Here is a 72,089-nt window from a genome sequence, read left to right on the forward strand (position 1 = left end):
GATTGTTTCCCTGCCCAGCGTTAGGGGCCGTTTGACAATTCCTATCCACAGCAGTAAATTTTTTTGCCTTTACATGCCCTTTAATCAAGTTTCTAGAGATGGGCTCTGCAAAAAAAAAAAAAAAAATGTCTAATATAGTTAGTGGACTTCTAATAGAACAGGACCCTACTTCCTCCTTTGTAGCTCAGCAACTAGAAGAGGGGCACATGGGACATAACTGTTCAGTGAGTTTGTGCATACAGGTGAGGATCACAGCTTAGTTTTATTTTTAGTAGTGGAAGTAGAATGCTAGGAGCTGCTACATCCAACAGTGGACAGAGAGCAAAAAAATGAATTTGTAGTACAGCTATAGGATTAGTTATCCAGAAGCCAGTTATCCAGAAAGCTCAGAATTACGGAAAGGCCTTCTCCCATGGACTACTTTTTATCCAAATAATCCAAATTTATACAAATGATTTCCTTTTGCTCTGTTATAATAAAACAGTAAATTGTACTTGATCCCAACTAAGATATAATTAATCCTTATTGGAAGCAAAACCAGCCTATTGGGTTTATTTAATGACTCTCTTGTACACTTAAGGGTAGGACTAAACGGACATTTTCGGCACGATCCGAGGCGCTGCGAAAAAACGCTGGCGTCAATCGCATGCGAGGGAAATAAGGTAAGAGATAGAGATGAGGCAACACGACTGTCGGATGCAGATGCTGCGTTTTGCCGCAGCGCGTCGGATTGCACCGAAAACGTCTGTGTATGAGGATTCAAATTATGGAAAGATCCGCTCTCCAATGCTCCACCCAGGTCCAGAGCATTCTGGATAACTGGTCCCATACCTGTACATCAATAATCAAAAACTGGCTTAGAATAAAACACTCTTCTTGTCTTATGGAAGATTGGGAGCTTTTAAAGGGATACCGACGCAACACTGGTTAGTCTTCCCCAGACGTTGTCTTCCCCTAATCAAGAGCCAATCAATCCGACAACCACTGTAACCTGCATTTAATATAATTCTATGTGTGTATGAAAGTTACCCACCCTATTAAATTGTAAGCTTTATGGAGCAGGAACCTCCTTCTGCTGTCTTTTTTTAACACAGCACTTAATCTTTAGCTAAAACAGATGTATTTAAATGTATTACTGTACTGACCCCAGTATGTTCTGTTTATGAATGATTCTGCTGTATACACATGTAGCCCTATGCAGTGTAAACATTTTACCCACATGTGTGACTGTTGGCATTATAAACGACACTCATTTCTGCCACATCTGCACTGCTTTGTACTGGGGTTTTTTTTATATCTGTAAAGACAAAACTTCAGTCACAATATATCCCATAAGCAATAGTCATTTTGATGTCTGTTTATAATTACACTTTCTAAATTAACAAGTGTTATTTGAATTTTTAGTTTAATATGGTGGTGTTAGGAAGTAGAAAACCAAAGCAAATAATGTACTGTCCATAATGGGTCCTGGGACCATAAATATCTATAACACGGGGAAACTGTAAACTAAATAATGGTGGATCCTGGGAAAAGATCTTTTGGTTGGTGAGTCCCAACAGTCCTCCACCCCCAGCACATTTGTGGCACTACTGCTTTCCCGACTGTGTAGAGAAGAAGCACAACAAACTTTCTGGCAAAGCCTTTATCTTATTTTATTTGCAGAAATTTGAAGCACAAGCTTTCGGGACCACCCCCTTCCTCAGGTGAAACACACATTAGAGAACAAAAACCATTTAAATACCATACAAATCATTTTTTTCTTTAACCCTTTCCCAACTGCTTAGTCAATATAAAGTCCCATGCGGTTAATAGAATTCAAACAATCCAAATTAATAGCAGTCCATGTTTCCTTATCTGTAAAATTGCAACAATAAATATAAAGTATCACTATTAAAATCACCAGTACAAATGTAAAAACCAATAAAAAAAAAAAATGTATATTACTTATAAAACACATCTTAAACCAAAGCTTTCATTTAATCCTTGAGGGGAAAGGGAATCCAATTTTTAATCCATACTGCCTCTCTCCTCATTAGCTGGTGGATAAGGTTACTACCCCTGGATAAATTAACTTGTTCTAATATTGCCCATCTCACTTGAGCTGCTTGAGCTGCTGTATGTTTTGTATAATAAAAATGTTTAACTACGGCCAGCTCAGTTATATATTTCTTTGTGTCCTCATGTTTCAGCTTTTCGTTTTCTGGATTGTCATTACATATATTGCTCTTATATTGATTTAACCGAGTCTTAATACTGGTTTCGCTGTGAAAATGACACCCATAGACTTGTATGGCGTTGCACGTCAAAAAAAAAAAAGACGCGTCAAAAAAATTTTGACGCACGTCAAAAAATAAATTGATGCCCATAGACTTTAAATGTGTTTCAGCGACATTTCGCTGGCGTCAAATTTTTGGCAAAACTGGTCAAATTCGCCCCAAGCCTAATCTAGAGCTTTCTGGATAATAAATCTCATACCTGGATGGTCTTGGTAAAATATTATTACTTGCTTATAGGGCTCATTTACCATTTACAGCCATTAGGCAGGGGGCGGTTAGAATGTGAATGCTGGAGCTGCCTGTACTGATCCCATTAAGCGCTCACCTACCTATATATTCTTCTTATCAGTAGAAATAATTCATAGGTTTATTATTTCCATGCAAAACCCAAATGAAACATAATTAAAAAAATAAAAGCATTGTTAAAGTGTCCCCAGTTGTGCTTTTGAATGCAAAAATCAATAAAACCTGCAAAAATGACCAGTCAAATGAAAACAGTTATTTTAATTGAGGTATCTGTGATGATGGTAGAAGGAAGATGATTGATATATTGTACCAGAATGATGAATGAGTGAAGTTACAGTATGCTTTTTATTGACAATTTTAGGAGCCTTAACTGCAGAACACAGGTTATTTACATTTTATTTTTGCGGCAGTGCTGCAGAGCATCACGCAGAGCTTCTAGAACACGATCTACATTCACCTGTGTTGAGTTATAGCCCATGAGGCCAATACGCAGAACCTGACAAAGAGAAAACATAAAATTATGAGTAATACAAGTTTATGCTATAAGGCACCAAAGATATCTTGTTTACTGATAATCTTCCTTTCATGAAAATCATGAGGATTTGTATTTTTTGTTAAACTGCTTTTAGAGCCAAATCTAAATTCCCACCCACCTATTTTTTCAACTATTCTTTTCTAGTATAGGTATAGGAAATATAATCTGCGATGCTTATCACCTGGAGAGTCTGTAATTATTAAACCTTAAATCTATTAATAAACATTAAAACATAATAGGATTGTTTTGCCACCAATATGGATGCATGCAGTGTAGTTATCATCAAGTACAAGTACAAATTACTTTTTTTCTTTACGTCCTACAGGCAGCACATCACAATTGGGTAATAGATTCCATTTCCCCTGATAGGACAGAATAATAAACAAGCTTAATTAACCCCTATAAGAGTCACCTCCTCCCCCCAGGCATCAGTGGTTTTTCTTTTCTGTCCTTCCAGGATAGGACGTAGAAGATGGCAAGAAGGCTGAAGATCGAGGCTTGAGAGCTTGAAGGCCGTAGAAGTGACCACGCCAGCGTGGGTCACTTCGGGGAGGCAGGAAAAACTCCCTTAGGCAATGCAGAGTCCTCACTAGGAACCTGAGTGCTGGGAGAGAGGGTGAGGACCTGCAGAGAGAAGAATGTGTCTGGATGTGGTTCACCGCTACACGCCGGTATTACCGGGCGTATGCTGATGACGTTGCACTACCGTTCTGTGTAGGTGGCTTTTTCCGTGTTTCTATCCTACGGTGTACTCTGTAGGTAATCTTGACTATGCTCAATAGCTAAGTATATCAACACTAGCTTTACTACATTTATGGATGCGGGTTTTGGCAGGTTATCTGTTAATTCCAAAATATATGGATACTAGATAGATAATGCTGTGTCTTATTCTAATGATACAACTACCCAGTTGTAAGTGACTAGCTTTAAGTGACATATAGATCCAAACATACAGAATACAGAACTGTACTTTAACTAATGTTCTAGTTAAGGGGTTATTAATATAATGTAGTTAAAGTCCCTATAATCCCTCAGCATGCGAGGTATGTGGGTGTAGATTGTAGCTAGTGGTACCTTGTCCATTATGCTGCATTAGTTTTTATACGGCACTGCAGTTTACCACCATTAAATCATGACCTTGTAGAGTACAAGGGCAATGCATTCAGGAAACTTTGAATTTTATTGTCTATATTACAAAGATATAGGGGTTGCAAATATCCTATTACTCCTTTACAGTTATATTTTATGGTATTGCATCTGCAGTTTACAATTTCAAATGAGTGTTTAGAAATCTGTTATAATGTGATATTCAAATGATTGCAAATTATCATTGCTGTTACCATTCCTAGGCTGTCCTGCATTCTATTATCTTTACCAGTATAAAACTGTTACTGGTTAGGGAGTATCATTCATACCACATGCATGCAAAATATGGTGAGTATGAGGAGTTTAAGATATTTCCAGGAAACTCACAGCTAAAAGGCAGCACAATAATCCCTCCTGATAAATTTAAAGTAGTGGTGTGTTTTTATATAAGAAGCTAGAAAATGAACACTGATGCCTGGGGGGAGGAGGTGACTCTTATAGGGGTTAATTAAGCTTGTTTATTATACTGTCCTATCAGGGGAAATGGAATCTATTACCCAATTGTGATGTGCTGCCTTTCGGACTAAAGAAAAGGAAAATTTCAGGTAAGACTAAATTTTTTATATTACAGGTATAGGATCTGTTATCTGGAATCTCGTTATTTAGAAAGCTCCATAGTATGGAAAGTCCATCTCTCATTGATTCCATTTTAATCAAATAATTCACGTGTTCCTTTTTGTTTGAAAGAATAAATCATTAGCTAGTACTTGATCCCAAATAAGAAATAAATAATTCTTATTGGAGGCAAAAAAATCCTAATGGGTTTAATTGGTGTTTAAATTATTTTGTGGTAATTTTTACTGGAAAATAAAAAACTCGAATATTTTGAGATTTATTATACCCCAGGGATGAAAAAAGTCAGAATTCGAAAATCCGGCATCTCAGACCTGCCGAGGTTGTATATATTATTCAATAGGAGAGGTCCCTCTTCTATTTGGAGGTTTTTGGGTGTTTCGGGGAAAAAGCCCCAAAAAACTGAGCGATTCGGGTAAAAAAATCTGAAAAAATTGCACTATTCCCTGATCCGATTAAATCATGCTTTTTCAATTATAAATAAGGTCCAATTGTGGATTCTAGTTTGTTCCTACTTTTTTAATTTAAAAAATCAGAAAAATTCGGATTTTGATAAATTAAGGCCCTCCAATTATGGAGATCCAAAATTACAGAACGACCCCTTATCTAGAAAACCCCAGGTTCCAAGTCTGGATACCAGGTCCTATACCTGTATAACAATTATTCACAAAAGTCACAGTCCTTAAAGTGTCCTTAAAGTGTCGGTCGGCAAATAGTAAAAATGACGTAAGGACTAAAAATTCTTAAAAGATATCTAAAGTTTTATGGATTTGTGGTAATGCCACCAAATTTTAAAAAGTGTCATATACACAGTAAACAACTGTTAATATGGTGCTATGAAAATATCTTTTGTCTGCCAAAAAAGTTTCTCTATACAAACTTAAGCCCTATCAATATTTTTGCTTTGGTGGAGACATTATAGCTTAGAAATTGTCTGTAAAAATTGCCTTTATAGCCCCATGCCAACCCGCCCCGACGATGACGTCCTAAAAGTGGCGGGGCGAGCAGGTGCGCGGCTATAAAGCCAGAAGCCGGCAGTTGAAGTTGGGGTGCGAGGTCGCCCCGAACCCGACTGACCCACGGGTCCCCCGGGTATCGGACCGGCCCACACATCACTACTGGTGACACTTAACACTTTCATTCCTATACAGTGAGCTGGCAGTTAGCAAGGAGGTGGAGCTGATGTAGAACTGCCTTATATATTTCCATTGTAAGGGTAGAGTTGGAATGCTCCCCACTCATTTATAACTGTAACAGAGACTAAAGATTATCTCTGGGGAGCTCTAATAAATGTATCATTTTCTTAAAGGTAATGAATCCAAATCAGGGACTATTTACACAGATTTAAGTGGGGTGGGATTTATTCGGCCAATTTCTATTCAATTTAGTAGGATTCAGCTATTAAGAATACCAGAGCTATGCATTTTGCCGGGGGCCGCAGGGTTTTCAAATGGTGGGATCACTATGTCATAAAATTCTGTGGTCACTTTGTAATAAACTATAGGGGACACTGTGTCATTTGATACTAGGTCCTCTCCATCATGACATATCATGGCCCCTGAAATGAAATTCTGACACTACTGGGTGATTGTGTATTATTTTTTGAGTATTATGAGTTATACTCTTTTCCTTTGCTTTTACCTTTCCAGCAGATGGTCCCAGGCCACCTGTGATTTCAATGGCGTGATTCTTCATGATAAATGTAGTTATGTCTTTCCATTCATACCCATTGGGAACACTAATTGTTGTGACCGTGGGGAGGCGCAGTGCCTGTGTGAAGTCAAACGGGATTATTATAACCAGCAACACATAAGAGAAATATTTGCATGAACGATCACTGTATAGAATATTTTTTTATTAGTACAGGTATGGGACCTGTTATCCAGAATGCTCGGGACCTGTGGTTTTCCAGATAAGGGATCTTTCTGTATTTTGGATCTTCATTCCTTAAATCTACTAGAAAATAATGTAAACATTAAATAAACCCAATAGGCTGGTTTTGCTTCCAACAAGGATTAATTATATCTTACTTTGAATCAAGTACAAGCTACTGTTTTATTATTTCAGAGAAAGAGGAACTTGTTTTTAAAGATTTTGATTATTTGGAAAAAATGGAGTCTGTGAGAAACGGCCTTTCTGTAATTCGGAGTTTCTGGATAACGGGTTAACAGATAACGGATTCTATACCTGTACTTTCAAAACAGATGGTACATAGGTTAATAATTTCTACACATTATGCATTATACAATGTTAGAATTTTCTTGGGCAAAAATTTTGGAATACTGTTAAAGGATTTAACGTCCTTAAAATGAGGAGCCAGTTATGTTATTTTATAAAATTCCCTTGACATGACAAAATGCCTGTTTCTGTCAGCACAACCTCATATTCACATGATTAGAAAGTGCATTTCCAATGAAAAACAAAAGTCCTGTCAGCCAGATACTTCTCAGAAGCAATAACTTCCATATTTCAAAGTGATACCTGCTTAATAGTACGTTTTCATATTAATTGCATTTCCCATTCCGTTGAAAGGGAGGCACTTATTGGCATAGTTGGGTGTTTTGGTCAATGTGCTTCTCGTTGATGGATCCATACAAAAAAGAAATGCTGCACTACAGTAGGTTCAAAAATGGTTGCAGAATTATCCACAATTAAACACAATATACAAATGGCTTGTGCCTGCTTGTCCTGCTTGTTTGAATCCTTAGGAGTGGCTTCTGGCAATTATCTAGTTGCACTTGTTAAGTGTGTAGCACACCCTTGAGTGTACTTTTGCTGTGGATTAGAGCTATGTGTGACCAGGCTAACACTGCTATTAATGTGCCCCCGACCCCCAGTGTACCCGTGCAACTCCCTGCAACTCCCGGTACCTGGTGTGGATAAATGCAGCAGTAGATTCAGCCAGACAAGTCCTTTGCAGTAAATTATAACTGGTTTATTAACAGAGCACCGGCAAGATCATAGGTTACAGTACTTTGATGTTCACTGGCAGTTATAGAGTAGCCTCCAACAACAATATTCCCTCCAGGGGGGTAGAAGATGCAACAGACGGAGTAGAAATCAATATAGATCAGTAACAATAGACTTGGGAAATAGTTACCACTCTCACTGGCACTATCCTTTATGGTTGAACACTAAGGCATGGGTTTCTCAGCCTGGGGTCTTGTATCTTGGCACCGGACTTGATCCTCACCTCACCCACTGTATTCAGCCTGGGATCTTGGGTCTTGGTATCCTATCTGGTCCTCAACTCACCCACTGTAGTCCCTGCACTAGTGGTTCAAATACCACGGGGTCCTAACCCCACTATTTCTCCTTGTTGGAGCCACATCTGCTCACTAGCTACCCTGTGCTGACTTTCACTCCTAGAGCAACTATTACTGTATTACTATCACTATCTTACACTTAACTAACTTTCCCGGCAGGCCTGGACCTGTAGTACCTCTCAGTGAGGCAAAGTCCCAGGACAGACCCAGACCTCATGGTGCTAAACCCTTTTATATTATCAAACAGTGCCATCTAGTGAACAATCCCCAGGTACTAGTGTGGACCCCACCAGGGACATAGCTGCCTAACTTAACTAAAGAACCCTTAGGTGTCCAAATACTAAAGAGGAATGCCTGAGATAAATACACCCAAATCTCAGGGTCTCTACATTCTCCCCCCACTTAGAAACGTCAACGTCCTCGTTGACAAACTAAACAGTTACTCTCAAGTGCACAATAAATCACATTGTAAATAACATTTACTATTTGTACATCACGCTTCAACAGCCTCTCCAGAGGACTGCCCATGGTACAATGGATCCTGTAAACAAAAATATTGCAAACATGCATTTTTCCTGAGCACTGTATCAATACTTTAATGCAACCTCATACTGGGTCCACGGCCGTGGCCCTAAATCCTATTACCTCGGGATTAACCCTACTATTACCAACACTGTACTTAAATCAGGTATTCACATTTCTTTTATTTATGCACTTAGGAGGGAAAAAGGGAATTGGGATTTTGGGACAAGCGTCCCTTAACTATTTACAGTCTCTGGGTTGTTTGCCAAAATCCTCCTTCCAGGTGGGTGCGATTCACCCCTAGAGTGGCTAAAATAAAGAACCCACTACAGAGTCCAACATGGTTTCAGTCATGCTGCAGGTCAAACCTGAGTCTCTGTTCTTTATGTGTCCTGACTCCAGGGGAAGCCTCCCCAACTTGAAGAGTCTCAAACCAGAGATGAATAACAAAAATAAAACTCCATTCCTTGAAGTCACTTGGGAAAAAAATAGAAATGCAACAAAAGACCTCCAGTGGTCAACTTTAACTTTTTTACTGTGGGTGGTTACTTCACCCTGCCCCCCACAACAGAAAACAGCACCCTCCTGGGTGTGACTCCTAGCACGCGGCTACAATGATAAGTCCCACAGATGCCGGTTTAGATCATGTAGGTGAACCGCATCTTAGTGTCCTCGTAGCTAATGTAGTATTTTGGGTGCGGCTTCTCCACAGTGCCCCCTTCTGGAAGTGGAACATCCACGCTGAAATAACGTGGCGCAGGGTTTTTCTTTCCAAAGCTGTGGACAGCATGGCGCAAAATGGTGTGTCCCCACCACCACTCATTCTCCAGGGACCGCACAAAGCTCCAGGCAGCTGCACGCCTGGCTTGATCAGGGTGGGAGAGAGTATTTCCAATTGTCTTTTCTTTCGCCACAATCTCCTCCACCACCCACTCATCCAGATTTTCCTCCACCTGCTCGTAAACCCACAGCGGTGCGTAGGGCATATAATACCCCCATTTCCTGTACACACGGAAGTTTATGACCCGCTGTACCCGGGAAACCCTGCAGAAGATCTCAGGATTGGCTCGGCCGGGTACTACCCAGAAGTGCTTCTCTTCAGCCCGGGTAATTTTCTTAGGGGCCCAGAAACTATGGGGCAATTTGAACAGAGGCCGGTCGGTGGCTCCATCATCTTCCGCCTCATCCACTGTTCCCTCCTTGCCGCTTGACGCACCCTGAGTGACCCCTCTGCTTGGCATATCTGCTCCCTTGCGGGCCCATCCCTCTTTGCTGCTAGCCTCGGGGTATGGGGGGGGTCCTTCCCTCACGGGTGGCTCTTGGGGACCCCGGCTGGGGATATTAACACTTACCCCCTCTGGGCGGTTGGAGCGGCGGGAAGGTGGGCGTCGTTCCTCGCGGGTGGCATCCTCCGCTTCCTGGGAACCTCTGGAATGGATCTCCTGCTTAGGCCCTTCCTCCGGTTTGCTTTTCAATGGCACCATGACGCTCTCCGCAGCCGCGGGCAGAACTGGTGCCGTTTCAGGTGGGACGGAGGCCTCCGTCACTGCACGAACATGCGGGGTGCTGCCCTCCAGGGGGGTCTCTTCCTCTGGACGGTCGGTAATCGTCAGGAGGGCGGTTCTCACTGCTAGCTCTCGGTGAGGGTTAGCCGCCTCTGGATCTGTCGATTCGGACTGACTGGCACCCTCCGTAAAGTAGCGCTCCTCATTGGCCATGAGGGCGATCAGTCCAAGAACAGCCTGGGGTGATCCTTGAACCTTGTCATCCACATAAGGTCCGATCCAGCAGTTTTGTTGGCAATGTGGACATCGACCCCTAACATCATGGAAGGCTGGGTAAGCTTCACGTCGACATCGGCCGCAGACGGGGACCATCACCGAATCACCCGAGTCGCTCACCTTTTGAGCAAACACTCCACCCCAGGTATAGCGGCGGCTCGTGTCTTTCAGCACGCCAATCGACAGCATTGCTGAGGTAGATCGGAAGCTACCCTGATCACTGTCAGACATACTGGACCCTTCTGACACTCGTTGAAGTTTCAACTGCAAGGCTCGCTGCACACGTCTTCTCCTCTGGCCAGCTACTCTCGCACTCATTCGCAAAATGGCCGCCATGACGTCAGTCTAACAGGGGCTCCTCCCTGCTCCCTTTTGGCGCCGAATTCTGCACGTCAGATTGGCTAATACCCCACCTCCTGGTGTCAGAGGAGGTTGGGCTAAACAGGGTGGTACTGCAGACAATTAGGGCCACGTCACTCACACTTGTTTCGCGCCTTTCTCTGGCGCCAATTTACACGATCCTGATTGGTTCTCCCCACCAATCTGGAAAGGTGGGCACACAACTTTCCAGTCAGCCCTCTCCTTAAGGCAACAGTAAATTTAGGGCGGTCGGAACTCAGGCTGCCAGCTGCGCTAGGCCAAGATGCCTTTTTCCTCTCTGGTCCGGCACTGCAGCGCCTGTCACACTTTTCTCTCACAGCAATGAGTTCAATAAAGATATCCCGGACGAGCCCCCAAATGTAGCACACCCTTGAGTGTACTTTTGCTGTGGATTAGAGCTATGTGTGACCAGGCTAACACTGCTATTAATGTGCCCCCGACCCCCAGTGTACCCGTGCAACTCCCTGCAACTCCCGGTACCTGGTGTGGATAAATGCAGCAGTAGATTCAGCCAGACAAGTCCTTTGCAGTAAATTATAACTGGTTTATTAACAGAGCACCGGCAAGATCATAGGTTACAGTACTTTGATGTTCACTGGCAGTTATAGAGTAGCCTCCAACAACAATATTCCCTCCAGGGGGGTAGAAGATGCAACAGACGGAGTAGAAATCAATATAGATCAGTAACAATAGACTTGGGAAATAGTTACCACTCTCACTGGCACTATCCTTTATGGTTGAACACTAAGGCATGGGTTTCTCAGCCTGGGGTCTTGTATCTTGGCACCGGACTTGATCCTCACCTCACCCACTGTATTCAGCCTGGGATCTTGGGTCTTGGTATCCTATCTGGTCCTCAACTCACCCACTGTAGTCCCTGCACTAGTGGTTCAAATACCACGGGGTCCTAACCCCACTATTTCTCCTTGTTGGAGCCACATCTGCTCACTAGCTACCCTGTGCTGACTTTCACTCCTAGAGCAACTATTACTGTATTACTATCACTATCTTACACTTAACTAACTTTCCCGGCAGGCCTGGACCTGTAGTACCTCTCAGTGAGGCAAAGTCCCAGGACAGACCCAGACCTCATGGTGCTAAACCCTTTTATATTATCAAACAGTGCCATCTAGTGAACAATCCCCAGGTACTAGTGTGGACCCCACCAGGGACATAGCTGCCTAACTTAACTAAAGAACCCTTAGGTGTCCAAATACTAAAGAGGAATGCCTGAGATAAATACACCCAAATCTCAGGGTCTCTACAAGTGCATGAAGCAATTTCCCATAAGGGAACCATATAGAGTAGAAATGCCCAACCATTGGCTCTTGAGCATCATGTTTCTCACCAACCCCTTGAATGTTGCTCTCAGTGGCCTCAGAGCAGGTGTTTCTTTTTGAATTCCTGGCTTGGAAGCAAGTTTTGGTTGCATAAAAACCTGATGTAATGCCTCGTGAAGGCTGCCAGCCCACAGAGGGGCTATCAAATAGCCAATCACAGCACTTATTTGGCATCCCTATTGACTTATTTTAATTCTTCTGTTGCCCCCCCAAACTCTTTTTACATTTAAATGTGGCTCATGGGTAAAAAAAGGTTGGGGACCCCTGCTTTATTTGCATGTTGCACATGCTTTTATTGTTGCAGCAGCTAATTTGCATGCGATTAAAGGACAAGTAATTTCACACCCATTTTCCAACCCTGAAAGTTCCTCTGCTGGCGGAGCCCCAATGTTCTAGTTATGGCACTGACTTGGCAACAACTGGCTCCAATTTGCAGAGCCCTGTCGGTTTGACCTTGCTATAATTATATTTCCACTTACTGGGTCCTTTACAAAGAGCTTTAGTCCTAGAGCTTCCACTCCTTTATGCAGCTTCAGAGCATTCTCTTGGTGCACAGCCCAGGAGCGTTCCAATCCCTAGAGATTGATAATAGACACAGTGTTAGAATGAATGTATATATGACTTTATTTATGTTAAAATGATAGGTTAAAATTATATAATAAAAGAAATAGCAGTTCAGCTTTTAGTATAGGACTGAACATATTTTAATTTTCTTGTGGTTTTGGAAACATTTTCATTCTATTCTGCCTTTGTACTTTTAAATTGTATCTGGTTGCTGGAGTCTGTCACAGAAAGCAGATTAATCCAAAGGCTAGATAGGTACTGTTGTTATATAATACAGGTAAAGGACCTGGTATCTAGAATGCTCAGGATCTCCATACCTTAAATCTACAAAAACATAATTTAAACATTAAATGAACCCAATTGGATTGTTTTGGCCCCAAAAAGGATTATTATATCTTAGTTTTGATCAAGTACAAGGAACTGTTTTGTTATTACAGAGAAAAAGGAAATAATTTTTAAAAATTAGAATTATTTGCTTATAATGGAGTCTATGGGAGATGACTTTTCCATAATTTGGAGCTTTTTGGATAACCGGCCCCATACCTGTACTGTTTTATTTTTCTATCTTTTCATTCTCATATTACAGTCTGTCATCCAAAACATTGTCTTGTTCCCTGTTTCTTAAACATGGTTCCCCAACTGTGGCTGCACTATACCTACTACTACATTTTTGTTGAAATTTAATTTAGGGTTTAGGGACAGTAGGAGCTGTAGTCCAACATCATCTGGGGACCCAAGGATAAGAAATAGGTGTCTAGTTGTTATGCAGAAATCAGACAGAAGTTAAAATTCTAAAAGGGGGAGATGGAGAACGAAAGGCAAAATAGTTCAAAATAAAAAGATCTGTTCACATTCGCTTAGAATGCTCCTGTATATATTATATCAAACAAAATCTCTCCACCTCAAATGTGTGACCTTATTGTAAATAATAGCAAGGACATGAAAACATTCTGCTTACCAGCTCAGCTAGAACTGCCAATCCTTCTCTCAATGTGAAGAAATTAGTGACTGGTCCGGTGTGGTGGTAGCTGAGGGGACAATTATGGAGCAACAGTTAACACTGAGGCATGTTACATACAGTATTAAATTGCAACATATATTATAGTACCTTTTACAATAAAAATACTGGTATTGTTAAATAGGTCACACAAGAATATCAACATTTCAGCACACTTTTGCTTTAGGTACTAGGCACTAGAATACAGTGCTGGCAAAGTTTGAGAGAAATTACATTATGGATTTGCTTCAGGCTGTGTGTATGTGAAATGGTTTAAAGGTTAGTCCACATAGGGTGAAGCCCTGGCCCATATGTAGTAGCATGACCAGCTTCTGTGTTAGGATAAAGAATATTAATAAAAAGCATTGGGAAAAAAGTATTTGTTTAGGCAAACATTTGCCAGAAATACAAAATAAAGAAATTACACAGGGCCATGGAAAACAAAACTAGGTGGAAGAATAGTATTGGGATGTCAGGCTCATTCCCATTGGCTGGGGCACACTTAGGTGTTCAAAACTGTACCTTAGGGCATACGGACCCTAGTAACATCAAAAAATTAAAGTGTTTGGGGGACCTGTCACCCTAATACTTCCAAATTCTTACAATCATGTTAGTTAAGCAAAATAAAGTTACTATATTTATTACTTCAATTTTGTTTCCTTCAGTCAGGCAGGTGCCATTTTGTGACAAGGCAAGTTGTTTATCGCCCCAAAATGTTGTGTATGTGTCAGAATTGGGGACCTAATGCACAAGCATGGTACCATACACAATTATAGAGTGTGAGGATGTTCTGATGGCATAGAGGAGGGGCAGGCAATATATGATTGACGGCTGATACTTTTAATATTTTTGTATAAAAGGTATGGATGCTTTAAAGAAAAAAAGAATTTAGGTTTCATGTTTCATTTTCAAAGGACTTTCATTATACAGATTTTTATGTGTGGGTGACAGGTCCAGTTTAAAGTAATAAAAATATAATATAACAAGTAAATTGTATGCGCAATTTACTTGTTATATTTCTTTTAGGTTTGGAAACCTTTGTATTTGGGCAGCCAATTAATTTGTGCAAGGTGTGTGCCTAATTAATAAAAATATAATGCAGTGTTGCCCTGCACTGGTAAAACTGATGTGTTTGCTTCAGAAACACTACTATTGTTTATATAAATAAGCTGCTGTGTAGCAATGGGGGCAGCCATTCAAAGCAGAAAAGGCTCAGATTACACAGCAGATAAGCTCTGTAGAACATTATGGTGTTATCTGTTATCCACTATTTAACCTGTGCCATAAAGCCTTTTTTCAATTTCTACGATTGCTACACAGCAGCTTGTTTATATAAACTATAGTAGTGTTTCTGAAGCAAACACATCAGTTTTACCAGTGCAGGGCAACAGTACATGATATTAATTTAAAACACTTTAATTTTTTGGTGTTACTGTTCCTTTAACGTCTTCAATAGGAGGCCACCGAGCACCACCAACCCGCTCTACATGTAATCCTGAACCCAGGGAGCACCACATTCAGAGCAAGATGCAGCTCTTTTTGCTCCATTCTAAGGGCACATCTAGCAATACATCAGATCAATCCCCCCACCCAGGTCCAAAGTCCCTTTAGGGGGAATGTAGTTAAAAATCCCAAGCAATGTTTAAAATTGAGTTTTTGCAAATGTTTAGCATTGCTTGCAATGTAAAGTAATTCGCTGGTGAATATTACATCGCTAAGCAAAGGTTAGCATTAACAACTACTCTGGAGTTTCGTTAAATATTCTGTTGCAAAATAGGCTTTGCGATTGCCAATTTTATCATATACACTGCGAATGGTCACAAAAGCCATTTGGTTGCAAACTTTTTGAGAAAGTCATCGAGGTCTGTAATCGGTCAAAAAGGACGTAAATATGGACGCTAACATTTGCAAACTTATTTTGCGCTAACAACATACTGTATTACATTCCCCCATTTGTGTCCGAGTTCTGAAAATGTGCACATTGTCACATAAGTGGAATATGAGCTTTTTGGTTTAAACCAACGCCACTAAAGCACTTCGTTCATCCAACACAGTTCTACTGATAAGCTGGAGCTGTTTTAATTAATATTAATACTTTTGTTGGGCAGCCAATTTTAGCGATGAACGAAAGACAAAACTGTCCCTTTCTCTTTGATTCAGGGCACTGGACATCCAAGAAGTGTGATGCCTGTACTGCTAGTACAACTGCAACTCAGAACATAATCTCTGTACCAGTTGATGCCTGCTTGTGAATTTACAACACGTGGCCTATGAATCTATGAAGATATCTTGTACATGTAGAAAGCAGTAGAGAAAATGCATAACAGTCAAGTATTGTACATATTATTACTCACATTCTTGGTTTGCCATCACATCCCCAATAGTTTGCAAGCCATTTTATATCCACATACAGAGATGGAGGTTTTGTTTTACGCCCGAACATCTTCTTACTAGGAAGAGAAATATGTCAGTATTTGCAGATACCCTTGTACCCCAGTTATTTTCACCAGTACAGCGACAAAAAAGAATCCCTGCCAAAAAGGGATGAAGAGTGAGAGTTTTTGTGTAGCTGAAGTGAGCAGCTACAGATGATTGTTAAAGGAAAACTATACCCCCCAAACAATGTAGGTCTCTATTAAAAGATACTGAGTAAAACAGCTCATGTGTAAAACCCTGCTTCATGTAAATGAACATTATCATAATAATATACTTTTTTAGTAGTATGTGCCATTGGGTAATCATAAATAGAAAATTGCCATTTTAAAAAATAAGGGCCGCCCCCTGAGATCGTAAGATTCACTGTGCACACATACAAACCACATGTAAGGTCACATGAGCCAATTAACAGACAGAGTTCTGCCTTTTGCTTCCTCACTTCCTGTTACAGTTAGTGTTGTAGTATTTCTGGTCAGGTGATCTCTGAGGCAGCACAGATAGAGTCACGAAATGGTGGTTCAAGGCAAGAGATGTAAAAGGGCAATATTTATGTAAATATATATTTCAGTTTGGTAAGATTCTTTAATATGTCATTCAATTTGATATAAACTATCTGTTGCTTAAGTATTCATTGTGGGGGTATAGTTTTCCTTTAATATTGATTGTGAAACTGATTATATATCACATTCTCATGTGGAGACTGTGTGGTGTTTATACAAATGGCCTGTAGATGTCATTGTGCTCAGACTTATACTGTGAATACTTCCTGTCAGCTTAAAAGTGAAAGTTACTGTTATGTAATGGCTGTCTGACTCTGCTAATAAAGCACTGTTATCAGGCACGTTTCAGGGGCTGCTGCCGCCTGAGGCAGCAGCCCCAATGCCGCCCTCCTCCTGCTCCGCTCTTCTAACTACCAGCGTCGGAGCGGGTGGAGGAGGGGCCGCATCGCTAGTGCAGTGAGCGCTATTGCGCTCGCTGCGCTAGAAGAGCCGAATTTCCGTTTTAAAAACGGAAATTCGGCTCTTAAAGTTACCAGAGGTGGCTTTTTGCCGCCCCTGGTAACTGGCCGCTCCGTGCCGCCTGAGGCAAGATTCTCACCTTGCCTCATGGCCGGAGCGGCCCTGACTGTTATACTCTACTCATCCTCTGCTACCCAAAACATAACAGACTGTTTTATACACCTTTACAATTTGTCATTTATAAAACACTGATCCACAACTCTGTAGAGAACCAGACACCAGTGTAAGTGGTTAGGGAAACAACCCATGCATACTGAACAGTCAGTCGGGTTTTGGCATAGCATTAGATTCCTCATTCTAACAGATAAACTCAAAGAAGTAAATTATTGGATCAGGTTATGACTGGATCTTAGATGCATATGTATTTATGAAAAAGTTACACAGAGTTTGCCACAGTTCACTAGAGGGACACTTCGATTGCTGTCTATTTTGTTTTTCAAGATTTTTAGGGGTATTTATCAGCTCTAAAAAAAAATCTCATACAAGTGAAAAGAGAGCAGTGAAGTTTCCCTCTGCTGAACTGCAGTGATTTCTTCTTTTTTGTTTAGATACATAGAAATGATTCTGTGTGAGAATTATTTGAGATTCAAGGATGGATGGACTGTCACCCTCCATTCACGCTCAGGCAGGAAGAAGAACACAAATTTTGTCGGGTATCATTCACCAAAAACTGCCTAGTGTGGTGCTGGTACATCGATGATGTGCTTGTGATATGGAGGAGGTGAAATTAATGAAGTGCATCTAAACATCTCATATACTTTACATATGGATACTGTGTCCATACAATTATTGGATGTGAAAGTGATTAGACAAAAGGGTAGTTTTGCTATAGATTTATACTCCAAACAACAGACCGTACACACTAAGGAATTTATCCCTATAAGCCAGTTTTCCCAGGTGGAGAGGTAGGTAAGTCAGCCAGAAAGACATGAACAGCAGTTGGAGGACATGTATAATAAGTTTTTGGCACGTGGGTATCCCAGACATGTTCTAAATAAAGCAAAGGCACGGGTGAAGAAAACTAAATCATAGGAATAGGGACTCACGTATACTATTTGTTACCCAGTACAGTGACAAGAGTGATATTGTGACCACAGTCCTCTGAAAGCATTGGAGTATTCTTACCCTGATATCCAAGAATTCAGTCTACCCACGTTTATATCAAATCGGAGGGGGAGGACCTTGTGTAGTCATTTGGTTCACTCTATTACCCCAAAATTGCAAATATACATTGGTACAAGATCGCAGGGTATGTTTCCTTGTTTGGGTTGTGCCCAGTGTTTCTGTGTATATAAAGGGGTGGCATTTGAATATCCCACTTCCGGGTGTAGAGATCCACTTAAGGGACTTTAAACCTGTCTATCGAAATTTGTTGTTTATGTTACTAATCTACCCTTGTGGCCTAATTTATGTTGGGGAGACCACGTTACAGATAAAGAACCGGATTTCCCGACACAGGTCCACAATTAGGAAAGGTAATGTAAAACTACCAGTCTCAAGACATTTTGTGGAAACAGGTCATTCTCACATGAGTTTGAAGTATACACGGTCTTATAATGTGTATCCACAACTAGGCAAGGAGGTGACAGGGAATTATTACTGAGAAAAAGAGAGGTGTGGTGGATACACAAATTGGTCCCTAATGTAACAGACACTATGAACTATATGTGTTTTTATGATAATGTATTTATATGATAAGGTATTTTTAGTTTCACTGTTTTCTATTTTTTTTGTTTTCTCTAGCTGTATTGGAGGCGGAGTGGATGAACCTGGAATGGTCATTAGAGACTCATATCTATGGACACTGTTTGTTTACTAAGGAGGTTAATTGGAGAGGATAACCATTGGCGATGATCTAATGTCCTTGATGCAATTTTTTGTTTTAGCATGTATAAGATCATGTGTGTTAATGTTTGTTATTGCTATATGTGTCCTTGGCTTGAGTAAGGGGTCTAGGTACCCTGAAACGTTGCTTTATGGGCTGTAATATGGATTTTTCTAATACACTAGAATTTTTGCTTTCATAATAACGGAGTGCTGTTCCAGTTTTTTATTTCTTTCTATAGATAGATATCTACATAGGTAAGTTACTGACTGATCTAAATAGATTTGTAAACTCTACCCACTGCACACTGTCCCTCAAACAATCATTTGAATGGAGTGAGAGTCTCTCTTGAGATTCTGAAGTGAATACTAAAACCTCTCTGTGTGGATTTACCTTGCAGCTTCACTGAAAGAAATGGGGGCAGTTCCTGGAGGTGCATTCAGAACCTTCTGAGATCCAGAATACAAAATGTCAATTCCTAGGAGGCAAATTCAAGAATAAAAGGAAATGAGTATGTATTGTTAAAATGCATTTACATTACAGGTACATGTCTAGGGTGCAGCGGTGGTACTGGGGACACTAAGCATGTGGCGGGGGTGCAGCGAGGCTGTGACCACAAAATACATATAGACAATTACAAGAGTCCTCAGCACTCAACCCATTATCAATATATTTAAGACAGAGACATTTTGTGCATACTGCTACTGAAAAATGCCTTACCCTTTAAACAACACAGGGATTGTTTGTCCATATATTGCAATATAATACACAAAAGCCATGAATATCCTGTAAATTATATCCTTATAAACGGTGAGTTCTGATGTCATCAGTTATAAACGGTGAGTTCTGATGTCATTTCTGTCACATGACTCATTGAAATTTGTGTATTATAATAAATAAAGTACCCCCTCTTGTAAAATATGAGGATATTAGAAGTTACCTCGGAGTTTCATGACCTGTATAAAAACACTCGGCCTTCGGCCTCGTGTTTTTATATGGTCATGAAACTCCTCGGTAACTTATAATATCCTTATATTTTACAAGAGGGGGTACTTTATTCACTATATATTTAAGCTGGCCAACTACGTCAAAGTCATCCCATATCTGGCCAGTCCTATGCTCAATTTTATCTGATTCATTAAGAATTCTATTGCTTCATTATAGCTCATAGTCTGCCCTTCGGTGGGCGCCCAGAATAATCACTCACCTTGTTTGTCCATGTAGATTGGAGCGCCACCTAGAGAGGCTACTGAGTCCACAAGCAGTAGACAGTTATACCTGTGAATATATAAAAAGCATTATACAATGACTGTTTATGAGACAGATATCAGATATCAGAGACTTTTAGCTATTGTGTCGCTACCTTTACTAGGTCATATATAGCCTTCTACTGTTAAAAAAAAAAGTAAACCTTTAAAATATGTGAATGTAAAATTCATTGTGGTAATGTACAGAACCAAAATTAGAAAAAAAAGTTGTCTCTGTCCAAATATTTATGGGCCTAACTGTAGATTATATATTTCAAGCTGTTGTGTAGACATAGCACAGGATACACAGTAGATAACAGATAAGCTCTGAAGAATTCCATACACAGCAGCTTGTTTACATGAACTATTGTAGCGTTTCTGAAACAAAAACACCTGTGCAGCTCAACAGTACATCATATTTACTTTAATTTAAAACACTTTTTTTTTTTGTTACAACATCGCCACCTGCTGGTCGGTTTCTAACCATTCTGACCATCAGTGGTTGTCAGGAGAAAGAAAGAGGGCTGATCTGAAGTTCTTCTGGTTAGGAAAGATATGAGAAAAGTTAACAGAGGTTTCTAATTTTTGTCTAAAATAACATCAGAGCAGCCCTCTTTCATTCTCTCGACAACACACTTGACTACTTGACGGTAGGGTTGCCACCGGGCAGCTAATTTACCATCCTGTCCGGTAAAAATGATGGCTGATTCCAATGTTATTAATAGGGAAAAAAGATAAATATATAGGAAGGCCGGTATTTTTTTGCAGAAAAGGTGGCAATCCTACTTGATGGTCACAATGGTCAGAAACTGACCGGCAGGTGGGGCTTTTGTAACAAAATTAATTTATATTAATATTACATGTTTCCCTTAATATCTTGGAATTAGTATCAATTTTACATTCACTTTAATTGAAAGTTTGCTTATCCTTTAATATCTGCGGTGATTTTACAGCTTCAGAGCAAAAGTTTAATTTTGTACAAAACAGTACAAAGACTGGGCACATAATGCCATGTTTTTTGCACCTTACACCATGTCCATTGGGTTTTGCCTATCGGCTAGTGATGGGCGAATTTATTCACCATGCACAAATTCGCGGCAAATTCCCATGATTTGCCGCCGGTGAATAAATTCGCAAAATTGCGTGAAAATTCATCAGCGAATTTGCGCTGGCATAAAAAATGAGACGCCGTTTCGCAAATTTTAACCCATTTCGTGAATTTTGCGGGAAATTTGAGAAATTTTCAGCGAATCAAAATGCCCCAAATTTGCCCATCAAGACTATCAGCGCTTCTCTTTTGCACCTTGAATGAAGCAGAAAGAGGCACTTTCCTATGAATACAAACCCTTGTATATTCAAAAGCATGGCATTCATTAGGAGGGGGTAGTAGGCAGGATGAAGTCATCCCCTAGGAAGCACCTAGCCTATAGCAGAGCGGGCACTGGTGTAAGGTGCAGGTTATGTGGCTTGCACCACAAATCCTGTGTGGGATAAGTAAATGAGCTCCATATGGTTTATAATTTATAAATAATGTATATATATATTGGTAGTTATGTTAAAAGAATATAGGTTAGCATTTATAACAGCATATCAGAAGTTGGCTTTCATACATCTGATTTGAGTAGTTAGTAGATATTAGATTGTGGAGCACTGACCGGTGACAGAGATCCCCCAGGCCATCTAAGGGCTGAACCACTCCACTGGACGACTCTCCATGGGTAATGAAGAAAAGGGATGGCTTGTGCTCAGCTAAAGCCTGAATCCAAAGAGGTGCATGAGAAGTTTGAAATTACACTTTGATCAAATTATATCCACTCTACGTAACTCATAAAGGATGTCACTAGTATTTCCAATTATTCATCACTACTGTATTAGCATTTTCAATTTCCTATACTCATATGAGTTGCCAACAGATGCTTCACTTAATAACGGATGAGTTTAAACAAAACATAAAAATGATGTGTTTGAATTGCAGTCTACTATGTAGAAAAACATTTTTTTAAGGAGTGCTAAAGGCAGACATATCATTCAGTGGCATAACTAAATGTTACTGGGCCTCACAGCAAATTAATTTTAGGCCCCCCAACATATCCAGAGATTGCCCTGTTTTACCTGTTCTCATTAATTAGGGACTAGTGGGTCCCCATATACCTCCTGGGTCTGCTTCCTCTGTAGTTACACCACTGATATCTTTATTAATTTGTTTTTGGGGGACAATGATTTAGGCTTTCATATATCCCTACCTTCTCGCAATAGTCACTGTCTATTCACAATTAAAGGAAATATAAACCCCCAGAACAAATATACAGTATGTCAAATTGCTCAGAGTGCACATCTAAGCTCTTTTGCAAATGACAATCATATTTTCTAATTATCAAGATATTAGCAATTTTTAAACTGCTAATATAATTTGATATAACATTGCCACCTGCTGTTATTTGAGTCGACTGTATACAGACAGCTATAAATTCATTTCCTGAGGGAAAAAAAAAAGGTCAACATTTTTTATCGCCCCTGGTAACTTGTGGGCGCTGCTGATATGGGAGTCCACAGAAAATTTTCCAGGGGGGGCAAGGAAGAAAACATAATACACAAATTACTTGTAGCCACATTTTGGTTTCCACACAAACCTAACAACAGGTTTTCTATAAATATATCGAGTAGTAACTGTTGCACATGTATAGCATTGCCATTCTATTAATGACACAAACTCCTTGTTTGCCAGGACAACATTTGGTATTTTCTACTTTCTTAACAAAATTACTAGCCAGAGGTTTCTACAATGTTATTCCCTCTAGAGTTCCATTTTACTTACCCTCACTTTAAGTATTTCCATATGTTATACAACTTTTTGTGGTCCCACCAATATTTAATGCATAATACATTTCACTGATTTTGCACCATTTTTCTGGTTAATTTTTTTACATATGGCAAGAGAATATCCTCTATTCTGAAGTGTGTGTGTGAGAGAGAGAGAGAGAGGGAGTGTGTGTGAGAGTTTGAGTGTGTGTGTGAGAGAGTTTGAGTGTGTGTGTGAGAGTTTGAGTGTGTGTGTGAGAGAGGGAGTGTGTGTGGGAGAGGGAGTGTGTGTGTGAGAGTGAGGGAGTGTGTGTGAGAGTGTGAGTGTGTGTGTGAGAGGGAGTGTGTGTGAGAGAGAGAGTGTGTGTGAGAGAGAGTGTGTGTGAGAGAGAGAGGGAGTGTGTGTGTGAGAGAGTGTGTGTGTGTGAGAGATTGAGGGAGTGTGTGAGAGAGAGGGGGAGTGTGTGAGAGAGAGTGTGTGTGAGACAGAGGGGGTGTGTGTGTGAGAGAGAGTGTGTGTGAGAGATTGAGGGAGTGTGTGTGAGAGTGTGTGTGTGTGAGAGAGTGTGTGAGTGAGTGAGGGAGTGTGTGTAAGAGAGGAAGTGTGTGTGTATAGGAGGGAGTGTGTGTGAGAGAGAGGGAGGGAGTGTGTGTGTGTGAGAGAGAGTGTGTGTGAGAGAGAGAGTGTGTGAGAGAGTGAGGGAGTGTGTGTGAGAGGAAGTGTGTTTGTGTAGGAGGGAGTGTGTGTGAGAGAGAGGGAGGGAGTGTGTGAGAGAGAGTGTGTGTGTGTGAGAGAGAGAGAGTGTGTGTGTGAGAGAGAGAGTGAGGGAGTGTGTGTGAGAGAGGAAGTGTGTGTGTGTAGGAGGGAGTGTGTGTGAGAGAGAGGGAGGGAGTGTGTGTGTGAGAGAGAGAGCGTGTGTGTGAGAGAGAGTGTGTGAGAGAGAAAGTGTGTGTGTGTAGGAAGGAGTGTGTGAGAGAGAGGGAGGGAGTGTGTGTGTGTGTGAGAGAGAGAGGGAGTGTGTGAGAGAGAGAGAGGAAGTGTGTGTGTGTAGGAAGGAGTGTGTGTGAGAGAGAGGGAGGGAGTGTGTGTGTGTGTGAGAGAGAGAGGGAGTGTGTGAGAGAGAGAGAGAGAGAGAGAGAGGGAGTGTGTGTGTGTGTGAGAGAGAGTGTGTGAGAGAGAGTGTGTGAGAGAGAGGGAGTGTGTGTGGGAGTGTGTGTGTGTGAGAGAGAGAGAGTGTGTGAGAGAGAGGGAGTGTGTGTCAGAGTGTGTGAGAGAGAGAGGGAGTGTGTGTGTGAGAGAGAGTGTGTGTGTTTGAGAGAGAGGGAGTGTGTGTGTGTATGTGTGTGTGTGTGTGTGAGAGAGAGGGAATATGTGTGAGAGAGAGTATGTGTGAGAGAGAGAGGGAGTGTGTGTGTGTGTGTGTGAGAGAGGGAGTGTGTGTGAGAGAGGGAGTGTGTGAGAGAGAGGGAATATGTGTGAGAGAGAGTGTGTGTGTTTGAGAGAGAGGGAGTGTGTGGAAATATCATGCAACAAACTGTGTTTTTCTCTCAGTCCTCATTAAAGGAAGCACTGCATGCAAACACTGTCCTTGTCAGATTTAATTAGAAGGTGGATGCCTTCCTCAGCACCTGCTACAGTATTGTACATACAAAATATGTGCGATTTCCAGAAACTGCTTCTGATGTAGGAGCCGTGTTATCTCTTGGAGAGGACAGGGTGTATTTATATTAAGGCACCCGAGGGCCTGTGCCTAAGGCGGCAGGTTTTGGGGACGGCCCTCGGGTGCCTATAAATGTTTTTTAAATTAAAAAAAAAAAAGATTCCCCAGTAAGTGGAGCAGACTTTATGGGAGGGGGGCATAACGTCAATGATACAAGGGGATAGTTTGGACAGTGTGGCTTCCATGATTTATAGTAGTTCAGGGACTAGAGCCAGGCCCGGACTGGCAATCTGTGGGTTCTGGCAAATGCCAAAGAGGGTGCTGTAATAGACAGATACTATTTATTGGGCTGCAGGGGGGGGGCTGTGAGGGCCTCTGTGTGTCTCAAATGCCAGGAAAGTAGATAGAACCCTTCCACGGATCAGCCTGGTGCACAATCCTAAAGGATCCGGCAGCCTCACGTATACTATAGAACAGAAGGTCGGCACACAGGCACACAAGTTGCAGGGTTACCTGCTGACAAAGGGGCGTGACCCTGCAACTTTAATGCTTGTGTGCCGACCTTCTTCTGTTCTCAAATGCCAGGGCCATTTTTAAATCCCAGTCCGGACTTTAGTCTAGAGCCAAAGCTCCCAAAATTGCCCCACCATTGCCTGCTATTGTAATTGTCTGGGAAGGTGCTTGTCATGAAATGGTCCATTGGAGATGTCAGTTTGTCTTTCCAGTTCCTTCTTTTGCAGTTTCATTGATAAAGGGGGGGGTGTCATTTTTGGGGATAACCCATCAGGGGTACAAAGGGGTACAACTACAAGGAAGGGGACAATCAATGATGGGGCCTTGAAAATGGAATCTGGTGGCAGCCCTGCCCCTTCACAAACTACTAAAACTTGTGGGTGCCAAAGTACCCACAATCTGCCTGTGTGCCATTGTTAAGGGGAGTGAGACAACATGAGAACTTGCTGTCCTACTGACTCTAAACCTGTGCTTATCTAGCTGTGCCTTAACTACCATTCCCAGCACCCCCTGTGGTTGACTTGTAGTTATAGAATATAGTGTGTTTGGTATTTCTTGTTTACTTGTTACAGCTTTTGAAGTGTTAGACATTTACTCTGCTGCTCTTTAGCTGTTAATGTCAACTGCCATCTTCCAACTCCCATTTGCCAACTGTCCCACTCATCACTCATCCTAGTGGCCTCAGCATTAGAGTAGATGATGGGTAAGGGAGGACCTGAGAAGAAAGACAAGTAGCACAAACCAGAACAATAGTTACATGCCTAGAATTAGGGTGCCTTGTGTTATGGGTGCAGGGGCACTGATCAGAGCTTGACCGGTTATGAAAACCCCCAATGGGCCCATTACTCACCTGGGCCTCTAATGGGAACCAGTGTCTTCTGCCCCTATAAGACCCTGCCGGGAACATACAGCTTTACAGTAATGGCACCGAGGGGGATTTGGGATGTTTTATCCCCATGTGATTTCCAGTTCAGTGTATGGCCAACCAAATGCTCACTCCCAAATTATCACTCCCGTTCATTTCTAAATCCGATTTAATTGAGCCCTGGTGAAAGCAATTGGCATAGAAATGAATGAGGGTGATTCCAAGTGTTCATTTAACTATTAGTTTGTGCATTGTGTCACCAGGACCCAACCTTGGTTAGCAGGGGTGTCTAGGGCCCTTGATTGCACCAATAAATTCTGTCTCTCCCAATCAGCTCCTTTATTCTATTAAAGTTGCTGCTGATTGGTGTTACTGGTTATTTATAAGGCACAACCATATTCAGTAGTGTAGTATTGAGCTATTACTACCAGTGGCGCTATGAAAAGGTAAAGGTGCTCACAGCTAATTTCCTCATTTTATTTTCTGACTGCTGAGAAAGGTATCCAAGGGTTAAAGGAGGGGCTAACCCAATGCTAAATATGGAATATCTTCGGTGTAAATACAATGAAACCGAAATTTGACAGGGTTTAGCATAGTGTGTGACCTGACCTCAATGTTTTCTAGCACTCACTGTGGATCTCGCCTGGACATCTCTGAGATCAGGGATTTTGAGGATCCACTCCCGGGCCCTTATCTCGAGTGCATCAGGGACAAGATAACCAATGACATCAGAACAATGAGAGATATTCAGGTGCAGTATATAATCCATCCTTTTCTTTACCACACTTGGTCAATCATTTCATGTTGCTTAATCACCTGATTTGTGCTTAATGTGCTCCTAAATATTACAGGTGTGGGATCCATTATTCAGAAACCCATTATCCAAGAAGCTCTGAATTACGGAAAGTCCATCTCCCATAGACTTTATTTTATTCAATTAACCCAATTTCCTTATAATAATATATAATAATAATATAATAATAATAAAACAGTTTCATGTACTTGATTCAAACTGTAAGAAACTTACCCTGGTGGTCTAGTGGGCAGCGGGGTCCACGCCACGTCCTTGGCGTGGACGCCCGCTGCGCCGATCCTATCCTGCCCTTGCCGGCAGCATCTTTGAGTACTAGGGCGCGCGCGGCGCGCCTGCAGGCCTCTTAAAGGCACAGGCGCGCCGGCGTGATTGCGCCAGCGCGCAACGGTGTGAAATTGCGCACGTTTTGGCGCCAATTGGATCCCTATTTAAGGCCCATTCAGACCTGTAGCCAGTGCCCGTTATAGGATCTTATCCTGTGGTTTCCTGTGCTTTTGCTACCTGTTTCTGAATTTGCTATCCTGACTGATTATCCGTGTTTGACCCAGCCTGTTCCTGACTACTCTGCATTCTGTATCCTGACCCTTGCCTGCCTACGACAACTCTTCCTGCTTAACCCCTTGCTTTATCACCCGGTTTGACCCCTTGCCTGTTTGACGATTCTGATATCCGCCTGCCTCGACCCAGCCTGTCTGACCATCCTTCTGCCTTATCCAGTCTGTCTGATTATCTGGTTTTGACCCCTTGCCTGCCTGACGATTCTGTTATCTGCCTGTCCTGATCCGGTCTGTTCCGTTTCCACCTGACGCCTTGTCCTTGACCTTCTGCCCAAAGACTCTTGCTATCCGGTCGTGCCCCTTTGCCAGCCAGAACTCCTCGCGTTGTACCCCTCGTTAAGTCCAGATGGCACCCAATTAAGCTGAGGGCTCCTCCCAAAGCCCAAAGGTGGACACACTACTGGTGAAGCCGAGCCAAGACCAGGGTCCTTGGCATTTGTTCTGGTATTGGGTGCCGGCCGTGACATTATAACGGGCCATGATGGATGAAGAAGGACAAGAACACCTGCTGCAAGGCTTCCGTGACCTGTCGAATAGAGTGGATGTCACTGAACAGTTGCTAGTGGGTCCTTCTGCAGTGTCGGGTAAAATCCATGAGCCTATGATCTCCTTCCCCAACAAATTCAGTGGGGATAGGACCAAATTTTATGTCTTTCAGGAGGCATGTAAATTGTATTTAAGTTTTTTCCCACACTCCTTTTCTTCTGGAGAGGATAAAGTGAGGTTTATTATGACCTTATTACAGGGCGACCCACAAATATGGGCGCTAAGGTTATCCCCCTCTGACCCTGCCCGCCTTTCCCTTGAAGCTTTCTTTAATTCTATGGCAATCCTTTACGATGACCCGGATCGTTGCCGATGCCGCAATTCGTAAACTTCGCCAGGGAAAGAGGGTTGTAGAAGAGTATTGTACAGAGTTTCGCCGGTGGTCAGTGGAGACCGGTTGGAACGATGCGGCTCTTCGCAGCCAATTCCGTTTAGGGCTTTCTGTGTCTGTAAGAGACAGCTTGGTAAATTACCCCCTATCAGCTAACTTGGATGATCTAATGACTTTAGCCATCCAAGTTGATAGAAGACAAAGGGAGAATAGGGGGGAAAAGGGCACTTATTCTCTTCCCGAGGATATTAGTGTAAAAACTCCTTACCCCTCTGTGTCTCTGCCTCAGGAGGAACCCATGCAATTGGGTACTATTCATTTAACTCCTGAGGAGAAAGGCTCGCAGACGGTCTCTGGGTCTGTGTATCTATTGTGGGGAGATGGGTCATTTCCTTAACCTGTGTCCTAAGAGGCCAGGAAGCTTCAAAAACCTAGATGAAGGTAGGGAGCTCCATTTGGGTCAAGAAGTTTCCTCTCCCCAAATTTCCTCCAGGATTGTGGTTCCTGTTAATTTAATTTGGCCTGCTGGTTCTGTAAGGGTTTCTGCTTTGGTAGATTCTGGGGCGGCGGGGAATTTCTTAAATGCTAACTTTGCAAAGAAGTTTAATATTCCCTTAACACCTCTCATTCCTCCTGTAAGGATTCTGGCCATTGATAAAAACCCTTTGAAGTCTGGGCTGGTAACCCGGAGATCTGTGGCTTTGACTATGTGCATTGACAACTTGCACTCAGAGGAGATATCCTTCCATGCTATCGAGGGTTCTCTATCTTCTCCTCTGATTTTAGGGTTACCATGGCTGCAGGCACACAACCCCCACATTGATTGGGTAACTGGGGAGGTTATTCAGTGGGGTTCTGGGTGTAAAGATTCCTGTTTATTTTCCACACTTGGGGTGGCAGCTGCTTCCCTCACAAAACTCCCTTCTGCTGAATTTTGCTCCAAGTCCTGTTCAGGGGTACATAGTTCCCTTTTGACTAACCCTGTCGCTCTGAAAAAGAAAGCTGTTAAGTCCCACGGGGAGGTACCTAAATATCGGGTTGGGGATTTGGTTTGGGTTTCCACGGGGAATATCAAGCTTAAAATACCATCTTTTAAGCGGGGGCCCAGGTTTATTGGTCCATACCCCATAGTGGAGATTGTAGACCCAACCTCTGTCCGTCTTGAATTGCCTGATTTATTTTTGTTATCTAATTTATTTCATATTTCTGTTTTGAAACCAGCCATACAGGTCCCTCAGCTATCCTGCCCTTCCCCAGTATTGGCTAAGACTCTGGCCAAATCAGATGTCAAGGGTAACCATCTTAAGAGCCAGTCCCATCCCTGGTCTCCTGGTAAGGTTGAGGGTCCAGTGGCCCCTCTTAGAGGGGGGGTAATGTAAGAAACCCTGGTGGTCTTGTACCCCTCGTTAAGTCCAGGTGGCACCCAATTAAGCTGAGGGCTCCTCCCGAAGCCCAAAGGTGGTCACACTACTGGTGAAGCCGAGCCGAAACCTTGGCATTTGTTCTGGTATTGGGTGCCGGCCGTGACACAAACTAAGATATAGTTATTGGAAGCAAAACCATCTTATTGGGTTTATATAATGTTTACATGATTTTCTAGTAGACTTGAGGTATGAAGATCCAAATTACAGAAAGATCCGTTATCCAGAAAACCCCAGGTCCCAAGCATTCTGGATAACAGATCCCATACCCATATAAGGATTTTACAGGGATATCACTTGTTAAGGTAAAAAAATACATAATCTGAGTTAACTTGTTTGGTTTTACAGATGGTCCTCAAAACAACTCACAAATCGCACATGATACCAGCACCACCAGCAGTTTCCTCGGTACCAAATACCGATGCACCTCAGTCTAGGCACCACATCCTCATGAAACAGCAGTAAGTATTGGGCATCTCAATTCCACCAATGACCCACCCCTTTCATCCACTGCACTTTCACCAGCGGTGCTTTCAGTCACCATAGTTCAACCAGTGGTTCCTCCCCTTTATCCAAAATATGGTGTTATACACAGGAACTCCTTTAAACCACTTGGTAGACCCTGCATTCCTTTTCATTCCATCCCTCAGACTGCAAATGCTGGGGTCTGCAGGCTGCCCAGGGTCCAATGGAATTGAAAGCAATGCAGCATTCATCGTGCGTCTTAAATGTGCCCATGTTTATGCTGCCATATTCCCTTCTCTTTCTCATCCTTTCACTGCAGTCCCTTACCTTTTCATATTCCCCCCCCCCTCCGCTTCCCTTGATTCAATGTGGCGCATTGATCGTGGGAGCAAATCCGATCGCCTTTAAGGGGTCAGGAAGGAATTTTTCCCTCTAGTGAAGGAAATTCGCTTTTCAGAGGTTTTTTGCCTTCCTTGTGATCAAAAAGCGCAGTTTATCAGATTATTAATAAAGCTGTGGATTACACAGATTAACCACAAAGTTATTGTATGTTTTAATCATTGAATCATCATCTCATGCTCTTTTACCTTAGTTGTCTAAAATTCCCAGGAATTAGGAAGGAATCTGCAGCTGGATTAGGTGGGATATTTATATAGACTTGACACTGCCCAGCCTTTATCACACCCATTTATTAGTGTAAGAAGGTATAATCTATAGAGGTTTTATGAAACAGATGTTGAGAATCAGACTCCTGGAATGAACACAGGGTTGAACATAGCTAGTTGTACTGTATGGAGGAATGTTATAAAAGCATTACACATTTCCCTCTGTAAAAAGCTGATAAAGCAACAGGGTAATACTGAGACTGTGGGTGGTTAAATGACAGCAAGACCAGCAGTTTAGACATACAGTATGAATGAGGGCATTACAGATAAAGGGATCATGCAGGCAATTGGTTGGTGGAAGTGATGTCATGCACACAGTGTAGGGGGCGTGTTTAGGTCAGGTGCCTAGGGTGGCATCAGACTTAAATACAGCCCTAGGAGAGAAACAAATCATCTGAAATTAAATGTTAGTATTCAATATCATGAAATCTTTATGAGTAGTAAAGGGAACCAACAGCAATGCTTGTGGCATTTATTTCAGAACATGGAATAGTTCATTAGCTCTGATCTCTGTTTGCAAGTGATATCTATTGTTAACGTAGCTACACTTTCGAACAAGTTAAGCCTATTGTGTGTATGTCAGAGCACTGGAATGAGATGCCTGTACTTGGATTCTTTCTGGCACATCTAGATAAGTACAACAAAAGGGATTCTATACACTTACATATTACAGCAGAGTTCTGGTAAGTCCAGAGGAATGCCCAAGATGACAGTTTTATGGTATTTCTCTTCACCAAAATGCACCATTTCAAGGGCCCATAACTACTCAAAAGTGCTTCATGTTTGTAACTCAACACAATACCTTTTAAAAAAAAAAAGAAATATACTAATTTTTGAGATACTATCTAGGTGGTTTTTATTGTGCAGCATAGTGGGAAGCAGTTACTGAATGAAGCAACATTGCAGTGAGTGGGGATAAAGTGTATGATTTACGTTATATAAATACTTGAAGTCATATGGTGTCTGAGCAGCACATAACATTTTCACAGACAACACAAAGACAAAGGAGGTATGATAAAAATGTTTTCACCAGGTGTAATTACCTAGAGTCAGTGTCGACTGGTCCACCGGGATACCAGGAGAATGCCCGGTGGGCCCAGGTGTCAGTGGACCCTCATGCTGCTAAAGATTTGGCATATTTCATGGTCATTCTTTATTTTTATGAGAACAAACAGATTAAAAAGATGAAATAATAGATGAAAGTATTATATTATGTAAAGAAAAGAGAATACGAGAATAGCGGTTGAGCGAGGAGAGGAAGAATAATAGTACTGAGAGTGGGCCCCTGGTCTAAGGTTTTTGGGTGGGCCCCTGGTGTCCCAGTCTGACACTGATGAACATGTGGCGGGGTAAGTGCCTTCTCCCTCAGGGTCCCGGGCTGTGCAATTACAGATGCACATGGGCAAGATAGGCATGAAGTACAAGTCCAGACGCCCATGCGCTGCTGCCTGAGGTGACTTTCTCAACTCGCCTCATTAGTGCAGCACCCCTGTTCCCTGATTTTATATTTTCCAGGATTTTATTGTCTCTGGTCCCCTGAAAAACATAAAATGGGGGTTCCACAGTATATAATTCAGCATTTATACCCATAATTGTTTGAAACAATTTTGTACAAACAAAATTACATTATCGGAGAGTAAGAGAAGTTTCTTATGTTATCTTTCATATACCTGCTAAGCTCATTTAAAAAATGCTACAAAGGGCCCCTATCCCATCTTTACCTTTTCTACATCTTTAAGTGTAAAGCCTTCTCCTACTGGTTTTGACACGTATCGCACATCAGCACCTGTGGGGGAAATAAGGTGGCAAGTGATAAGCATAAGTGAACATGTAGCTAACTATTTTTGCAAAGAACTCATTAATGTTATTGCTTTTCCATAATGGCAAACTGTTCAGCTACCATATGTTGGCCAAAATTGGAAAATATATGTATAGCTTTGACTTTAATTACCCACAGAAAGCAGAAAACTTTCTCTGCCTTTAAGGTCCTAACGTCTACCCATGAGTTGCCTCACCAATCGCTCTTCCGCTGCCGTTTTCTACACTGGCTTTCAGTTATAAAATTCCAACCATTGTTGCTCTACATAAAGGTTAGCTTCTCTGAAGAGATCCTGGGAATTTCAGAGTGGGGTGCAGCTCTAGCAAAGTCTTGAATGCTTGTGTGTAAAGAGAGGCAATGAGTCTTGAGTACATTGTATACAGGAGCATACTGTATATAAAGGAGCATTTTCGTAAATAATTGGCAACAAGGTCACAATTACAGGGTGGAGCAGAGCTGTAAACAACTCTTGTAAACATCAGGGTCATTCTATCAGTATACACTATATCACACTGCCACCTGCTCAGTGCTACATCTCTTCTTGCCAACTGTTGATCTTTTCCATACCCTGTGTTTTTATATACTTCTCTATTTTCAGATTGTAAACGCTGCCAAGCAGGGCCCTCTTGTATCAACCATTATTTGTATGTAATCTGTATGTTGTATACCACAGTGAAATATGTTGGTGATTTATAAGTCCACATAAAGAATAATAGTAATAGTGCATCCTCAAGCTAGCACCAGATCACTCTCAAAAAAAAGTAATATTTTCTGGGATGGCTTATTTCTTTTTATTGGAAATAATAATGAAGCTCTGGTCTTTATCACACCAATCGTTCTAATCTAAAAGTGGCATAGATTAGTGGGAGGAGAAGGTTATTCTTCCACTGTACAGAGCACTGGTAAGGCCCCATCTAGTATATGCCGTACAGTTATGGTCTCCAGTCCTCAAACAGGCATTATTGAATTAGAGAGGGTACAGAAAAGGGCAACTAAGCTGGTACTTGTCTTTTTTTCAATCTAACTTACAACAAAACTATAATTCTTGCATTTTATTTCAGTAAATTTTGTTTTAGAGGCCTAATTTTAAACAGGTACAGAGTCAAATGGCCATCCTGGGAACTCTCCATATGTGGGATTTGGAAAGCAGAAGAATGAGAATAATTAACCCAGATACAAACTCAACTTGATGCTGAAGTACGTTAAAATATATACCTATTCTTCCTCTACATACTATTATAGGTTTCAAAATTCCTTTAGTGTATATTTGGTAGATCACAGTGGCTTACCTATTCGCTCTGCAATATCCCCAGCTCTCTCCCCCCAAATTCCTTTTACAGCGACAAGGACCACGTCTCCTTTTTCCACCACGTTAAAAATTGCAGTCTCCATTGCACAGTGACCAGATCCACTCACAGCAAATGTCAGGTTATTTTGTGTCTGGAAAGAATATTGTATCCCTTGCTTGATATCATCCATTATCTAAAAGAAAAGAAATTAAAAACGTATGCCATTTTATCATTTATTACATGTGACAGAGAGGTTGAATCTGGGCAAAGCCTGCGTAATAAAACAGAAATGAATTCATCAGTTTTACATCTAAGGACAATGGCACACAGGTAGATTTTGCCAAAAACAGAGGGCCACAAATACAGGTACTCAAAAATTGTCATAATTTGGCCCTGACCCCGGCAGATGTAATTAAAATATGTATGGCAGCTAGGGTTGCCACCCGGCCGGTATAAATTATGGTTAATCCCAATGTTATTAATAGGGAAAAAAGATAAATATATAGGAAGGTCGGTATTTATTTCCAGAAAAGGTGGCAACCCTAATAGTAGCGTAAACACATGAGGCTTTGCCCCTGTTTTTGTTCTTTACACATTTTACAGAGTGATTAAGGGAGAATGTCCATTCTGCAGCGCAGACCAAAATATTTAAAGGGATTCTGTCATGATTTTTATCATGTAGTTTTTATTTCTAAATTAAACAGTTTACACTGCAAATAATTAATTCTACAATATAAAATGTAATTCCTATAAAGTGTATTTTTTTTAGTTGTAATATTGGTGTGTAGGTGCCATCTCAGGTCATTTGCTGGTCATGTGCTTTCAGGAAGAGCCAGCACTTTAGGATGGAACTGCTTTCTAGCAGGCTGTGGTTTCTCCTACTCAATGTAACTGAATGTGATGCAGTGGGACCTGGATTTTACTATTGAGTGCTGTTCTCAGATCTACCAGGGAGCTTTTATCTTGTGTTAGGGAGCTACTATCTGGTTACCTTCCCATTGTTCTGTTGTTAGGCTGCTGGGGGGGAAAGGTAGGTCAGTGATATCTCTCCAACTTGCAGTACAGCAGTAAAAAATCACATGACTGAGGGCAACTGGGAAACTGAAATATGTCTAGCCCCATGTCAGATTTCAAAATTAAATATAAAAAAATCTGTTCCCCCTTTTGAGAAATGGATTTCAGTACAGAATTCTGCTGGAGCAGCTGACGAGTTTTGAAAAAAAAAATTTTCCCGTGACAGTATCCCTTTAAATGTTTAAAAAATTTTCACACAATTCTAATTTATTATGGTAATAAAATATATGAATACATATATATCATTCAGAGCCTCATTACTCCATTACTACTATTAGACACGCACATATTTTTATATTACGCATTGCTTATAAACCAGAAATAGCCTCACAAACTGTTTTTCTTTTAACCTTTTTTTCTAAATCAGGTCCTAATGACATCTTAGTTGATCCAGTTCCTACACACTGCATTCAGTTATTATTCTTGTACAAGTTAAATGTACAGAATAGAAGTTATGTCATATGTTAATTATTCCCTTCCAACCCATTGTGTTTATTATTATTTATTATTAACATATTCTTAGAGCATCAACATATTTTGCAGTGCTGTATAGGTTTGTTTTTCACTGAGAGGCTAGAATGTCTTATTATCTAGTGTATATCACCTGTTAGGATCCAATAGACTAAGTATTGGAAAAAATGCTCCAGCCTTCATTTGAGTGGATACATTTACAGGGCCTGTTTTATTAAGTCAAGATGGCCAATAAACATTAACCATCCAGTCCTTCTACTCACCTTTTAACATTATCTCTGCCTTCTGATTATTGTTCAGCCAAGGAAAAGGTTCAAATGAATGCCTAATGTCTATTAAGAACAAGTTTTATTTTGCGTGTGCACAAATGGTCAGGCAATCGCACACCACAAATTGTGGTGCACACAAAGAATTTTTTTTAGCACATTTATTCTGAACTGGGCACGCAATTTTTTAAAAAAAATTTGGGCAAATGTTTAAAATGTGTGCCCAAAAGATTTTTGTCTGCACATTGCCGAAAGGAATTAGAGGGAACATTGTCTGGAATATATAAAACCCCCTCATTACTAGGGATTCAGTACATCAAATCCAGGATTTGGTTAAGAATCCTTGAAATTGGTTGACTTTTTGAACAAGGAAGTCAAAAAATGTTTACCACACATGTAGCATGTGCTTCCCTTTAGCCATTGTTTAATCTAATTTACAAATACAAATTAGGATTTGGATTCTGTTAGGCATTCCAACAAATATTTTATTAAAGATTAAGAATTTGGCCAAATACTAAAATAGTGGATTCGGTGCATCCCTGCATGTTACACACCACGCTATAGGTATTGTTAATCATTTACTTCCAAAGTGTATCTGATAATGTAACACAACACACACTAGGGTCAATTCAATCAGGAAACCTGCACATTTTTGGAATGTGCTATCCCATCTGTGTTCAGCATCAAAATCCAGTTACTTCACAAGAAGTATTGAGCTTTTAGTCAGCAATATGAACATTTGATATTCAGATTTTTTCCTCATATAAATTACCTTCAACCTACTATTAGTTTTATCTATGTGCACAGTTTTAGCTACCTTACATAAGATTAGCTGTTTGCTATTTTTCCCTTCTGCAACTTGTATGTTTCTAATACCAAGTATTGCTAGCTTGGTCAATCAGTGGTGTAAGTACCATGGGTGCGGGGGTTGCACCCAGACTCCAAACTTAAGGAGTCCGCTAAGAGAAGCGCAACTAGAGAAGGGGGGCATTTGCACACCCTGCAACAGGGCCCAGCCAATGTGTTAGTGCTCAATCTACCTATTACTATTGCATGTTATTTATGCTTTATTTTGTAAGAAATATGTCACACAGAGAATATCCAGAAGCTGTTGCATCCCTATCACTAAAATGGGTAAACTGTGACAGTTTGGTACTTGTACACAAGAGCATTTTCAAAGCCCACAAGCCACCATTGTCACGTGTTTTCCGTTCAACTAAATAAGATCTGGCAGCAAAGGTATGTGGCACCTCTCTGGCAGCCTATATATATGTAGAGGAGAATACTCCATGAATGCAGCTTAAGTCATGTTTATAAAGGGACTATAGAGCATATTTAAATTAATTTTGTCATTGTCTAACTCCTCCAAAGTTTGTCTCAACTTTGCCTATTTACCAAAAATACTCTTGTTGTAATGTGGATAAATTCTCTGTGAAAATTCATTGGTTTATTTTATCCATACAATTGTAATGGGAAAAATGCTTTAGAGAATTAGCAACATAAAGAAATGACATATGTGGGATATTAGCATGGAGGAGGTGACATAGATAGGATCAGCGGCGATTTTGGGGCTGCTGCCGCCTCCAGCTCCACAATCAAAAATCAGCGTCGAAGGGGGGGCAGCATCGCTAGTGCACAATAGTGCTGTCTGCACTAGGGGAGCCAAATGTACGTGTTAAAACCCAAAAATTTGGCTCTTAAAGTTACAAGAAGCGGCTTTTTGCCGCCCCTTGCAACAGGCCGCTCACTGCCACCTGAGGCAAGGTTCTCACCCTGCCTCATGGCAGGAACGGCCCTGGATAGAATAAGATGCAAAAGTGGATAATCTAACTTTATCATGGAAGTTAGCCAGCCTGAACCTGGATACATTTCTTGTGATGAGAATTAATTCTTGGTAAACTGGCAAGTATTCACAGTTTCACACTGGAGATGTGAATATTTGCCAATGCAAAGTTAATTTGCCATAACTTAAAGTGCTCTCATTTTTAATATCTCTAATTAAACCAACTGTAAGCTGCTCTGACCAGAGTCAGGCCGAGCATTATTGCTGTCCAAGGTGATACTATTTGCCTGGTACCTGTCAGCCCACCCTCTGCCAATTTGCACACATAACTCTCTGACTCCCCCGATGCTGTGGAACACTGTCACTTGCTTGCTGGCTTCCTTACTTTTACATCACTTGCATGGATCTGCACCCTAGGCATGTGGCTACCATGCCTACCCCCTACTTCTGACCCTGCTCAGAACACAATGCCTCAACCTTCCTCCTGGTTTCCTCAGTACTTTCTCTCCTGCTTTGAACCTCTAGTGTCTCCACTTCCTGCCCACCTCAAACAATTTTCTGCCGATATGATTTATTTGCCTTTGAACATTTTACTCAGCTGTTCTTAATGATTTTGGAAAAGAATATATTTTCATTAAGGTCAAATGTACAAATGTTAATTTGTTACTAGATTAACACATATATTCACTTTTTTGCTGGTGTTTTGTCCTTAAAGGGACAACCTTCACTTTCCTTTCTTATAATCCCTTATCATTTAGGCAAAAATACATGCAGAAAAGTCCTCACACCTGCATTTATTTGTGATTTCTAATACATTCAATGGGAGCTATTAGGAGGCAGTAGTTTTTCCACTGGTGGAAAAATACAAGCAGACAAATCTCTGCATGTGACATTTGCCTAATGGTTAGCCTAAAATGACTTTTGTGTGTTCATGCGTGTGCCCCAACATGGCCCGATCGTCAGGGCCGCCATCAGGGGGGGAGAGGGGGGACAAGGGTCCCGGGCATGAAGGGGGGCCCGGCTCTTTCAAAACTGCAGCACTGCTGGGCTCCCCTTCATGCCCGGGACACTTGGCCCCCCCTTGAGAGCGCCAAAGCCATGTGGCCATTTTCTAAGTCCCGAACAGCCGAAATGCGGAAGTGCCGAAAAAAGCCAAACAGCCGAAGGACCTGAAGCCACGAAAACAGCCGAAGCCGAACTCCTGAAGCGGCGAAAAGACCCGAAGTCATGAAAGCAGGCGAAGTTGAAGTCCTGAAGCCATGAGTTCAAGTCTACTGAACAATTTGTGTGGTTTTTTTTAATCCCCTTGCCACCAATGTATTATTTTAATATTCTATAGGCCCCTGCCACCGATGTTTTGGGGCTCCAATTTTTTTAACTTGTAAGGGGTGCCCTAGCACCAATGTTTTTTTAAAAAATATTTTTTGGAGCCCTAATTTTTTTTACCTTGTAAGGGGGGCCCTGGCACCAATGTTTTTTTTTTTTTTTTAACTTATAAGGGGCCCTGACCATCAATAGCTTTTTATTGTGTGTGTGGGGGGGGGGTTACTTTTTTAGCGCTGATTTCTGTGTGATCTTTGGGCAGGATCTGGCTTGGGCGCCAGTGTGGGCAGGGCCCAGAGGGCCCCCGAAAATGTTGTTGTATGGGGCTCTGTGATTTCTAATGGCGGCCCTGCTGCTCGTACCAGGAGCTCCCTCCCGGTGCTGGTGGCCTTGCACTGGTGTGTGTGGGAGGGGGGAATTTAAAAAAAAACGAATGTTACCCTCAACCGGAGTGTGGGCTCTCTTAGCCTGTACCTTGGGCTGTAATATTATTTCCCAACAGGTGCCCTTTAATATTAGTATTTCTCAACAGGTGCCCTTTAATATTAGATTAATTCAATACTCACAGCCAGCTACCTTACAGTCAGCTCCCAGTTTGTTATTTTTTTTGTCCCACAAACCAGCAGGCCCAGCCCTCACATCAATTCAGCACACTTCATTTGCTGCATTTTCAAAACTTTTTAAGCCCCCAAAATAACCCCTCCAACCAGGACCGCCATTAGAAATCGCAGGGCCCCATACAAAAAAATTTCCTGAGCCCCCTGGGCTGCACCCACCGTATGCCCCACCTACAGGTCCGCCCCCCACCACACAGTAAAAAAACAAAAAAATATTGGTGGCTAGGGTTCCCAAATGTTAATAAAAAATAAAAAGATATTGGTGGTCAGGGTCCCCCATAAAAAAACATTTGTGGCCAGGGCCCCCCCATTAAAAAATATTGGTGGCTAGGACCCCACATGAGAAAAAAAAATTGGTGGCCAGGGCCCCCTCCCCCACATTATGAGAAAATTGGTGGCCAGGGCCCCTTAAACGTCCATGCCTTCCCAAAGTCAGCAGCTGTCAGAAAGATGGGGGGCCGGCTAATCAAGTAAGTGTGGCGTGGCCGGGCCCCCCTTACCCTCGGGGCCCCCTACAACTCTCCCCTCTGTCCCCCCCTGATGGCTGCCCTGCCTCCAACTAAAACATTCCCCCATAAATCCGAGTAGAATTCATATTCATGCCACTCCACACTCCATTCCTAGCAAGATTAACTCTTACAGCCACAAGAGTAGTTACCAGATAATCATGCTACATTTGCATACCTCCCAACTGTCCCTTTTTCGGAGGGACAGTCCCTCTTTTGACAGCTCAACCTGCAGTCCCTCATTTGTACTGGAAAGTCCCTATTTTCTCTGCACTGAACAGCCAGAAAAAGAAACAGTTTCTCACTTAATTGGCTTTTAGCAGAGAGCACAGAACCGCTAACAGGTGCAAATAAGATACTTTGTAACAATTTTGAGACGCAAAAAAAAGTTTAGATAAGGAGAAATATTTTCAAACTTTCAGAACCTGCCAAATTTGGTAAAACGAACATGGTAATAAAGGGTGTGGCCACAAAAATGGGTGTGGTCAAAAAATTTTGGTGCGCTACATGCGAAAATATTTTTTGTCCCTCTTTTTACTTCCAAAATGTTGGGAGGTATGCATTTGTTATTGAATATTAGAGAAAGCAAAATTACACAAATGTATCTCTCAGGTAATTAAATATATTACTTAACTATTCAAGGTGAATTATTGCGTTTCACAATATAGGTACATATTTATATAATGTGATGTCATTAAGATTTCACTGTAAATCTACCTTACCTGAAACATTTCAGGGTGCATGTGACCAATAAGATGTAAGCCCCCTGCTGCTTGAATCCGAGGAGGTACATTGGAGGGTCCTGGGCCAAGCATGAGACGTGGAGGGACATTTAATGGCCGTAGAAGAGCTGGAGGTGGGGGGATAGTAGCAAGCGAAGACATGATTCTGACAGGAGCAGAGAGGCGTGCAGCACAAAGAAGAGAAGAAGAAATGCCTGTAACTGACCCTTGCATCTTGTTAATTTCTAACAGGTCTCAGATAAATGACGCCCAGTGAACCTTCACCTAGTCCCTATTTTGTTTAATGCATGCCACTCTCTTTCCACTCTATCCCTTTCTCTGGATTTGTTAGCCTCTGAAACTCCCTCAAGCCAGAGCCCACGGGGGCCTGATCTGTGCTCTGTGACTGAGAGGACGTTACACCTGATGACTAAAACCTTCGTCAATGTCAATAAAGTCTCCAATGGCCCTATTTATATTGACTCTTATCTATTAGTTATCCATTAAAGCCTCCTGGCTAAGGATTGAACTAATGCCAAAAAACATGGGTTTTATCTAAGTGTAAACACATGGGAGAGCTGTACTGTGGTGAGAAACATATAGAATGTCCATTAGAGACATACAAATATTAACAGCAAACAAGACAACTTCCTAAAGGGCTAACTGTATAGAGTAGGTGTCCTGACTGTTTGTTAGTTTCAAAATATGTAGGAAAATATGTAGGAAAAAAAGATAATTCTTCTTGATTTATTAGGGGGTGGGTTGCACAGGAAGACCAAACAGGTTTATCTGAACTTACGATTAGTATTGGCACTAGGTGCACCTAATGACACATGGGAATGCTAGAGCTACACTCCAAAAATCTAATAGTGTCCTGCATTAATTGTTGCTGTATACACACACCTACAAATCGGGCAGAGATATAATTTTGATGCTGAAATTACAACATCCGCCTACATCAAAGATTTTCAAGTTATGTCCAATTTGCTTCAATGCACAAGTGCAACTGCCACCCCTTGGCCTCAGTAACAATGACATTGTGTGTAAATGCTGCATTGTGTATAATGTTCAACATTTTTATGCATTATCTCTGTAAACTCTTCCATAATCATTATTATCTCCTATTATTATTTATTTCCTATAATGGGCCAGGTTTGAGTTATCGGTCCTTCCAGTTTCTAGCTATTACCATTCTAGTATTAGAGCATACTTTAAAGAGATACTGACACTAGAGATTAAACCTTTTTTACATTTATCATAATATTGTCTTTACATTAAATGTATAATTTTACCATAAAAGTATTTACCCAAATGCTTTTACTCTACTACCTGATGCCACATGTTCCTCTATGAGGGGGCCATATTTTTGAAGCAGTATACCATTAGTATTAGAAACCTGACCCATAGGTAATTTTTAATGTGCATTAATGGTGTGAAGAGTAGTTCTTTTAGTGCCAGTATCACTTTAATGTCCATTTTTAAAGTATTTTCTTTTAGATTATGCTCTTGAGCTTAAAAATGTTATACAACTTTTCGAGGCACGACGTGATTGTTGTTTCCCATTGATTCAATTTTTAGCAAATAATAAACTTTTAAAAATAATTACATTTTTCTCTTGCTTATCCAGAAAACCCCAGATTCTGAACTGTTTACAAAATGTCAGATTGGCGTGCCTGGGCCTTAGGTCTGAGGCCCTGGGAAATTATGGCCTCCTAAACCAGTCCTCTATATGAGATCATTATATTGTGATCAGTCTCACAAATGTTTGGTCTGTTAGATAAGATCACAATGCTCTCAGCCACAAGGCAGCCATGTTTTTAATGTCAGTGGCCAATGGTAAGTACAGGGCTCTCCCGCACCTTGCATTTATTAGTACCCCTAGTTTGTGCATCTCCACATCCCACCCATATACTGGCAAGTGTTGCTGGTGCTGTATTCAGAAAACTTCAACAACTCTACATGTTCTATTTTGTGAGTGCAAAGGGAAGCCAGATACTGTGCCTGGAAAGACAGAGAGTGTGAAAGGAATACAGACCGGAGGAACAACCAGCAGGAGATTCCTATCTGAGCATCCAAAGGGGCTGGTAATCACACTGTATGTCTGAATGTGCTGGATTCTCCTGAAGAGAACTCTAAAGTATCAGAAGAGGATTTGTGAGTATCCTGGTTAAAGGGACAGTACCCAAAAAAGGCACTGAAGATACAGAGACTGTTTAATAAAGGACTTTGATTTTCCAGTTATCACTAGCAAGTCAGTTATTGAGGCCCTATTGCGACCAGTTAGGCGTGCTGCCTGTATTAGGTGCCCATTTATTTTAGATAAACAGTTATTTAAGTTAACCAATACTATGTGTGTGTGTTATTACTTTATTCCCAGTGGGGCCACCCGTAGGTGCATTCCCGGATTCCACTAGGTGGAGTCACTGCGCTAGTAAGTACCAGGTACCCAGTCTCTCCACATACCACTGCAGAGTGGCTCAGGTTTGTCCGTGCCATCAGGTAAGCGCCACTCGTGGAGGATAACACCGACAAAGGGGTGTTGAAAGGGTTACAAAAAAATCCCAATTGTACAAATTTTTGGTATTTGTCACTAAAACCTCTGACTTTTTCGGATTTGGTGCACAAAACTACAAAACTTTTGGATTATTAAATGAAACCCAGTTTTTGAGTTTAATAAATCTTAGAAAAATTTGAGGTTTTTTTCCCACAAAAAATTGTGTTTTTCCCCTTTTAAAGTCTGACCAGATAAAATCTGACTTTAAGAAATAACCCCCTAAAAGAACCATAGGTCCACAAATTTTAGACTGTCCTGTGAAAATCTGGATAGTGGGGAAGTATGCTGTAAGTGAAAAGACTGAGAGGCACGGTTATGTTTGGTCCCGCTCCATGAAAAGACTTATGGCAGTCTGACAGATGTTAGGTCAGTGACTGTGCCCAGCCTATGTCCTTTATCTACAAGTTGCAGTTGTAATTTTTTGCAATATTCTCTTGTTCTGTCAATAAACATAACATTCAAAATCTGTTGAATAGTCTCTGAGACATCACGGCCCTGGCATGCCCTCACAAGTGCCGTTTCTGTCTTTGATTGGAAATGTTGCCTTCTCAACTTGCCCTGTGTATAACATGCTTTGTCATACAAGAGCATCTAAGTTTTTTGCTCTCACCCCTTTAGGGTCAGGGTACACAGGCAGATTCTGGGAGATTAGTCACCCGGCGACAAATCTCCTGTTTTTTTGGCCTCCCCTGCCTTGCCTTTCAAATTGTGAAAGATTACATGCATGCTCTGTGTTCAAGTAATGTCACAAATTTGGTGGTGAAAAAAAAATTTGCTAAACAGATTTCACAAATTGTGAATTTATGTTCGCAAAATGACTGCAAATAGTATATTAACTGACTTCAAACACACCACGGCCACCCTCGTGCAAAAAAAGCATCTCATTAGTGAATATTTGTGTGCAATTTCACTGCGCTTGGCAAAAGAGGAAAGGCAGGCATACTGTAGGCATGGCAGGGCAGAATCTATGTGTGTTTGGGGAAAGATTCTTTAATATGCCACTTAATTTGATATAAACTATCTGGTGCTCAAGTATTCATTTCGGGGGTATAGTTTTCCTTTAAAGCGGTTGTTTACTTTCCAAACACCTTTTTCAGTTCGGTTGTTTTTAGATTGCTTTCCATCTTTTATTTATTACTGTTTCCCAAAATTTAAGTAAATGTTCCTGTCTGTAGTGTTTCAGTCTGGCATCTAAATTTCCTACATTTAGTTTTATTGATACATTTCTTAGCAGCATCTGTGGAATATTAACAACTATTGTATCGTATTAAATTGTGCCTTTAAAGAAACTCGGGGGCTCTGCACAGCAGGGACAAAGATAAAATGTATAAACTAAATGTATCAATTTATAACAGTTTAGAGAGTCAGCGACCCCCCCCCCCCCGAGCTGCTTTAGAAGGTGAAAAATGAAACTTTGATGTATGGGGACCTCTAATGGACGCTCTGATGGACCTACTTGACTAATATCTGGTTGCAAATTGTTCAGATGTTGATCAGGCATGTTAAAAAAACATCAGTGCAAGGACTACATCAACCTCATGGGCTTGTATCCCACTCATTGTGATCTGATCGTTTGGCCCCCGGGTGGGCAAATTGGGAAAAATTCCACTCATTTGGTGACCTTGCCAAAGAAGCAGATCTTTCAGTGTATGTAGGGTTGGGCCAAGCCGACTGGGAACCTAGGCAACCCGGCCAGCCCGCTACCCCCTGTTCTTGTGCGTCCGAGTACATGTGCTCGTGCGTGCCCAAACGAACAAATGCACACAGTAAAAGAGGGGAGGGAGGGGCGTGACGGAGAGGGGAGGAGGGAGGTGAGTAATGGGGAAGGGGGAGGGGTGAGGGAGAGGGGAGGAGGGAGGTGAGTGACGGAGAGGGGAGGGGGTGAATGGGAGGAGGAGGGAGGGGAGTGACGAAGAGCGCATGAGGGAGGGGTGATGGGGAGGAGGAGGGAGGGGAGTGACAGAGAGGGGAGGAGGTGATGGGGCAGAGGAGGGAGGGGAGGGCTACAGAGGTGTAGTGAACATGGAATAGGGGTAGGCAGAATAGGTTAATAGTTTAATAGGTACCTGCAAAGCGCCCCCTTATGGTTGCGCCTTAGGCAGGTGCCTTTTCTGCCCCTAGTTCCGGCCCTGAGTGTATGGCCACCTTTAGGCCATTTATTCCAAAATAAACAACATTGTTAATGAACTTTCCTCCCCACTCCAAATTTCCCTCTTGGCAACTGTCTTAAATGCATTTACCTCCTATTTCCTGCCTCAGGCAAAGATCCAGTGGTGTAAACTTCAGTGCCACCTCACGAAAAAAAATTCTGAGCCCCCTCTGCACAAAATTGCCGTGACCCGCGATTCCCCGCTACACATACTTGCGGGTCACCAGCAGCAATCCCCCTACCTTGTGGCCGTGGAATCTGCTTCTCTGGTAGTTGCACCACTGCAGAGAGTTGTCCTCCCCCAGGTGGTGACTAATCATTCACAGTACATGCACTGGTTACTGTATTCTACACACACCCTCTGCCATTTTCCTCATTTGCTGAGCATGCTGGGAGCTATACTTTTCTCAGACACTGTGCTACAATACTTTCTGTGTGAATGTGATAGGTACTTTAGCTTGTAAACTCTACTGGGGCAGGGGCTGATGAGATTGAGGCGCTATCTTTGTGCAGCCCTTCATCAATGCGCATATCCTATTTAAATTAAGGACATCAACAATAATATTTCTTTCACAAGATACAGTTTCCAGCTACACCTAACAGGAAAGTTGTTTTCTTGCTATTTGCTAAATACAGCAAGGTGTGTCCCACAGTAGTTGCCCTGTTGTATTTCTTTCTCCTGTCACACTGTACACACTCATGTGTACTCTTCGCTGACAGACGGTATGTGCATCAGGATGTCACTTCCTGCCATGGCTGCTGTTACAGGTGTACAACTGTGTGAAGCTGGAGGGACCAGTCATGAGGTATTATTTTATTTCTTGCTTAAAATGAATCATGGCTGATACGTGTATAGTGCGTATAGTGTTGCTCTGGACTAGAGATCTGGAAAGTCTGGCAAATGCCAAGAGGGCTGCTATAAATTACCTCAGACTGGTGCTTTATATTGGGGCTGTGAGAGGCTGTTTGGGATTTTCTATTCTTGAAATGTGCATCTGTATCTGAATAGCAGGTGTGTGACAAAGATTGTAGGTTCAATACTTTATTATAACATTAAAGAAGGTCAACTTTTATTTTTCACCCTTTTAAAATGACTGTGCATGACGTGATTGAAGTGAGAAATACATTGCAGATTATAGATGCTTCAGTAATGCCTCTCTGAATTCTGTACAGTTTGGTACCAAGTTTTCATAAGCAATAGTCTATCGGGGGAAATGTAATAAAAGTCGGTAACGGAAAAACTATTCGAAATGCGCGAATTTAAACCCGGAAACTGTTTAGCGACCACTTCTGACAGTGGAAGACTGTTTGCAAATTTTATAGTTTGCGCCAATGCGCAGTAAATGTAATAAAACTTCTTACTGAAAAAGTCGTTATATTTGCTCCAAAACATTACGACACCTTCAAGAACTTCTTAAGAGTGCGCAATTAAAATTCGCAATGTCATAACAGTTTAAGGAACAATATTACATGGCGAGATGTGGATTTTTATTCTTATTGGTGCGATGTGTTTTGCTCTTTGCGACTTTTATTACATTCCCCCGTTTATGTGTTGCAGGGTGCCTACTGCCTTGTAATGAATGGGTATTGTAGCAGGATTTAAAATTCCACACCAACCTCTAGAGTTAATTTCTGTAAATATTAACCTTATTGCTGCTATAATCTGCCTTTATTTAGTCCTTTACCTCACAAGGTTGTATCTCCTACATGCTGGCAGGCACATCATGAACTGTCAGGAATGGAAAGTGATAAGTATCATCATCACAGTTGAAGGAGTTCTCTGTTGCCAGTAAAGCACATTGTACTTATTTGCATCTCTTTATGGAAAAAACACACTTATTTTTAAGAAATGTGTATCTTCTTTATACCTAAAAATGTTCGTTCCAACGTGAATCAGGTATTTTCATAAACAAAATAAATTAAATATGCTGTATAATTTTTTTTTTTACATTTGTTTATTTATCTGCATATTTCTGTTGAAATTTTAGTGATTTTGTCTTTGTGTGTTCTTTACAAAATTTGGTTTCCTGAGTTCAGTTTTCTTTTTGGGTCCACACATAAAACACAGACAATACAGTATGTTGATATGTGACAGCCATGATCGTCTGTACTATTTAATTTTGGGGGGTCTTTACTTGCCACATATTTTGTTAATCCTATGCATGTTGGACATCACATTTTTTTCAGAAGACCCCTGGCATTCATATTTAGTATGTTTTAGGGGTGCTGTAAAATATAAGATTTTTTTATCACTGCATTAAAAAATTGCAAGGGCTTGCCCTGCAGCCTAAAATCCTGTGTGCCGGCGAAATTCATTTCTATGACACTTTTGTGGGCTGCATGCTGTCCAGCCATATCTGTAGTTGCTTATTCATTTTGGAGCACTAGGGACTCGGTACACTGGATACTTTGTCAGATGTTGCTGTATGGCCGGCCCTCTGTGCTCTGGCTCAGATGAACACTAGTTTGGTATGGGGTGGTTAGAAGGGGACAATATGTAAGGCCTGAGGGTACACCTTTTTGCAATCCAGCCCTGGGTCAAAGTAAATACAAATGTTCCATTAGATTTATGGAGTATTCTGATCCGAGCTGTTAGCACAGTGCAAGCAGGTTGGCAGGGGAACAGAGCCGAATATGAAGAGTGTCAGAGCATTGAAAACACCTTCCGTATATATAATTTATCCTATAATTGCCAATACACACCTGACAGGGCAGAAACTAAAGTGTGTAGGAACTCAAGGAAGAGTACATTCCTTTTGAGGAATGGATATCCAGTAAGTGCAACTGAATACCTGTAGTGAGATCAAAGTATGAAGGATCATATATCTCTCAGTAGTTGATGAAAGTGAATACTATGTGTGATACCCTGTGATAAATATTAAACATACATTAGTTTATTATTATTAATAATAATAATAATAATAATAATAAACTTGTAAGCTTACAGAACAATAGTCTTTGGCTGCCGCATTTAAAAGCTGAAAAGATGTAGACGAGGATGGCAAACAACTCAAAAATAAATAATGAAGTGCAATGGTAAAGTTGCTAGGAATAGAACTGTTAGCATACCACCAGTTAACTTAAAAATCAACCACCCTTTGAAATGGAAATCTTATTTATGGACCATTTCTAAGCAACTTATCATTATTTTGCATGGTGTCTGATTTATTAGCTTTCTAGGATGGTTCTTCAATCATGCAGCTGCAAAACGCTGTCTGGTTGTCATGGACCACTGCACTGTAAGCAGTCATTTACATATGCAAGCACAAGGTGAAATGACTGTGTTTTCTAACAATTTTAATTTGCTTCCCATATTTCCAATGTAAAAGCCGGTATCCACACAACTTTGTAGTGATTTACTAATGAGGGCACTATGTTGCGTCAGCAAAGTTTATCATTTGGTTTTCATAAAAAAATTCTATCACTTACTAATTAACTGACTTCTGTGTTTTTGGTGAGTGGAATCAAACCCACACAGAACCCTTGTGGATAGCCGTGAACTTAGGATCACACCCACTGGAAAGCATCAGAGGCTAATCTCTAAACCACCAGGCAGTTTATAACAACTCTCTCCTTGTATGTACAATATAAAATAGTAATATGTTAAATATTTATGAACTTATGAAGGCATAGAAAAATGAGAGACCAACACCAATTGATATTGTTGAGGTTCAATGAGGTTCAATGTTGATAAACACAAGGTTACGCACTTTGGCAAAAATAATATAAATGCAAGTTATACACTAAATGGCAGTGTGTTGGGAGTTTCCTTAAATGAGAAGGATCTAGGGGTCTTTGTAGATAACAAGTTGTCTAATTCTGGGCAGTGTCATTCTGTGGCTACTAAAGCAAATAATAATAAATAATAATAATAAAAATGGCATTTACTCAAGGGATGAAAACATAATTATGCCTCTTTATAGGTCCCCAATGAGGCCTCATCTGGAGTATGCAGTGCAATTTTGGACTCCAGTCCTTAAGAGGGATATAAATGAGCTGGAGAGAGTGCAGAGACTAAGTGCAACTAAATTGGTTAGAGGGAGGGAAGACTTAAATTATGAGGGTAGACTGTCAAGGTTTGGGTTGTTTTCTCTGGAAAAAAGGCGCTTGCGAGGGGACATGATTACACTTTACAAGTACATTACAGGACATTATAGACAAATAGCAGGGGACCTTTTTACCCATAAAGTGGATCACCGTACCAGAGGCCACCCCTTTAAACTAGAAGAAAAGAACTTTCATTTGAAGCAACGTAGGGGGTTCTTCACAGTCAGGACAGTGAGGTTGTGGAATGCACTGCCGGGTGATGTTGTGATGGCTGATTCAGTTAATGCCTTTAAGAATGGCTTAGATGATTTTTTGGACAGACATAATATCAAAGGCTATTGTGATACTAAGCTCTATAGTTAGTATAGGTATGAGTATATAGAATTTAATTAAAAGTAGGGAGGGGTGTGTGTATGGATGCTGGGTTTTCATTTGGAGGGGTTGAACTTGATGGACTTTGTATTTTTTCAACCCAATTTAACTATGTAACTATGTAACTATGTAACTATGATATGCAGTTTATAGTGTAGAAAGGGCGTTCTACAGCGTGGGGCCTGAGAAAATGTTGGTGTTCACTGGTGGCACACTGTAGTTCAGAAATTATTACTCAATAAAGATATTAAAGAACCAAGGTGGGAATTGGACTTTCAGAAATCTGTTTTGCCACATTTCTGTTCATGAAATCATGGAATTTCAGAATTTAGAAGACACCATGGGAGGTGACATTTGAAGAATGAGGAGCAAGAGATTAGTAGTATGGATCACTGGGCTCTGGCAGTTCCATTGATTGCATGAGAAGAGGTTTTCAAGCAGGCACTGGACAATGCCTTCCCTTATAATAAACCAGAATTCCTCCAACTATAGTTGCTTCAATTTCTCCCCACAGCTGAAAACCCTGGTATGGAGTGAGCTGTACATACATAGAAATATGTTGTTATTATTATAAACCTTTATTAATACAGGTAGCATGATAATTCAATTATTAGCATATGGTGACAGTGTGGCCTGTGCAAGCTTTTCGCTAGATTGGGATGGACTTACTTTGGCTTTGCATTTAAATGTTGGTCTTTAACTCTTGGCCTGATAACTAAGCTGCAGCCGTGTAGAAGACACTACAACTTAAAGGTAATAGCAGAGACATTTGGAAAATTTTGTTGTTTTAAGACACTTTTAAAGGGCATCTGATTGGCAAAAATGTTATTCCCAACCAAAGGTGCAGGCTAATAGAGCCCATACACTGGTTCGGGTTAACTGACGTGTTTTTAAAAAAAAAATTGGCCCACGCAAGCACTAGGCCACCCGCACGGAGAGGGAGCTCCTGCTATGGCCATGTTGGGGCACACAGGCGCATAATGAACGAGTGCCTTGACTTGCTCATTATGCTCATTAATAAATAACACCCTAAATGGGATAGAAATGAACCAAGTTGGAGAAACCACCACTTCATGCAATGCTGCACGTATTATAAATAGGACCATACTACTATTTTATATATTCATTATTTAGTATATTATATTGGCCAAATAATTAGCATCTATTTGATTTCAAACAGATACTGATTGGCATGTTTGCTCAAACTGGCTATCATGCAGCCCCATCTTATATTTCTGTGTCATATTGTGGTGTACAGTATGCATTTTGCTATAGCAACTGATATTAGCATTGATTTAGTAACAAACTATGTTTATTATATGTTACCTTATTCTTGTGATGAAGGCTTTTCTCCTGCACCAAAAAAAAATAATATATAAATCCTCATCTAGATTTAAAATAACCACCATAAACTTGATGCAATCTATAGAAATTCTGTCAATCTGTATCTAGATATAACTATGCAAAAAAGTCTCTATATCTTGCCGATGTGTCCTGTATTGGCATAAACATATTTTCCACACATATTGAGGAGCTTTGTGCTATTATAGAAAAGAGCCGATTCACTAGGGGGTGCCAATGTATATTCACACTTACTTGAATGTTCAGTATACAGTAGTAACATTTTACTCTGATGCACATGCCCAAGTCTTAGTCTGCAGAGGGACTACCGGCAAAGGTAATAAATATAGTGCAGCAGCCCTGAGTGCATTCTTGCCTGAGGATTGATTCTGTTGGGTTCTAGGAGTTGCATGATACCTTGGTAATCCTATCACAGTAACTCAGATGAGTAGTGAAACGCCTTCAATGATTAATCAGCAAGTCCAGTTGCTCTAGATACTATATTTATACTAGATAATGTGTTCTCTTGTTCTTAATAATATAAAAATGTTTCTGCATTCTTAATCCTTGCTTTCAATTTGTTTGGAGCATTTACAATTCAAGGGTGTTAGAGCTTAATGTTGCTGCTCAGCTCTATTAAAAATGGAGTCTTACTGTTTAGAAAAATGTAATATATTCAGTTGGATTAAAACTAGTTATGAGCAAATCAGTCTCTTTTTGCTTGCAAAAAATTTGCAAAAAAGTCAGTAGGCATAGTTTCACTTTTTTTGAGCAAAATACATCACTCATTGGTTCATCAATGGGAATAAGTGTAAATGGGGAAAAACATTAAAATGTTTGGAATCCCCAGTGCAATATTTCATACAGCTTCTTCATATGTTTCTGTTATCTTGTAATTTCTACAATTTTTTTTTCATGTGTATTTGTGAATATAATATTTCAAAACCTTTATCAGCAAATTAATTATTAAGAAGTATTAATTAATAATTCAATTATAAGCAAATTTGTATATATGTTGTAATATGCAGTACACTTAGGGTTGCCACCTTTTCTGGAAAAAAATGCCTTCCTATAGATTTATCTTTTTTCCCCTATTAATAACATTAGGATCAACCATAATTATTACCAGCCAGGTGGCAACCCTAGGCACACCTACCACAAACAGCATGATTCTACTCTTTGTATAAGAAGCAACCATAAAAATTCATTGTATTAACTCTTGGGTGGGTCTCATGCTTCCACTCTTTTTACCTGATATTCCTTGTCTGGATCCAAAATAACCAAATCAGCATCATACCCTGGCTTAATGGTCCCCTTTCTATCATCCACACTACACAACTTGGCTGGGTTACTGCTCAGTAAGCGAGGTATATCCAACAGACTGAAGCCATGAGTTCTTGCAGAGCTCCAGAAAAGAAATGATCCTATGATTAAAGACTGGAAACTTTACATTACTCTCAAAAGGGAATAATTGCTCCAACAATCATCACAACATGCATATGGACAGTTTCTTTAGATAGTAGTGTGCTAACTTGTTGAGCCACAAGAGACTTTACAAGCTGTCCTACATGAATTGCTCTGACTCTCCTAACAAGTCTTTCAATACTTTGTTTTCTCTGCCCTTTTGGTTTATACAGGCTGCTTAATTCTAGCCCACCTCATGCTTCTACCAGTTCTTGGTTAGTAAGTATCTTGTTGTAGTCTCTCACTGTTTTACTGGTTCCTAAGGAATTACCACCTTAAAATTACATACAACCTCATAAAGAAAAATCACTAAATGAATTGGGCAGAGACTATCTGCTGGTTTTATTTCATTTTAAATCATTATATTAAAATGTATAACCTGTCCAGCCATATCTGGTTTTCCTGTGATCAACCAAAAGTAGAATGGAAATTACCCATGGCATTGCATATTCATACCTTTTGACACTAGGCCATATACTACCAATAACCCCAACAACAGGTCAACTTAACCAGCCACGTTAGAAACTCTAGAAAAATAAAACTGGCTGATAAATTTCCCCCATACACATTTAACCCTACTTTTAACAGGAACCTTCCAATGTAGTATTCACCCCCTTGCTCCCCTCCTTTAACTTTTATATGATTGTATATTATTGTACTATGTTTAATGTAATTCATTATTGTAATTATTTAATTTTAGCCACTTACCAAGCTGCAGTGAGCAAATACCCCCCCAAGCTTTAAGGAAATCTCCATCCTGCAAGAGCTTGAGATCAGGTGTACAAGGAGAGTGATCAGATACAACCATGTCAATATGGCCCTGCAAGAGGGAATTCCAGAGTGCCTCCTACATGATGGGAATACAGACAGAAAACAATTAAGGAACAATTGTATATTGTCTTAGAATATCACTGTCTAAAATATCTTACTAAAAGTTTAAAGTTAAACTACCCCTTTAACAGGCCCTTGGCTGGGCATAGTGTATTCATATTGCCATCTCAAGCTGACCATGCTATGTAAGACGTATGTTTATTAAAATACCATAAAAGTTTGAAGTGGGATCGACTTATAGGCTCAGCACAGAAAAAAGAGCTACCATGGGGTGCTGTATACTAATATGAGAGGCTGGACATTTTTCAGGTTAGATTTAGACACAGAGAAGTGCAATGAATGTAATATTTTAGTTGGTTAGCGAACTGGACCTCCAAAACATGTCTCTAACCATATCACATCTGCATTCTGCCTACATCCTGCCCCATCACTGTTCTCTGAGCCATTAGTCATGCCATGTTTCCTTATACACATTATATCACCCACTACTATTGCTCTATTCATTTTCTAGCTCACAGTAAAACGAGAAAACATGAATATATTTATAGTTAACATATGTCAAGCGCTTTCTTATGAAATACCTTGTTGCTGTGTTCTCTAACAGGGGGGCAGAACTTGAAGTATGTGGCCCCAGGGGGAATTTTCTCTGCACTCAGTGTTAAGTAATGATGGGTAGTCTCTACAGAGAGAGGTGCCCCAGCTTTTTTGGCCTTTCTGATGATTGGGAGAGCCATTGCTGACGAGAGGTGCACAATGTGACAGCGAACTCTAATATTGGATCAAGAAAGTGATCATTGTTACAGTATCATGACAGCGTAATGAGAACTGCGATTTTCTACATGTACAACATAAATATATTCATACCTCACACTCTAAATTCATTATATTCAATGGAGGGTATTTCACAACAGTGACTTACTTGTACTGTAGATTGGCCACAGCTTCAACTGCTGCAACTTCCATGTTAGGGGGGCGTGAGGCAAGGAATGTTTCATATAGCATGGGGTCTGTAATGAGCACATAATGATTTAGTAAGACATGGATGTATATTAAACTGCCCATAAAAGATTATACGTGCCAGGGATGGTTTGAAGATCTTAGAAAAGAGAATTACATGCTAGGAGACCATTGAGATGGATCCTGTTCTGCAACTTAGTTTAGGTCATATGGGGGCAAAGAGGAACAGCTAAGCAAGTACTGTCTATGGTGTAAGTGGCCATGCTGTACATGTACAATGATGAACCAAAATACAGCAGACCCCACAAATGTGAGGACCACCAGGTATACAGAGCAATGTATCATTAACATGAAGATTGCTATTTTGGAGATACATAGAAAAGATCAGTCAAGGGGAACCACTCAGGAACATCATCTCACTATTGAACTATTGTGATTGACAGATTAACAGATTAACAATAATTAATCCACATTATTGTTTGTTGTAGTCAAACTGTCCAAAATCTTCAAACCTGTTGACAAAATGCCCAACATCTATGGCATCATAATATCTGTCAAGATCACTTTCTCAGCACACACAAGCAATTAATCATACTTAATTGCATTTACCAGGGCTATGCGACATTTACTTTATAATTTCAGACGGGAACAGATTGTTCCACATTCAAAGTGGTTGGAGGCTGGAATAGCCGTCTGTATAATCAGTTAACCTTAGGATGCTGACACAACACAAACATTTCATTTTGATATATTATTTTTATAAGAGTGGTACATATTCAACCCAGTATTTGTGATGATTTGAGTCAATGGGAAGGCAAAATTACATTGCAGTTAAGGCATGTGTTCATGGTGTTGGGGTTCACGTGCTTGGCTTACAACTACCAATGCTAAGCCCAGGGTTCAATTCAGGCAAATGCTGCATTATATATATATTGATAAAATTGGTTTTAACTTTATTTAACTTTATTTTCTATAATTGCTCTTATTAGTCTTATTAGTCTGATCACTGAAACATATAACAACTTAAGAAGCTATATACTAGTGGGAACAGGGGCAGTCATTATAGGATACAGACTGACGATCTGGTCTGGACCTTAACCTTATATCCCAAATTAACGTAATGTCCAAATCAGCTGATCTAAACCTTAACACATGTCCTAACATAAATACATAAAACTCAAACTGTTTTTATCAAAATACATTCAAAAGCAGCCTTAGTCTGAATTGAACCCTAGATCTTAGCCCTGTAAATTGATAGGAATGCTATCCTCTATACCACCTTGCTAGATAAGGATAAATTAGCAGGATCAGAATATAATGGTGAGATATGTATTTTTGTTCAGTGTTTATCTTTTAAAGTGAAGAAAAAAACACACAGATACAGATATTAAGGGAAATATGTACTGTTGATATGAATGAATTTTGTTACAACAGTGCCACCTACTGGTCAGTTTCCAAACATTCTGACCACCAAGTAGTCAAGGAAGTTGTCAGGAGAAAGAAAGAGGCTGCTTTGATGTTCTTCTGCTTAGGAAAAAAATTTAATTAGAAATCTTTCTCAAATCTTTCCTAAGCAGAAGAACATCAGAGCAGCCTCTTTCTTTCTCCTGACAACTTCCTTGACTACTTGGTGGTCAGAATGGTTGGAAACTGACCAGTAGGCTGGCACATGCCAGCGCGGCAGGGGGGCCCTCCGGCCCCCCTGCCACGCTGGCATGTGCGCTTGCCTCTGTGCCAGCGTGTGTGTCGTGTGTCTGCCCAAGTGCACGGCGCTGCGTTTGTACGGATGTGACTTGGTTGTGCGCACGCAATTTTTTTGGCCGCAACCTTAGATAAAGGGGGTTGCGGCATTAAGAGGCAGCTATGGGTACGGACCTGGGCCGGTGGGGCCCATAAGAGCCGGGGGTCCACCAGGTTTTTCCCCGGTGTCCTGCTGGCCCAGTCCAACACTGGATGTAGTAAAAAAGATTTTATTGTGGCAAAAACATCACAGCAAAAGCCTTACGCGTTTCGTGCCTTACGGGCGCTTAGTCATAGGCACGAAACGCGTAAGGCTTTTGCTGTGATGTTTTTGCCACAATAAAATCTTTTTTACTACATCAATTCATGGAGTGTGGTCCGGTATGTGCCAGCCCTTCACTATTATCCTAATTTGCAATCCTAATTTCGAGCTGAATATCTGGGGCTTGAGCACCTGGACCCCCCTTTTTTCTGGGTAAGTTGACCCCATTCATTACCATACTCGACACTGAACATTTTTTCTAAAAGTTTATCGTTAAACCGTTTAAATATGTTAATTGCCTTCCTGACATTGAAGTTTTTTTCGGAGGGAAAATTCGATTCAAATTCAATTCAAATTCGATTCAAATTTTTGGGTCAGGTCTATTAGATCGAATATTAAACGTTCTAATGTTTTCTTAAATAACCTCCCATTCGAGTTGTGAGTATATTCGAATTTATTAGAGTAAAAAAAAAAAATTCATATAAATTTGAAATTTGACCTTTGATAAATCTGCCCACAGTAATCTATTTATTTTAAGGTTAATTATTATTGGAAATATAACTGAGAACAAACATTTTAAAAAGTGTGGACGGTGTCATTGCTATGATTATTTTTCAGTCTTTTGTAAAATCTCTGCTTCAGAGAAGGAAGACTGCATCAAATGAAATGTGTTCAGGGTAAGAGTTAGAAAGCACAAACATATAGCAGAAATATAAAAAGCTGCCACCATAATAAAAACTTTCAATGGTCTCCAAATTTTCACACATCTCTTGCTTTTGGGGGGGTTGATTTTTGAGTCGTAGTGCGGCAAAGCAGGTTGGACTTTTATAATGGAAATATCTAAGCATTTTAATGTTATTTATACTTTTAACAATGACATCATCTACATACATGCTAAAGAATCACATCTCCAAAAAGAATTAGTGGTTATTGTTCATGATCAGAATTATTGTTGGGCAAACTCCACAACTGATGGAGAAAATGAATGATGAAATAACAGCTGCTAATCAGCATTGAAGGAAACAAGGACACTGTAATACAAACAGATGAAACAAGTGATTTGATGAGGATGGTGTCCATATGATAAACAGGGCTATGAAGCAGAAATGAAAAGATGGAAGATTAAAGGTGGATTATATAATTATCTGACTGCTCAGAGTCAGATAATTATAGTGGTTTACATTGATATCAATATGGAATCCTGATTGAACAGATTGTGCAGATTGTGATGGGATTCTTTTATACTAACATGGAGACAGAGGTTTATAAACATACAGAGAATGAAAGATTAATTTATGATAGTATTCTGTCATACAGATCCCTGACATTATTCTGCCATACAGATCCCTGATATTATTCTGACATACAGATCCCTGATAGTATTCTGCCATACAGATACCTGATATTATTCTGCATAAGATCCCTGATATTATTCTGCCATACAGATCCCTGATAGTATTCTGCCATACAGATCCCTGATATTATTCTGACATACAGATCCCTGATATTATTCTGACATACAGATCCCTGATATTATTCTGACATACAGATCCCTGATATTATTCTGCCATACAGATCCCTGATAGTATTCTGCCATACACATCCCTAATAGTATTCTGCCATACACATCCCTGATATTATTCTGCCATACAGATCCCTGATATTATTCTGCCATACAGATCCCTGATAGTAATCTGCCATACAAATCTCTGATAGTATTCTGCTATACAGATCCCTAATAGTAGTATTAGTTGTCACTATCTCTAAAATATATTTACTATTGTTTGCATGAATATAAGGCAATACCTTTTGGGTAATTGAGTTTTGGATATTTAGGTTTTGGAAGACTTCATATTCAGTTTGTTGTTTTTTTAGATTAGTGAAGGTATTCTTAATTTCTGGCTATTTTTTAGAAAGTGTCAATAAAAAAAGCACAGACCTTCCATAATCTGCTGGTACGAGTACATAGTATCCCTTTATAAAGTGGGACACTGGTTCATGTCAAACATATAAAAACAAATATTCCAGAGGGTTGCCAGGTCTGTTAGATTATTTGTGTTATCTAGCTTGATTAAAAGGATTTAGAAACATTTTTTGAAATTTGTGATCTGTAGTTCTAAGGAAGCCAGTATTCTTGGTATGGCCCCCTTTTTAAGCCTATTTTGTGGCTACCACCCTAATTTAAGACCCAGTTTAGTATAGTGGAGTGTTCAGTAGCCAACTTCTTAGAGCAAGGGGCAAGGAATACAGGCTACTCCCAGTCTAGAGATACAGTCATTTGAAACAAAACACTTTCTCAAGGATATCAGTTTCTTGGCCACTCTTTTCTCAAAACAGTGCTGATCCCCTATATTTAGTACGTCCTATAATTTGGGACTGGTAATTTGGCTGGTAAAACACCAGCCAAGGCAGGGGCAATGTAGCTGCCGGTAAATTTGTAATACACCTAAAAAAAAGCCCGTGGCCTGCCCCCAGCCTGCTCCAAACTTACCTGTTTCCTGGGCTTCTTGCCAAATTTGTATGGCTCCGCCCCCTTTGACGTCACGACACGGCCAGCCAATAGCGCGTCATGGTCCAGCCCTTTTTATCGTCACGGCCCCGCCCTTTTAACACCACCCCTCCACCTGCCAGTATATATTATTTTAAAAGGTGGCAACCCTAGGTGGGAGGGATATCTGGATGCAGATTAGAAGTCTTGAATGTATGCCTGTAAGGGTGGCGGCACACGCTGCTATTCGGGAAGATTAGTCACCCAGGTAAGATCTCTTTGTTTTCCGAACTAGCCCGAAGTTGCCTCACGAGGAAACTGCGGGCTTCTTCGGAAAGCCAAAGCGATCTGAGTACCATCTCGCCGACAATTCATATTCTAGCCAGCGGGAAGGTATTTCGGGGAGATTAGTCATCCGAGAAAGAGGAGATTTGTCACAGGGCAACAAATCACCCCGAATAACAGCATGTGCCACCACCCTAAAGTAGGGATGCACTGAATCTACCATTTCGGATTCAGCCGAACCCCCTAATCCTGCACGAAAGATTCAGCCGAATACTTAACCGAATCCTAATCCTAATTTGCATATGCATATGCAAATTAGGGGCGCGAAGGTGATAACATTTTTTACTTCCTTGTTTTGTTACAAAAAGTCATGTGATTTTCCCTCCCTGTCCCTAATTTGCATATGCAAATTAGAATTCGGATTTGGTTCGGCCGGCAGAAGGAATTGGCCAAATCCAAAGCCTGCTTAAAAAGGTTAAATTCCGAACCGAATCCTGGATTCGGTGCATCCCTACCCTAAAGATTCTTGTTGACTAGTAGTTAGTTAGTAGAACATAATGAGTGGCTTAGTGATTACTTGCAAATGAGATCACAGATATAAAGTCGGGAGACCTGTGAAAAGCTCTGAGCATCAGTTCTAATTCATCTCTTACTGGTCAGAAGGAAGGTATCTCCTTTTTTATACATCTGCCAAACCTTTCCCTGTATTTGTCAGTGCTCCATGCAACTGTTTTGATTAGTCAGTCTTACCTGGTTACCAGGAATGACTCCTCCCCAAAAGGCAACATCTACAAAGCACTGTCCTTCTGCAGCCTTTAATTTGGTGTGAAAATTACTCACAGAAGTGGTTGGTGGCAGGCTGTTTCTAAAAAGATAATAATAGGTGCAGAGAAATCAGCCTCAATCCTTGAACAGATTCAGTGCCCAAATAAAACTTTGTAGGTTCCTAAAGTATAAATTATTTGGGGTGGAGGGAGTGGGCATATTTTCTTTAAAACTATAGGAATGTGGCTAAGGTTTTCAGACTTTTATTCAAGCTTCCCTTTTTATGGTCCAACATTTTTTCAGCCCCGCTAAGCTTAGGGAAAGGATACAAGAATGAAAGCATACAAATACATGAAAAAGTTGTATTTTGGTAAAATAAGCATGGCTCACAAATTCCATCGACCGTTGTTAAAGCTGGGTTGCCTACCACTGCCTAATGCCCCACTTTGGGGGCCAGCCAATAATTTGGGTACATATGGCCTAGAGTTTAGTCTTTCGTACTTAGTGGCTCACTATGTGTCTCTGTACCCGCAGGGCATGCACCTGGTCCACAAATGGGCCTTTCCCTGGAAATAGCCTGCAGAGTGCTGTGCTACCAAAAAAGAATGAGGAACAAATATAACTTGCTGTTAGAAAGTAATAACTGGATAGTTTACGGTATTGTTGTGGAGAGCTTCCCAGTTATCTTAAACAATCCCCTACCACTACACCCCTTTTCAGTTCTAACTACAGTTTGTAAGGTTTTACAGGCAACATAATTTGCAGCTATTTTGTGGTGAAAATGTTCATTATTCTGTACAGCAATTTTATACTTACAATGGCATATCAACAATTGCCTCCTGCAGCTGCAGCTCTTGTGGCAGTACTGTAGCCCTCCCAGTCAGAACGCCCAGGCTCATTGACATGAACATGGGGGTCAATAATCCCAGGCATGACCACAAGGTCACCAGCATCCAGAAGCTTTAAGAAGAAATGTAAACTTTAGTTGCCTTCACTGTACTTCATGTTCTGGCCTCTGGCTTAGATTTAAGCAGACGTCTAGTTTTGCAAAACTTGCATGAGCTACCATTAGTATGAAAGTAGTCCGTCAGAATGAACCAATATGGTAATACGCTAGCTATGACATTGGGAGCACAGAACAATTGAAATGATAAATAAACACTGCAACAAAAAAGGTGAATGTATTTGAGATGGGTAATGCCATTGTTGACTCATAAAGGATATTGTGTTTTTAAGCAGCATAGAAATTTGGTACCAAATCACTCCCGTTGCTGCATGGTCCTAGCCCTTGACGCGAAACCCCAGTGCGCACATGAGGGTGCCTTTCAAGTACGGGAGCACCCAGTGCTTCTTAGGATGCAGCAGGAAGGCATGCCGCAGACCTTTGTGGCCTCGCTACAAATCCGGGTCTGACAGAACATTAGTCTAGCCTAGTTCTGGCTTAGTTCAAGGCCTTAACCTTGTGCACATTTGCCTTTTAACCTTCAATTTGTGCAAGTATGTTATCCACCAACACAGACTGTAAGCACTATGGGGCACTGTCTCTATTACCACATGGTACTTAAGCTCTGCAAACTTACATATATTTACGATGTTATTTGTCCTCTCTGTGTGTACTTTTATATATTACAAGATTATACAGTACTGCCAAGTGACAAGTAACAAGACAAGCCTAGCAAAGCCCCACAGCGACAGCCACAGTTTTACTTTGTTTCTTGTTTTTGGCCTATTCTGCTTTTTCACAAGAGTTTTCAGGGAGGCACCTGTTGCTAAAATATATTATACCCAACCACAGGTGTGGGTATAATATATTCTCTATACACTCTGCTTGGGGGGAAGTTTTTTTTTAAATGCCCCCCTGCCAGCGCTTCTGTCGTCACACGCATGCGCATAATGATTACAGCATTTGCTCATTATCCGCTCAAACTGGGCGCTCCCTCCCGGTGCGGGTGGCCTAGCGCGGGCGCGGGGCAATTTCTTTAAAAAAAAAAACTACTGTTACCCCAACCAGAGTGTGTAGGCTCAATTATATTTTGGCAACAGGTGCACTTTAAGGTTAATTCATTTATATTGTGTTACCTGTGATCCAATGGTAACTGTCTGCTTGCCCCAGGGCTGGATACCCATGATCTTGCCGTCTTTAATGATTATATCAGCTGGAGAAATCGTGTTGCCAGTTACTACTCTTCTGCTCCTAACAATGCTGATTTTTGACCCCACTGATACATCCATAATGTCTTCACAAAAAAAGAAAAAAAAAATAGAAATCACTGCTTAAATGAAAATATATTCTCTTCAGCTAGAACATTAGATAATATTATCATCCTTTGAAAACCCCCCCCCCACAAAACAGCATTTTACAACTCATTATAAAGGAGAACTAAACCCTAAAAATGAATATGGCTAGAAAAGCCATATTTTATTTGTTGATCTTATTGAACCAGCCTAAAGGTTCAGTATCACTATAGTAGAAATGATCCAGGCCCTCAAAATTATCCAGGAGTTTCCCGTCTTGGATTTTTTTTAGGCGTGTCTACAACACAAACCTGCTCAGTGTAAATTGAGCAGCTGTTGAATAAGGTTTGACTATGATATAAACTGATGCTATAGGGATGATTATTAATTCTGGTGCCAATTCTGCTGCTTTCTGAGCTACCATGTACCAATAATCTGATTTATTTATGAATCAGTCATATTGTGACATTTATATTCTATGGGGCACATTTACCTAGGGTCGAATATCAAGGGTTAATTAACCCTCGATATTCGACTGCCAAATTAAAATCCTTCGACTTCGAATATCGAAGATCGAATATCGAAGTCAAAGGATTTTGCGCAATTCGTTTGATCGACCGATCGAAGGAATAATCGTTCGATCGAACGATTAAATCCTTCGAATCGAACGATTCGAAGGATTTTAATCCATCGATCGAAGGATTATCCTTCGATCAGAAAAGTGTTAGCAAGCCTATGGGGACCTTCCCCATAGGCTAACATTGGCCTTGGTAGGTTTTAGGTGGCGAACTAGGGGGTCGAAGAAATTTTTAAAGAGACAGTACTTCGATTATCGAATAGTCGAATAGTCGAACGATTTTTAGTTCGAATCGTTCGATTCGAAGGTCGTAGTCGAAGGTCGAAGTAGCCAATTTCGATGGTCGAAGTAGCCAAAAAAAACATTCGAAAATCGAACAATTTTTCCTCTATTTTCCTCTATTCCTTCACTCGAGCTTGGTGAACGGGCCCCTAAGTGTACTGTATAAAGTCAAGCCTATTATTAAGTGTCCTAGTGACATGAAACGAGTCAGGCGAAAGATGATTATATAAATAAAGTATTATTTTTTTATCCACAAATTTTTGTCTGATCAATACATGAGTTACCAATGTGCCCTGCTCCAACATTTACTCTTTGTATACTGTATATTGTGAGTTGGTCCTTAAACTCAGTAAGCGACAGCAGCACAGAGCATGTGCAGTGAATCAGCAGAAAAGAAGATGGGGAGCTACTGGGGCATCTTTGGAGACACAGATCTTCCCTGCTAAAGGGCTGTGGTTGCCTTGGGCTGGTACAGAAGCCCAAAAAAAATGCTGTTCAATATTTCTGCTCTACTTCTTTACTCAAGCTTTAGTTTTCCTTTAATACGGTTTTTGTCCTAGATATTATATGCATGTGACTATTGCTCTGCAAACATCCTTCAATGAATCTAATATGAAAAAAAGTTAATTCTAAGATGGTGACTACCATGAAAAAATGTGTCCCATAGCAACATTTGCAGAATTGCAGCTTAAGCGTTTATTTCAAGGGAGGGAGGGTTCTCAAATGCACAAAACAACAAAGATGCCAATCAAAGCATATGTGCAGGGTAAAAGTAAAAATATAACACATTGTTATTAATAATTTAATTTATGGAATATAATTTTGAATACAATTAATATGCAATTTTTTCAGCTTTGCACAGACTTTGCATAGTTTTTAAAACAAAGGAACAGAGTGAGAAGGGCAACAAGGAGTTAATTGCAAGACATTTTGTGAAGGCATTGATATGCCTCATACTATACACCAAAATATGAGGTTTTAACCCTTACTAAAGATATTATGAAAAAACTTGCTCCACAATTAATGCACTATTTACCAAACCTGACCCTGGTCTTCTCGGGGGAAAAAAGGGAATTTGGGGGAAGAAAATTGGAAACTAGCAATAGTTTTAGGACTTTGTACTTGCATTGGGAAACAAGCTTTCATACATTTCAGAGGTCTAGATAAAGATGCCATGATATTGCCACAAAGAACAGTGATCATAAAATATATTGTGAGTCATAAAATATCAAAATATGTAAATAGAATGAAATTTATAATACATTTTTGCAATATATCATAAAATGGTTATATCAAAAATGCTCTAGTATAAAAGGACTAGCAGCATTCCATTTTTCATATGATGTTCTGTTTTTTCTTAGTATATATAAATATATTTATGTTTAATGTTTAAATATTTTAGTAGCCTTAAAGCTAAACCATTCAGGAGAGTTTGTAGCATGGTGTTGTGATCAACAGATTGCATATTACAAATTTAGATGTAATGGCACAGGTCAAAAAATAATGTTACTGATACAGGTATGGGATCCATTATCCAGGAAACCCGTTGTCCAGATAGCACAGAATTACTATCTCCCATAGACTCCATTTTAGTCAAATAATTTACATTTATAAAAATTATGTCCTTTTTCTCTTAAAACAGTACCTTGTACTTGATTCTTAATAAAATATAATTTATCCCTATTGTAGAACAAAATCCTTATCTGAAAAACCCCAGGCCATAAGCATTCTGGATAATCAGTCCCATTCCTATACAAAAATCTTATACATAAATTACAAAAGTGCAACAAATAAGGGTTGTGCTAAAATACTTCTTGCCTGTAGTTGTTTTTTTCCTTGTGCTAAACAGGGAATAAAGAAGCTATTTCACGTTTGGTTCCTGCAAATTAGATAATTAGATTATGAATGCACAGATAATGCTGGGTATTTGCCTGTACCCTGTATATACTAAGCATTATTGGATATGCCCCATCTCGATATGTCTGTAAAATGTATCTATTTAGGTGAATTGTAAAATCTGTCCGTATCTTCCAAGTCTGCAACTGTTATTGTGGTTGAGTTCTCTCTGTTGCTTTTATTAGCAATCTCTTTATGTTGATGCTTTACCTTTCAAATGTCTGATTTCTTCCTCTGGTATTCTTTGCTTCTCCGTCTCTTTGTAATCTTTGCTCTATGGCCACTACAGCTGATGTGTTTGCTGTTCTGTAAGACTGACCCTATGAACAGTGTCTGGGCACAGAGTGCCAATGGACCGTCTCTGTGAAGGTTAATAATTCACCTTGCCCCTAGGAGGGCTCAGGCTATAAAATTTAGAGAAGGCAGTTATGTAGATTACTATATTGTAGATTTGTTAAGCAATTTAAAAACTCATTGCCATAACTCTGTAACCCGTGGGCATTGCCACCACATATGTAATAAAGTGCCTTGATGTCCACATCCTCTCCAACAATGGGAGGGTGTGTTATAGACATTTTATGCAGTTTAACAGGAGACAAAAGCCATCTTTTTTGTATGATTCCAGTTGGTTAGTACACCTTGTGGCCCCCGACCTGAAGCTCTCAAGTTGGTCTGTTTATTGGTATTGGTTATTGATTAATATTATACCAAGATATGTGATAGAATTCTATTAGTTCTTTTAATAGGTTGGGGACTGATATATGAGGGTTTAAGATGGATAGAATAAAATTCTAAGCAAAGCAAAGAGCAAAGAGTCTGATGGTTTGTGGCCCTTTCTGGGTTGGGGTTCAACAATCAGTGAAAATATTAGAGGGGATAACAGGCATCCCTGTCTGGTGCCGTTCATAATATAAAAGATGTTTAACAGGATCCCTAATGCATTTACTTTTGCTGTGAGAGCAGAATACAAAGTTAGAACAGCCCTAATAATTTGAATTTATGAGTGTTCTTTTCATATATTACCAGTGGATCCTGTTGAATGACTTTTCTGCGTCGAAAGATAAAAGTAAAGCCAGGAATTTCTGCTGTTTTTGATATGTAGAAGATTATGATATTTCTTGGTGCTGTCAGGTGCCTGATGTCCTGCCACAAAACCGACCTGATAAATATTTATTAATGAGGGTAATATGGTGTTAAGTTGAGAATATTTGAGCATAGTTTTAAGTCCGTATTTAGTTAGGCTATTGTTCTGTAATTATTGTAGACAGGCGACTTTCCTAGTTTAGAAAAAGTAGAAATATGAGCTTGTAAAAATTCTGAGGCTATGTTACCTGTGTCCATTATGTTTTGGAATAATAGGGTGAGGAGTAAGTATTGCTTTGTATGTTTTATAATATAATATAATATGTTTGTAAAGCCATTGAATGCAGTACTTTGCCTGTTTTAAGAAGTTTAATTGCCTATATTATTTCTTCTATGGCAGTTGGAGCATTTAAAAATTCCCTTTGGGAAGGAGAAGGATGGGTGTAAGTTTGGATGATTTGATTTTTTAAAATGTATCTCCTGATAGAACAGTACATCTGCATGTGCTTTGTATGCTTCATTCAGAGCCAAGTTACATTTCTATGGGGTATTTTAACCCCTAGCATTTAGTAAGTAAAAATTATGAATTACGAAAAGAGAATTAGATGAGATTTTGGAAGAAGAAGGGGGTTTCTTTTTCTTGTGAGGGTGCTAATAAGCTGGCACATGGACCTGGGGAGGTAATGTCTGAACGAGCTGGAGGGGAACTGGCTTTCTTACTGAGATCTCTCACCTCTACTGTACATTGGTTCCCTGGATGTCTTGGTAATACATCACTGTATAGCAAAGAGGCAGGCTTGTGCCTTGTATACTAATATTACTTTATCCCATATAACAGGGAGGTGGGTGGGCACCATCTTACTCCACTTTCAGTCCTCTTCTCTGTGATCACCAACACTGAGAATATGAATCTGAATCCGGGTCCAAATGAGCTTCATTGGTGTTTGGTTTGTTCTTGTTAGGAATTTACAGAGGTGAAGATCAGAAGGAGCGCAAGATGGTGCCCACCATCCATGCTGTGATACTCTTTGCCTTTTAGAACCAGGTACAGCAAACATGACAGATTAGTGGCTGTCCAGTCATGTCGTTTAGGAGGCTTCCATGTTATTAAGATGGGTTTAATATTATTCTAAGTTTATTGATTTGTTATAATAACCTTGGAGAATATTAGATTTTTGTTATTAGAAATTATACAAGATATTACAAATAAAATTATGTGGAAAAAAAGAGATAACAATGATGGTATTCACTTTGTATGTATAATATTGGGTATTTCAGTATAATTTTGAAAAAAACTTTTGACATCTTATACAGTTATTGTTATTTTATCTTTGTTGTGCTATAGGAGGGATTCTTTAAGGATCTGTATTTGTTCTGTATTATGTATTGGTGCCTTCATGAGAAGTATATTACAGTATATGATTTATCTCAGACTTGCTGCAACTTCTTAACCAGTGTGGGGAGGGTACTACAGTATTTTTAGCTTACAGATGTATCCCATTCTAGAAGTAGTGTTAGATACAATTCAGTTAGGGAAGTAAACCTTCTCCACTGCGGTTCCCATGATCACAGTTTTGATGCTTTGGACAAACAGGATCCCCACTTCTGGGGCTGGTGCTACTTACTTCATCCATGACTCAAGAGTCCCTGTGACCAGGGGTGATCCTGGCCCCTCCGCCGCTGCCCCCCTCCCCCGGAAATTCGCTCTTAAAATACCAGGAGCAGCATTTTTGCCACCCCTGGTACCTAGGGGCGACAACCTCAACTCACCTCATTGGCGAAGCACCCCTGCCTGTGACAATCCAATAAAGCAGAGATCTGGCAACACAAAAACAAATACCACCTCCTCAAGGCAGGTATTTAACCCATGACTTCTTTGAGTATTTGTATATGTATAGGTAAAGTCCAGAATATATGATAGTGGGAGCACTTACCGGTCTCAGATTGGCTCCGATGTGCATCACATCCACTGTGATCCCAACAGCCAAAAGTAGCAACGAAACCAATTTAAAAATCTGAGCACCGGGGAAGCCAAAATCTGTATATTAAAAAGTGAAATTATTGCATAATCTTTAAAAGTTTGCTTGTCTCAAAACATCCCGTGGGCTTAACGTGCTGAAGCTTCTGAGGAAGTGGCAGGTAGCCAAGAAACGCGTTAAGCGTACAGCCCACGGGATGTTTTGAGGCATGCGAATTTTTAAAGATTAGGCAATAAGTTTAACTTTTTAATATACGGATTTTGGTTTCCCCTGGTGCTCCGATTCGTATATGTATATGTACAAATACCATTTAAATATACATAATTTTGCATTTTGCACTTGAAGTTGCCTTTGCAAAAATGAACACAGGCGCAGTTAAACCAGTTTGGGCAACACAGGCACCTACAGCAAATGGTCCATGCAGTGTGTTTGTTATACAGGTTGTGTACAAGTTTGTGAAATAATACACTTTGCTTGCTGTGTAAGCAGGGATTGTCCCATACCATATCTTTCCAGTATGGAAGGGGGTTTTTAGGTCATTATTGCCTAGTTGTATAACAGCAAGCGTATTCTCCTGGCAGCAGAGTTGAAAGAAAATTAAACCTTAACAAAGAAGTAGCCCAGAAATGTTCATTATTTTTTAAAACTCTGTATTCACAGCCCTATAGCAGTGCCTCTAAAATGCCCCCAGTAGCTCCCCATCATTTTTCTTTTTCCCAGCTCATGCTATGTGCTGCTGTCACTTACTGAGTTTAGGGGCCGACGCACAATATACTGTATATATATGTATATATATATATATATATATATATATATATATATATATATATATATATATATATATATATATATATAGTGAATAAAGTATCCCCTCTTGTAAATTATAAGGATATTATAAGTTACAGAGGAGTTTCATGACAATATAAAAACACGAGGCCGTTTTTGCAACAGGGGGTACTTTATTTATTATAATACACACATTTCAGTGAGTCATGTGACAGAAATGACATCAGAACTCACCGTTTATAACTGATGACATCAGAACTCACCGTTTATATGGATATAATTTACAGGATATTCATGGCTTTTGTGTATTATATATATATATATATATATATATATATATATATATATATATAATCGCAAAAAGGGGATCGGCACTTCTCAGGTCTTAAAAATTAAACAGAATTTATTTAATAAAATAGCAGCAGACTGACGTTTCGGCTGACTCCTCAGCCTTTCTCAAAGTGCCAAAGTCAATACTGAACATGTCTTTTAACCACACACTGGCGGGAAACCACCAGCTACAGCTTAATCACATGATTAAAAGCTAATTAAAAAAATCGACTAGGTATATTTCAGTTTGTATTCATCTCTCCTAGCAGAAAAGACAAAATTAAAAACAACACCATAATAGCAATAATATAACAAAATGTGTCCAAATGTTACACACAAATCAGCAAATGTTCCTATATGTTACTACTTTTATCTGTTACATTAATACATTGTTTCAGTACTAGATTACTCTCAAGGACACCATTTTCGTAAATAATATTGTTCTTGTGAAAATCATTGAGTCTAACACAACGATCTTTCCTTTCTTTTGGGCTGTTAAACTTTCACTTGACATATTGGCTCTATATTTTTAACTCTTTTACTCTATAGCACTATAGGGAGCGACCCACATCAGGGGTAATCATATGTATGGCCTCAACTAGTATCCCCAACCGTTGGTACACCTCAATTAATTTCTTAAATATATGTGTAAAAGGGGACTAGCAGAGCATCTCTGTTGCGTGTTATATTCTATGTCAATACTAATATCAAACAGGTAGCAGGTGATCACTATTTCAATAAATAAACACTCCCCACAATGTGTATTACCCACTACCACCAGTAGGTGTAGTCCCAAAAATTAGGATTCAACTACAACGCCCATGTATCCTGGTACACGTAGTCGCATAAAACCCACAATATATATATATATATATATATATATATATATATATATATATATATATATATATATATATAATACAGTAACAGTCACGGTACAAGGCTGATTAGTAATAAATTCACATTACATGGCAGCTAAAACAGTGTATTCTGCATAATACAGTGAATAAAGTAAATGATAAGGATATTATAAGTTACCAAGGAGCTTCATGTCCATATATAATATGTATATAATACACAAAAGCCATGAATATCTTGTAAATTATATCCTTATAAACGGTAAAATATGAGGATATTAGAAGTTACCTTGGAGTTCCATGACCTATAAAAACACTCGGCCTTCGTGGTCATGAAACTCCTCGGTAATTTATAATATCCTTATAGTTTACAAGAGGGGATACTTTATTCACTATATAATACACAAGTTTTAGTGAGTCATGTGGCACAAATGACATCACTACTCACCGTTTGTAACTGATGACATCAGTACTCACCATTTATAAGGTTATAATTTACAAGATATTCATGGCTTTTGTGTATTATATAGTGAATAAAGTACCCTCTATTGTAAAATATAAGGATATTATAAGTTACCGAGGAGTTTCATGACCATATAAAAATACGAGGCCGAAAGTTATGGAACTCCGAGGTAATTTCTAATATCCTCATATTTTGCAACTGGGGGTACTTTATTTATTATAATACACAAGTTTCAGTGAGTCATGTGACAGAAATGACATCAGAACTCACCGTTTATAACTGATGACATCGGAACTCACTGTTTATAAGGTTATAATTTACAAGATATTCATGGCTTTTGTGTTATATAATTTTAACCCTTGTAGCATCATCCTCTATGACATGTGAACCTCATATAATGATTAATGATTTGCGACAACTCCTTTGATTATCTTCTTAGCAGCTGCCCAGACCACACTGAGCATGTGCACTACCATTGCCTAATCCAATATGGTGACTTCAGGTGCATAATTTTGAAGGTCTGACTCATGACTCTTATAAAGATTCTGAACCTTTAGGCTGGTACAGTAAGTTCAGTATAAGAAAAATTGCATTTTTAAGCCATATTTGTTTTTAGGGTTTAGTTCTCCTTTAAGCTTTAGTTGTCTTTAAAAGAGAACTTAAGTTTAACAAAGAATTGGAATGGAAATGCAACACATTATGTTTTGAGCCCCCAGTAGACCCTATGTTATGTAGTTCTCCTTTATGATACTACAGAATGCATGGTTGCTTTAATTTCTTTCTTTCCCGATAATATTCCCAGCATTTATTTGATCATCATGGTCTTTGAGCACTTCTCCATTTTTTGCATAATTTTAGATGCATCTGAATATGTGATTCTGCTTTCTTAGATTTATTGAGACAGTCATATATAGTGGGATGCTGCCCTATGTAATATTAGCTGATTCCCCCCCCCCCTTGGCAAATGTTCTGTGGACACCCATGCACCTGCCCCATATAATATACAGTATGTCTGGATTCTCAGCAGTCTCTCTCATAGCTGTCTGTCTCGGGTGATGGTGCAGTGATGAAGCAGCAGTCTCTGCACTGACGTCACAGCTCCCTCCTCAGCACCAGCCGAACCCTCCTCTCTCCCCACCTGCTTTCCCTCCGCCCCGTCCCTCTCACCATCCTTGTATGTGTCCCTCCTCCTCCCCCAGCCAGGCAGCTCCAGCCAACCAGCAGCCACTGGCAGGGCAGGGAATCAGAGGGACAAACAGGAGACAGAGAAGCAGAGCACCGGGGAGCTGTGACACAGCAGCAGTATCAGTATCAGGCTAGGACTAGTATCAGTCTAGGAGTGCCATTGGGAGCCAGGGAGAGCATCGCCAATCCAGGTACCGTCCAATAGATTTGCCCTTTCCACCAGCCTTTTTACGTATTGATTTTAACATTGCTTTTGTGTCCTTGCGCCATTCATTTCAACCTTCCATCCTCCATTCGTTCTCTGCATCCCTGTGCTGTATTGTATGTACTATAGTGCAGCCAGTGAGCTCTTCCAGTGTGCAGGACCTGCACTATAATAATGTCTTCTTATTTTCTTTCCATCCATTTCACCTTACTCCATTCCTTTCCTCGTCTATGTCTCCTCCTCCCCTCCCTATTCCTTATTTTTCTCTTCCTCTGCTGCCCTCCCTTGCTCTTCC

At 40.3% G+C, this 72,089-nt stretch overlaps 2 protein-coding genes and 1 pseudogene across 13 annotated transcripts in view; 1 reads left to right on the forward strand and 2 right to left on the reverse strand.

The window, feature by feature from the left end:
- Window positions 1–1,447: 1,447 nt before the first annotated feature.
- Window positions 1,448–40,910, reverse strand: agxt.S (alanine--glyoxylate and serine-- pyruvate aminotransferase S homeolog). Of its 3 annotated transcripts, none has more exons than XM_041564976.1 (12): window positions 40,662–40,838; window positions 33,900–34,092; window positions 32,513–32,577; window positions 21,810–21,910; window positions 20,115–20,185; window positions 19,301–19,385; window positions 15,982–16,077; window positions 13,589–13,658; window positions 12,546–12,641; window positions 6,418–6,546; window positions 2,980–3,018; window positions 1,448–1,854 (listed from the first exon to the last, which is right to left on the reverse strand). In XM_041564976.1, the coding sequence occupies exons 1-12, from the start codon at window positions 40,821–40,823 to the stop codon at window positions 1,816–1,818; spliced, it is 1,146 nt and encodes a 381-aa protein (XP_041420910.1). In that variant the 5' UTR covers window positions 40,824–40,838; the 3' UTR covers window positions 1,448–1,815. The 3 variants fall into 3 exon arrangements, with proteins under 3 accessions (XP_041420910.1, XP_041420909.1, XP_018121323.1); XM_041564975.1 differs by having other exon boundaries at window positions 2,915–3,018; XM_018265834.2 differs by lacking the exon at window positions 1,448–1,854 and having other exon boundaries at window positions 2,763–3,018; window positions 40,662–40,910.
- Window positions 40,911–51,505: 10,595 nt separating this feature from the next.
- LOC108717468 lies at window positions 51,506–65,203 on the reverse strand (annotated as a pseudogene).
- Window positions 65,204–71,648: 6,445 nt separating this feature from the next.
- LOC108718167 (kinesin-like protein KIF1A) overlaps window positions 71,649–72,089 on the forward strand; it is a 94,570-nt gene continuing 94,129 nt past the window's right edge. For all 10 annotated transcript variants that reach the window (XM_041564977.1, XM_041564981.1, XM_041564978.1 and 7 more), the window contains exon 1: window positions 71,649–71,780. The gene's annotated coding sequence lies outside the window, so the exon portion shown is untranslated. The remainder of the gene's footprint in view (window positions 71,781–72,089) is intronic.

This window comes from Xenopus laevis, chromosome 5S (assembly GCF_017654675.1).
Source record: "Xenopus laevis strain J_2021 chromosome 5S, Xenopus_laevis_v10.1, whole genome shotgun sequence".
In the NCBI taxonomy this organism is placed as follows: domain Eukaryota; kingdom Metazoa; phylum Chordata; class Amphibia; order Anura; family Pipidae; genus Xenopus; species Xenopus laevis.

Bases quoted from the DNA above. Each gene is read 5' to 3' on its own strand.
- agxt.S (XM_018265834.2), bottom strand. From the start codon at position 40,895: ATGCAAGGGTCAGTTACAGGCATTTCTTCTTCTCTTCTTTGTGCTGCA. The intron at 16,078-19,300 runs GTAAATCCACAC...TTCTCTTCCTAG, and splicing joins TCTTTCAGTGAAGCTGCAAG to TAAGAAGATGTTCGGGCGTA. The intron at 3,019-6,417 runs GTAAAAGCAAAG...TCTCTTTGTCAG, and splicing joins TGGGACCATCTGCTGGAAAG to GTTCTGCGTATTGGCCTCAT.